The sequence below is a fragment of the Dioscorea cayenensis genome, chromosome 15 (genome assembly GCF_009730915.1).
Source record: "Dioscorea cayenensis subsp. rotundata cultivar TDr96_F1 chromosome 15, TDr96_F1_v2_PseudoChromosome.rev07_lg8_w22 25.fasta, whole genome shotgun sequence".
In the NCBI taxonomy this organism is placed as follows: Eukaryota; Viridiplantae; Streptophyta; class Magnoliopsida; order Dioscoreales; family Dioscoreaceae; genus Dioscorea; species Dioscorea cayenensis.
This window is the reverse complement of record NC_052485.1, coordinates 22,724,847-22,795,386: the sequence shown is the minus strand read 5'-3', so window position 1 is coordinate 22,795,386 and position 70,540 is coordinate 22,724,847. Positions and strand designations below refer to the sequence as shown.

Here is a 70,540-nt window from a genome sequence, read left to right as displayed (position 1 = left end):
AAATCATTCTTACCACTAGTTTCAGCTTGTATCAATCCCTTCACTAATTCAATCCAGCTTCCAATCAAAGATTTAGGAACTGAAATATTACATCACCGGAAGAGCAAAATCAGGAACTATTCATCCAAACATGAACAGAGAAAAAAACATCATCAAAAAACACTCCAACCAACAAGTACCTCCATAAAATGCAGAAGAAAAAAAACTAGATTCTCATCCCCTCCACCCAATTCTCATCACAAACACTACCAAATCATCAGAAAATCAAACAAAAAGACAGGAAAAAATTAAAATTCCATCAATTAAACCAGTAAAGAAAGGAAAATCAAAAGCTCCAAATCTAAGAAAACTCACAGCGTCCAAGCTCCCAGCAATGGAGATCCGAATCGATGATGCAACTTGAGCTGAGCTTGAGCTTGGGGTTTCAAGCTATCCGCCGAGAAATGGGAATCGAGCTTCTCCGGTTTCGAGGGTTTCACCGGCGAGAAAGAGATCGAAACCAGTGGGCATGCGAGGTGTTCAACATACGAAGAAGAAGAGAAGAAGAAGGCACGACCCCGAAGCGGATTCGGATCTCTATCTTAGGATCCGAACTTCACAGCACCGTTGGATTCCAGACGCTTGATCTTGGCCGTTGATCGCTCAGTAACGGATAAAGTAACGGCGTTATTGTGATCATTGCACTGGCTTAACGGAGCTTTGTCGGCCGCCTTGTCCACAAAATTTGTTTTTTAATTAAAAAAATATATTAAATATAATATAATATATATATATAAGATTTTTAATTAAAAAATATTAATTAGAATAAATATTCAATCCTAACTGGCTATAGAATTAGAGAAAAAAAAAATTAAAATTAAATTTTTTTTTTTTTATAAACTTATGTTGTGTGTGAAGGTATGAAGGTAAGAGTTACATTTGAATTATAATGACAATTGTGATTAATAAAAAATATTTTTTGAATATAAATAAACGGTTCAATATAAATCTATATATAAAAAAAATTAGACATTAAATATCAAAAAAATCTATTTATGTTTTTGACTTCTTTCGAAAGGACCCTCAACAGATCAGACATTTTCTTATATAATTATGAAAAAAAATTTATAATCTAAATATTTATATTTTTTACATATTTTAAAAACATTTAAAAAATAAAACCAAAATACCAAAAAAAAAAGAATTTATAGTAATTCTTTTTTTCTAATTAAAAATATAAATATGAAGAAAAATTTTCTCCTTCATTATAAATATATATGTATATGATAAAATGTGAATAAATCATATCATAGACATAATTATATATAAAATTAATCTCTCAATAAATTCTATTCTCGTAAAGTTTTACGAAAATTAAAATTTAAATTCATCTCATTGGCAGAGCATGAACATTCTGCAAAAGAGACGTTATACTAATAAATAAGTTCATTGATTATAAACATTTTTTTTCTTGTAAATATAAACTTTAAAAAAGAAACACAGGCAACACGGACGTTAGCAAAAATAAGTCAAAGAGAAAGAGAGAGAGAGAGGAATGACAAAAGGACAAGCAAAAGTGGAAGAAATCCTAAAAACAAATCTATCCATCAAGTCTGAGTCCCATGTTTCACAATGTATGTGAAGCAGTGAGAGAGAATGAAACATAGAAAGAATGGAATATTTATTACACAGGACCAACACTGTCCCTTTCTCTTTTGGAATGTTATGTGGGTCAGACATTTAAATTTCATGATAAATAATAATAAAAATAAACAAATCAAAGACAAGTTTAATAGTAGTAGATATGGAAAGAGAAAAAAGAAACAGAAAGGAACATGACTAAAGAGTGTTGTCATTGATTCAAAGAAGCAAAAGGTTCCGGAGAAGTGGGAATGAATTGAATAATGATTCAATAGTACTTGGTTGAAGTGGAACATCATTCATTAAGGATATACTTGGCTTTTATCAAGTGGTTACTTTGAGTATAGGGATGTTTGGTTTGGCTTTGGTTTTTACTTGTTACTTTTGGAGGACTGATGTGATTGTGATTGTTTAATAGTTTGTTATTTTTTTTTTTTTGTCTTATCTTGAGACTTTAAATCAATGAAAATAAAAACAAAAGTTTATGTAATGGTTACTTCATTTTGGAAAGGTTCTTTTCTTTTAATGGTGTTAAATAGATGTAAATTAGATGATGAATTATTCTTTGTGATGTTTAAATAACTGTTTTATTGTGCTTTTTTTATATTATTTGATGAATTTAATTTGATTGGGTGCCAAATAAGATGAATTTAGAGGAATTACTTGCTAATCATCATTTCATTTCCAAATGATGTATGTAGGAATGTATTCAATTGTATATAGCTTTTATTTTATTTTGGTGTTTGACAAGGGTAATTCCTTCTTTTTTTTTCAAGGTTATATATATGTGTGTATTAAAATATGAAAAGTACAATTATGAAACACTTTTTATTTTTTGTAGTTTGACTAAGTCATAACTAAAGTATTTTTTATTTAAATCAAAACTTAGGTATATACTCAAAAGACCTAACTTGATGAGGAGAAATTTATTAAACAGAAATAATAATTCTAGGGAATGTTATAAATAATGAGTTTAATTGGAATTTTAAATTAAGATGATCACATATATATAACCGGCGGCAAGTAAATACATGATTATTTTTATGAATAGTAAATGATACATTCCAATTTTTAATATGAAAAGATATTTTTTATATATAAAAATAAAAGATAACACCATTATATATATATATATATATGTATATATATGTGTGTGTATGTAATTAGAATAGGCACAAATAACCTCAAAGGCCATGTAAATTGAGGTTACAAATGCTTGTTAAGCTTGTTTCACACGTGTATGTTCCTGTCTACTTTTAAACTGAAGGCACTTGTCGCCTTATAAAAAAAAATTGAATAAAGACATTGGAGAAAACCTGGGAAGGAGGATGAAATACCTACATACATAACTTCTATAAATGAAAAACACAAAATTATCCTTTATATATGGTGTTTATGGTAATATTATTTTTAACTATTCTATTCTTTTACAATCTTCTTAAATAAATTTTGGTTTTTTTATAATTTCTGTAATATTAAAAAATATTTTTTATTTTATTTTATTTGCATTTAATGAATGAATGTTTAATAATTTAAAAAAATATGCATAATAAAATAATTTTTTTTTATGTTTTAAGCTTATTAATCAGAAAAGTTATTGTGTATTTATTGAACATATTTCAATTTTTAAAATTTTTTGAAATTTCTTTGTGTTTTTTTTTTATAGTTTCTGCAATTTAAAAGATTTTCTATTTTATTTGCATTGAGTGAATGAATTTTTTTATTTTCATCATTTAAAAAATAAATAGTCGAATATTTATATATATGTGGCCAAAAGTAATTTCTCCATTTTCCATTCATCAATAAGAAATGATACATTCACATTTTTAGTTTGAAAAAATAATTTTAAACATAAAAGAAGATATCAATATTAATTCAAAGAAGTTTTAGAAAAACAATAAACTCTTGAGGTGCTTGTTGACTCTTTTCTTAAAGAAGAGAGAGGACCCCTTTTTTTCATTTTCTTAAATAATTGTGACATTGGAGAAAACCATGGAGGATTAAATACTTATAAGTTTTATGATTATTTATTTTTAATATAATTTGAGTTTCAATGGAATATTTATTAAACAAGACCACCTTTATATTATGGATTGTTTTGACAAACAAAATCAAGATTAATATTAATAGATATGGAAGAGCAAAAGAAAGAGAAAGGAACATAACATAAAAGTGCTGTCATTGAATAAAAAAAAAAAGAAAACAAAAGCTTCCTAACAATGGGAATGAATTGAATAATGATGCGGTAGTACTTGGCTAAAGTGGAACATGATCCATTAAGGATATACATGGCTTTCTTCAAGTGGTTCCTTTACTATGGGGATGCTTGACTTTGGTTGTTATATGTTACTTTTGGAGAATTGATCTGATTGTTGATTGTGATTGTTTAATTTTCTTGATACTAAAAACTAATGACAAAGCAGAAATATATACATGGTTGATCATTTTGAGAAGGTGTTTTTTTAAAAAAAAAAAATTTTAAATGACGTTAAATATTTTTTTAAAAAAAATAAAATGGACAAATCATTTTAAGGATGTGCACAAATAAAGAATTAATATCTCAATTTATCTGTGCCTATACCTTGCGTGAGCTTAGGCTTGAATCTGATCTCTCGCCAAAAACACAAACACATTATATAAGGGATCCGATGCTAATGGAATAAGAGATTGTTGGCATGATGTTAAATATTTAAGAAGGAAATAGAATCAATAGTTGATGTATTGAGTATTTGAAAAAAAAAACATGCATGATGTAAGTTAGATGATGAATAATTTTTTAATTTGTGAGGTTTGAATAACTCTTATATTGTGTTAATTTTTATATTATTTTGATGAACTTGATTGGACTTAGAATTAAAAGGAGATGAATTTAGAAAATTCTTTGCTAGCATTCACATGGTTTTCTCATGGTTTGCTCATCTTTTTTGTTTCCAAGTGATGCATGTCTGTATGTATAATGTATGTAGGAAATGTTACAAATGTTGAGGTTTATTTGGAGTTTTAAAATGAGATGATTATATATGTAAAGGGTAGCAAGTAATTTAGCTATTTTCTAGGGGTTGGCAGATAAATACATGATTGTTTTCATGAATAACAAATGATACATTCATACTTTTAATTTGAAAGATTTTTTTCTATAAATAAAATTAAACCCACTAGTTCATAAAAATTTTAAAAATAATCAACTCTGGCAATTGATTATTTACCACTTTATCAAATATATATATATATATATATATTGAGGGATTGTTGTTTACCAAGTAGAATTGAGATACTAGGGGAAACCATGGAGGATGCTGTACTTAAACAAGTTTCAAAGGTGAAATAACTTGGTTTTATATTTTTTTATATATATATATTTTAATGAATTTAACTATTATATATATATATATATGATATTTTAATTTTGATACTATTTTTGAACTGTCATTTTCCCTTGCAACCTTCTTTATAAAAAGAATGTTGTAATATATTTTTTTTATAATTTTTCAATTTTCAAAATTTCCTGAAATTTCTTTTGTAATTAAAATTTCTTGGACACTTTTTATAATTTTTTCAATTATTTTTTTTTATTTTATTTACAATAAGTAAACAATTTTTATTTTACTATCATAATAAGAAAATTTGTTTGGCATGTCATTTTTTTTTTAATTTCATGTCGCGTCATAATGCAATTTCTTTATTTAGAAGGTATTATATATATTGATTTTTAATAATAATTTATTTATTTATTTATTTATTTTTTTTTTGTAACTTTTCTATTCTTTCACATCTAAATTTTGCAAGACCAGATTAAAAAGACTTATGCTCAAAACTAAAATTTGTAAATCTAATATCACATTCAATTACAAGCATCGCTATTGAAGAGGCTTTCCATCTAAATTGAAATTTGGTGAGATAAAGATTGAAATCAATGTGACTTTGAGCATGTTCATCAAATATAGAGAAGGCAGAAAGATGGAAGAGAACTAGATGATAACGATTGGGGTCTTCTCCTCCGGCTTTGAAGCTCTTTAGATTTCAATGTCTTCTTTATGCTTATTAAGTTCATCTTTTTTATATAAAAAATGGAAGAACAACTAGCAGCTTACAAATTATCTTTGCAATAATCTATACAACAACAATTTTTTTCTATAATGTCTCAACTCCAAGGCTCTGTTCCAGGAATGAATATCAATCAAGTTCATGGATTTAATTTGAATTTTGGTTACCCATGATATGCTAATAGTGCACCAACTCAAGCAATACATACATAATATATCCTCTGCTAGTAGCTATAAACCTGAGGTATTCTTTTATAATAATTATCATTTTAGTTGATGTTATTATGTTGGAATATAGTTTATAGTATCATTTTATTTTAACAAATTTTATTATTATATTATTATTTTAACAAATTTTATTATTATATTAAGTAATATAAATTGCATATATCGTACAAGTTTCTTGTTATTATTTTTACTATTTAATTTTTTATAATTACAGGGACAATGATGTTGTACTTAAATTAGTTTCATCCCAAAACATTGAAGATGACTTGTTTTGTATTAACTTCTAAATTGTTTTGTATTAAATAGTTTTCTCCTTCAATTTTTATGTTATTGAATATTTTTATCAATTTTAATGTGATGCTATTGGCTCTAAATGTTTATTACATTTTTAGGTTGATGCTTGATAAGGTTATAATTTTGTTGAATTGGATTATTTGTAAAATGGTATAGGATTATAAAACCACTACAATGGATTTTATTAACTGTTGCAGTAAATATTCTAAACCGTTGCAATAGATTCGATGAAACTGCTACAATAGATATTACAAAATCACTGCAATAGATATTACAAAAACCGCTACAAATAGACAGTTATACAGTATTTCGTCTTTTCTATGATTAAAAACTAAAGTAGGAAGATAATTGTTCTATAAATTGCTTATCCATCCTTATATCCTTCACTTTATATATATATATTTGTGTTTCTCATAATTTTTTTTTTAAAAAAATGATTGTCAAAAAGATATATATATATATATATATATATATATATATATATATATATATATATATATATATATATCAGTTGCAATAGCTTAACAATTGATTTATCATGTGATTTTTTTATATATTTTTCTCATAACTCAAATATAAAAAAAAAATAAATACAAATAAGACATTAAGAAAGGGGTAAGAAGAGAGAGGGACAACAAAAGACAAGCAAAAGAAAAAACAGAATCTTATAAACAAATCTATCCATCAAGTCTTTGACCCTTGTTTCATTATGTGATGCAGTGAGGGCATGAAGCATAAAATATTTATTACACAAGACCAACACTGTCCCTTTTTCTTTTGGAATGTTCTTTGGGTCACACAGACAAGAGCACAGATAGTGATAGCAATAAACAATTGAAAGAGAACCAAGAATTAAGAAAAGGTTCCAGAGATGTTGGAATTGAATTGAATTGAATTGAAAGAGAACGATGATGACATGATAGTACTTGGTTGGAATGTTACAACAAAGAAGGATATACTTGTCTTTTTGCATTTGTTTTTTAACTTTCTTTTGAGTGTGGGGATTGTTAACTTCTTCTTGTTTTTTACTTTGAACTTTTAATAGTCGTTTTGGTCAAGACTAAATAAACGACAAAACCAAAGTATGCATATTGTACCTAAGATATATATATATATATATATATATATTTTGGGAAGGTCCTTTTTTTTTAATGGTGTTAAGTTCTTTAAAGGAAATAGAATCAATGGACAATAAGTAATTAAAAGGATCCAATGATGTAAATTAGGCAATAAATAATTGTTTGTGGTGTATGAATAACTATTTTTTGTATGTTATTTTTTTTATATTATTTTGATGAACTTCATTTGATTTGAAGGAGTTAAAAGATGTATGCCAGTGGTTTGTTAAGTCATTTTGTTTGTTTCCAAATGATGTATGCCTGTATGTTCTCTTTATATGTTAATTTATAAATGGTGCTTTTTTGTGGTGGCATTTGTGTGATTCCAAGCATTATTATAGGAGCATATATGTGAGTATAAAAAACAAAATTAAAGTATTACTATAAACCAATCTAATTTTGCAGTTTGTTTGAGTAACAAGTGAAATATTTTTATTTAGATAAAAATTTGGAGTAGTTTAATATAATTGGTCTAACTTGATGGGGGAGATATTAATAGGCAAAGCAATAGTAATATTTTTTTTTTAAGAATATCAAATTATTATGGTAGGAAATGTTTGCAAATATTAAGGTTTATTTGGAGTTATAAAATAAGACGATAATATCATTTATATGTAAGAGGCGGATAGCAAGTCCACTGTTTTCCAAGGTTGGCAAAGTAAAAAAACATGATAATTTTCATACATGACAAATGATGGATTCACATCTTTATTATGAAGGAAATTCTTCATAATATAGAAGGTTTTTAAAATTTTTTTTTTTAAAAAAAAGGAACAACAAGAATGGCTGAAAGAAATCTTGAAAAGTGAAAAAATTCATCAAAGAGTTATATATATATATATATAATTAGAATTGTAGGAACTTTGGGCTAGCCCAATAGTAACTATCCATGGTTGTAAATTAGAGGTCTCGAGTTCGAACCTCTCAGTTTACAATTCATATTTATCAAGAGGCCATTCAAGCCACCGTAACTGGTGTGCACCTTCGTACCCATCGCTTGTCGACTTTATCAAATAATAATAATAATAATTAGAATTGTGACATTGGTGGAAACCTTAAAGGATGCAATACTTAAAAACTAAAATGTTTTTTATATGAGGAGTCTTCTTTGAGTATTTTATTGATTTGGAGATTTCTCATGTTCCATCTCATATGTAATCCATCTTTCCACAATCAAGGCCAGTAGGGGCCGAAGCCTCCCTTGCCAGTGATATTACCTTTCAAGCGGGTTTTCTTATTTTTAAATTAAAGTAAAATAAAATGTTTGAACGCAAATTTCCTTGTTTTCTCATTTCAATTTTTATTTTTAAAAATTACTAGAATATCAAGATTTTAATAAAAATTTATAAAAAATTTAGTAATTAAAAAAATTTAAATTGATCAGGCTTAACAAATATATTGTAATATATATATATATATGCATGTTATAATGCACCATATATGTTAAGGTGAAGGAACAAATTATGATTTTTTATAAATAATAGTTTAGTTGTCTATAGTGAGAGAGATCGATTTTACCACATTTTAAAAAAATATAAACTTGTGAGATATAGTTACTTATTAGTTGAATTGTTGAAAATCGAGATGTAGTTACTATCTTTGTTTTGGCGGTCTATTTGTTATTATCTTATATATATATATATATATATATATATATATATATATATATATGATTTCTTAACAATAAAGTTTCATAATTATTATTAATAGTAATTTTTCAAATTCAAATAAGGTAATATATATATTACTCATTAAAAAAAAAATCTCATTATCTTATCCATAGTACGTCCTTCTCTCAAATTTAAGAAAAAAAAAATCTTCCAAGACTTAGACATGTTCCAAGATATAGAAAATGCAAGAAAGATTTCCCATGATATATAATAGATGAATCAACTATAGAGGTACATATTTTAATATAAAAAAGGTAATTTTTTAAATATATATATTTGCCAAATATATGTATAGTCAAATATATTGTTGGCATGAGTAATTATGGAAAGGTTTTATTTTTGAATATAAATTAAGTTGAGCTTCAATTAACGAATCAAATCTATTCATGTAAATAATTTAAAAACTTATAATATATATATATATTTTAAAAAGCCATTTTTGGAAGGTCTTTATTTTTTTAATATCGTTAAATACTTTAAAGGAAATAGAATCAATGGTTGATTACTTGATTTATTAAGTTATTAAAAGAATGCAATGTTGTAAGTTAGACAGTAAACAATCCTTTATGATGCTTACGTAGCCTTTTCTCCTTCTTCTTTTTTTTTTTAATTATTAGTGTGCTAGTGTTATTTTGATTAACTTCATTTGATTTGAAGGAGTTACAAAAGATGAGGTTGGGGTTCCAAACTAGCCTTCACATGGTTTGTTAATCATCTTGTTTCCAATTGATTTTATATGAATTTTTTATTTTTGGTGCTTGTTTAATTTGTAATGTTATATGTAATTCCAAATTTCCAACTAATTTTATTGGGGTAAATAAGTGCATTGAAAATAAAATCAAAATATAACTATGAAACAATCTAGTTTTATGATTTGATTAAGTGATAATTAGAATATTTTTTATTTATATAAAAATTTTGGTCATTTTTAAATTATACGTCAAATGATCTAACTTGAAAGAGAGTTGTTCATCCTCAAGTTAGATTTTTTAAAGACATATAATAACATCAAGTGGGAGACTCTCTTTCAAATTTGCTGGTGGTGGCCTCTGGTAGTTCGAGAGTACTAGTGAATGAGATCTCAAACTTGTAGATTCTCAACCGCTATTAATATGTAAAATAATAGCAATGGTATTATTTTTTAAAATAATAAATTATTATGATTAGAAACTTTTGGAAATATTAGTGTTTATTTAGAGTTCTATATAACAAGTGTTAAGTAATTTTAATATTTTTAAGGGTTAGCAATGTAAAAGACTTCATCATTTTCATGCATTACAAATGATCTATTCATATTGTTTTTGTTTGAAGAAAATTCTTTTTAATATAAAGAACAACACCATTGGTTCAAAAATATCTTGAAAAATGAACTTTTTAAAGAAAAAAGAGACTTTTTCTCTTTTAATAATTATAATTGAGACATTGGGGGAAACCTTAGATAGTGATTTTCACTTTGAATATAAATTCAAGTCTCATTGATTTATTGAATCTAATTTATCAGTATATAAGGTAGAAAAAATTAATCAGAGGAAAAATTGTTATGCTTGATATCATACTGTTGAAGAGGTAGGCTCCAAGAATTCTCTCCATATTTAAAAGGTATTTTTTTATATTTGAAATAAAATTCAATTTCACCTCATTAAGAAAAAAAAAATTTCTTTAACACCAAAGATAACAATCATAATAGTATAAAATTTATAAACAAAATTTAAAAATTTTGGAAAATGAAAATTAAAAAAGAAATTTACAACACTTTTCTGATTAATAAAATTTCATTAATGAGTTGAGTACAAAAAATAAAAAATAAAAAAATTCATTCAAGTTAGGAATTTTTTTTAATTATAAAAATAAAAAATATCACTCATTTAATACAAATAAAATAAATTTTTTTCTTTTGAGTGCAGAAATAATAAAAGAAATAAAACTTAATAGAAATAGTCTTGAGATGGAAAGGTTTGACATGGATGGGTCAATGAGTATTGGTTGAACAAGTACTTCTGAACAATGATATTATCCCAATCAATGGAGTTATACCTCTAAATAAGTTGAGCAAAATCAATATGAATTTATTTACAGATGTCTTACAATCTAACATTCTTGAACAAAAGACTGATTAATAAATTTGAGTTATGTAATGAAAAATTTTACTTTATTTTTTTAAAATAATTTTATTAAAAAAAATTTCCACTATACCTCAAAGTGATGTTTATCCCTCCTACATGTTTATTATTTTGTTTATATGTTTAATATATTGATTCATTATGTTTATTATTCATTTTTTATCTAAAACAGTTAATTTTCAACATTTGTATTTAATATTGACATTTGCCAAATGGATTGTTGGAGTGAGAAAATTTCATATCTTCACAAGTTCATTGTAATGTTTTTTTAAAGGAATGTACACATTTGTACCTTAAAGATATATATAACTAAATATAGCTTTATGCTTTATTTAAAAAAAAAAAATCATTACTTGAATGAGACTAAATAAGAAGAAAAATTCTTATATATTATCTTATAAAACAAAGATTCGTTAAACTTAACTTTGGCATAGAAATTAAATGCACACGCCCAACAGATTGCAACATTCCAATCAGCAGGAGATAAAATTAACTTAACAATCACAACCGCAGATGTTCATTAACAAGAGCAAAAATAAAAGGGGGTACAAAAAAGTGAAAAGGAGGACAGAAATACTAATTTGTGATAATGAAAACAGTATCCATTCTCATGAATTACAATGGTGCCACCATCATTTCTGTCATAAACAAGTTTAAACAAAATCAATACTAAAATAAACATGAACATAAACATACTACCAAAAAATAAATAATAATAATAATAATAATAATAATAATAATAATAATAATAAAACACCAAGAGAATTAGAAAATCCAATACCTCAGGTTCAGCAGCAGCTTTGTTTTCTTCACCCTTGAACCCATCCTCACCTTTTAAACATGTTAATATATTGTCAATTACTTGAACAAATCATCAATATGAACCACAAAATGGGACTAGCTATAATTCTAGCTTTCCATTTCTGTCACTCAATGTTACATGGAAAACAAAATGCTATAGTAAGAAGAATGTTGTGAGCAATAATAATATTCACTGAAATGATTGTTTGATTTGTTCATAGAATTAGCATCTTGTTAGTCTTGGTATCTATAACCAAATTTTAGAAGTTTGTTTTGAGTTGTTTTGCATTTAACATGATACTGGCAAACAATCTGCATTCAAAACCAAACTGTTTGCAAGTACATTACCTCCTTCCTCAGGCAAATCAGACGTCCAAAGGGTGAGGTTGTCCCTCAGCAACTGCATTATCAAAGTGCTATCCTTGTATGATTCCTCACTCAGGGTGTCAAGTTCAGCAATTGCCTCATCAAAGGCTTGTTTTGCAAGATGGCATGCCCTGTATATTCATCAAGCAATTATTGTGTTAGAAATCTGATATACAAATAGGCTAACATTCAACAAAAGCACTTATAAATGTAAAAGATACCTTTCAGGGGAATTCATGATCTCATAGTAGAACACTGAGAAATTGAGAGCAAGGCCAAGGCGAATTGGATGTGTAGATGGCAAATCACTGTTTGCTGTATTAGAAGCAGCCTGCACCAAAGGACCTCAGAGATTAAACAGAAATCAACAATATATATATATATACACAATAACCTGTATTTATAGACATGCCTGGTAAGCCTTCAATGATTGATCAGCAGCTTCTTTCCTTTCTTGTTCAGACTTGAATTCTGCAAGATAACGGTAATAATCACCTTTCCTGCATTCCAGTCAAACCAAGAATTCAGTTTCAGTTACTTGCCAGAATTTGACAGGCAATTAACTAGGAAGAATAATTAATTAAATAATGAACCTGGTGCAATAACAAAACAAGTTTTATCTCACGAGCTATCTAAAAAATGACAACAAACCAAAACAAAACTTCAAAGTAGAAGGCAATAGATTCTCATTCAAACTGCCTCATCTTGTTCATAGAAATAGAGTAAAATGGCTTACATCTTGTAATAGAAGACACTAGATTCTGGAGAGCTCGACGATGGAATCAGGTGCTCATCAATGATGGTTAGAATATCATTGCAGATTTTAGTGAGTTCTTCCTCTACCTTCTGGCAATAACCTTTAATTAACTTAACATTATGTTCATTCCCTTTTGATTCTTCTTTCTGCTCAATAGATGACATAATGCGCCATGATGCGCGACGAGCTCCAATCACATTTTTATAGCCCACTGAGAGGAGGTTCCTCTCCTCAACAGTTAGTTCTGCATCAAGCTTAGCAACTTTCTTCATACTTTCAACCATTTCTGCGCAGTTAGTAACATCCTCAATAAGTTAATCTAAGCAAAGCCACATCTTTGCAATTTAAAACAGATAACAACAAACATTCGATCATATGACAAGAGTTATAAACAATTCAGTGCTGTGCTAAAACAGGATCCACATTTGATGCAAGATATATATTACATGTGAAAAAGGAAATTATGATATCATATCATTGCAAACAGCAATGATAGAATAATTCCATATTGAGCAACCAAATCAGACCACAAGAAACTTACTTTAATAATCATCATACAAATCAGACTAGGCCACAACCACAAATCAAGAAATTATACTCAACAAATTTATACAAATTCAAAATATCACAATGGTAACAAGAATCTTAAAGATCATGGACTGTGCAAGCACTCAATAATCAGCCAGATGCCATGAAAGGCCCAGCAATACATCACATACTCAAAAAAGGGGGAAAACTATACCCAATCAGAGAAAAATCAATCAAGCAATTCCCAGAATGAGATTAATCCCATAGACAATGGTTAAATTGAGCAAAAAGTCACTCATATGAGATCAAAACAAGAGCTAAAACCAACACAAACTAAACCTAATCTAAGAAGCAATAAACAATGCAAGCATTTTGCAAGCTATCACTTCTAACAAAATCCCAAAAACCGCATTACATTCCAAAACAAAACAATGAAAAACCAAGCAATCTAAGAAGGATCCATCAATCAAAAACAAAAAGGGATCGAATTGAAGCACCACATCACAAAATCAAGAAAAAAAAAATCAGAAAAAAAAAACAAATGAAGTCAAAGGATCGAATGGAATGCAGACCATCATAGCGCTCGGCCTGCTCGGCGAGCTTGGCCATGTAGACATGGGCCTCCCTCTCCTTCTCGGTCGCCATTGGAGATCGAAATTGAAACCCTAGCGGGAGTTTTGGGGGAGAAAAATGAGAAGATATAAATGAGAAAAGGATCCGCAAAGGAAGGCGAGAACTGGAGCATAAATAGACGAACGCTTCGCTGGGACAACGACTTCGATCTGGCCGTCCATTCCACGAATACCACGACCGAGATGATCCAACAAGCAATCCTGACCGTCCCTTGTGATCTCTTCCGCTGACCGTGAGTTTCTCTGCTTTGAGATTCGGTTTCCTCAAACTTACATACTGTTCATATTGATATAAAATATTATACTTATTAGTTACATTTTCATAACATATAATATATTAAGAGAAATGGTAATTTATAATTTAATCACGTCACTAGATTACTGTTCTCTAGGGACGTTTATATATAATATTGTACACTTTTTTTTTTTACTGTAGAACACATTTTGTTACTATTTATAATGATCATAACCATCGGATTATCATCGAACGGCTATTGTAGATGTTCGTAGATTTCAAATCTAGGAATGTCCCAAAATTACTGGTCCTCATATATTAATATTAGAGGCCGCGTCATCTATAAACGTCTATAAACATTCGTGTACAACTTTGAAATCTTGTGATTATGCATAGTGCTCAACGTAGTGGAGTCAACAGTTCATGATTTATAACAACAACTCAAGAGTGACCGAACTACCCTTTTTTTTTTTATACAAATACATGTTTTTGGTACAATTTATATTACTGTTTGTACACCAATTTATGTCTATATCTTTTTATCTCTTATTTTTTTCCCCAGTTGATGAATTCCCTTAATGTTTTTATTAATAGTATAATTAACTAACACATATTAATATAACCTAATAATATAAACTTTGGGTTATGATACCTATTAATATAACGAATTACTTTTAATATATTATGATTAATATAATAGTATTATATATTTGGTTAATGATTAATATAATATATGTTATATAAACTAACTATCAAAATGTATAGGTATGGTTTCTTTTTTCTTATAATTTCCCATCACTGGTATTTCAGAATTTTGTCATTACATATAATCAATTGAACAAATGTATTGTATGCAAACACTATTAAATATTTGAATAATCAAGAGTTCTATGCATCAAAATTTCATGTGAATGTGTTTATCTATGTTGAAAAAAAAAAAAAGCTTAATTAATTAATTAATTAATTATAATTTTATAGTATTCATGTACTTTCTATGTATGGAATGGACCAATATTTATTTTAAATTGTTTTTAATTATTAAGATAACCAAATACAAATACAGACGTATGAAACAGAATATTACACAATTCTCTAACATTCTAAACAATGAAGATTATCACCTTATTAAAAATAAAAATAATTAATTATACAAATGTAATTAAATTTCTTCTTCTCTCCCACAGCATCAATTCAATATGTAAAGGTCTATTCATAACAGTGATAACACCAAGTAAAAAATTCTTAAAATTAAATGGAATTTTATTAAATGTTCTTATAAATTTGAATTTTTAAAAAAAAAAAAACAGAAACATGGATAAAATCACTTAAAAAATCAACATAAAAATAAAATATTTCATCGTATTTCTTGAACAACAATAAGGAGCGAAGCTCTTTTGAATTGACTATCAAAATAATTAATTATACAAATAAAATTTTCTTCTTCTCTCCCACAGCTAGAATCAATCTAGTGATCTATTTAAAACACCTTGTAAAAAATTTTAAAATTAATAAGAAATTTGGAAAAAGAAATTATAAATCTTCTTGTAAGTTTGAATTTTAAAAAAAAAATGGAAACATATTATAAAAATACTTAGAAAAAGCAACATAAAAATGAAATATTTCATTGAACTTCTAGAACAAGAAGAAGGAACAAAACTCTTACTAATCAACTAATCAACAACCTAGATCATGTCAAAGCATTGTAGGATGAGCTAGTATTGATTAACATGTCTCAAAACTCAACAAACAAGACAATGAATACACTCCACACTTGGAATGAAAGCCGGCCATCTTACCCTATAAACAAACACAACTCAAAAGAATCTCATTTCCATAACTACAAGTATATATCCCCCTTAGAACCAAAAACAACCTCAACTCAATTCATTGGTCAATTGATTCTATGTACATGATAATCTTGTCCAAGAAACAACCCAACATAAACAAGAAAATGTTAATTGCTTAAGGTATCTAAGTCTCTCTATATATATCTATATGTATGTACATGTTATGCATGATAATATTATTACATTCATTAAGTAGTAATTAATATTAATAATATTAGCAATGTCTTCTCCTCATGTAATTCTTCTCCCATACCCTGCTCAAGGTCATGTTATCCCATTCCTTGAGCTTGCATACTGCTTGGCAGACTCCGGCTTCAAAGTCACCTTCGTCAACACCGAGCACATCCACGGCCGTGTGACGGAGGCGATAGCCGCGGTTGAGCATGACACCGGCATAATTAACTTGGTTTCGATCCCTGATGGTTTAGAATCAATCGAAGAACGTAGTGATCTTGTCAAGCTCAGTGTTCGATTATCCGAGGTTGTTCCAAGAAGTTTGGAAGAACTGATAGATAAAGTTAACAAATCAGGTGATGGTAGTAAAATTACAAGCTTGATTGCTGATGAAAATTTGTCATGGATAATGCCCGTAGCGAAGACGATGGGCCTCCACGCCGTCGCATTTTGGCCGGCGGCAGCTGCTTCTCTTTCACTCTTGCTTTCAACTTCTAAATTGGCTGAAGATGGAGTTATTGATGGCAAAACTGGTGATATATCCTATATATAGATTTATTTTTAATTTGATTTTACTAATTAATTATATTAGTTAATGTATATTTCGGTCTAGAACAAATGCTTCTTATTTTATACATATAATATGCATGCAGAGATTGAGTGATCATTAATTTACTAGGTCATGTATCTTAGGGTTTAGAAGATGTGGCTGAATTCATATATTATAGTTGCATGGATATATATATATATATATATATATATATATGTATACCATGTATGCATGCATGGATAGAGCTAGCTCATGGTACGCATAACATGCAGCATATATTCATATTCTACTAGTTCATGCATATTAGGGTTTAGACCAAATGCACGCATGTACATTAATAGAGGTTTTCTTAATCACAGACAGGTTTTTTTTGTAAATCACTGTAAAATTATTTTTTAATGTTATGTTTCACAAATTATATATATATATATATATATATTTATATATATATATTACTGCAGGGTTAGCAAAGATTGAAGAGAAGGTGCAATTAAGTCCAGGGATGCCATCAATCCTGCCAAGAGAGTTTGCATGGAATGGATTGTTCTGTGATTTGAAGTCACAGGAAGCAATCTTCAACAAAATAATGGACATAAACAAAGGTCTAGATTTTGCAGACATGCTCATCTGCAATTCTTTCCATGAAATAGAAGCACCAACCTTCAAATTCATGCCCAAAGTACTTCCCATAGGGCCATTGCTCTCCGGCCGAAGAACCGGAAAGGCGGTCGGCAACTTTTGGCCGGAGGATTCATCTTGCATATCTTGGCTGGACAAACAAAACCTAAGCTCAACCATTTATGTCGCCTTCGGGAGCTTTACCGTCTTCGATGAACTACAATTCAAAGAGCTCGCTCTCGGGCTCGAACTCACCGGCCGGCCATTCTTATGGGTTGTGAGGCCAGACTTAACAGACCAAACATGCAATGCATATCCAGAAGGGTTTAGGGAGAGAATAAGAAGTAGAGGGTTGATTGTAGGGTGGTCTCCACAGCAAAGAGTGTTAGCACATCCTTCAATTGCATGCTTTGTGTCACACTGTGGATGGAACTCAACAATGGAAGGTGTTACAAATGGAGTGCCATTTTTATGTTGGCCTTACTTCACTGATCAGTTCATGAACAAGACTTACATTTGTGATGTTTGGAAGAATGGATTGGAAGTGAGTTATGGGGAGGATAGAGTTGTGAGTAGAGAGGAGATTTGTGGAAAGATTGAGAAGCTTTTGGGTGATGAGAAGATTAAGACTAAGGCATTGGCTTTGAAGGATTTGGCATTTAAGTCTATTAGTCATGGAGGGTCTTCTTTCAAGAACTTCAATTCATTGATTGAGACCATCAAACAGTGAAAGAGATCACTCACTGGATACTAAGTTATTATGTGATTTGTGTGGCTTGAACTTATGATTTATTTCTACTTTGTTTTGTTAATTCCCAATAATTCCAAAGTAACTATGAATGCATCTCTTTTATTGTATTTTTTTCAATTTATAATTTTCGTCTTTTTTATTTTTGAAATTGTCACTATTTATATAATTTTAAGAACTTGAGAAGGACTCCTTAAAAAAAAAAACAATTTCTTTTAAAAAAATTTTAACCAAATAAATAAGTTTCTCCTCCAAATTTAATTTAATAATAATAATAAATCATAGATAGTAAAAATTTAATTATTAATCAATATATTATCGAAACAATACATATAGAAACGCCTAAATTTTTATGGAAGTAGCAAGGACAATTGAAAGAAATTCCATGTATGACAAAATCACTAAAAGAAAGAAATAAATTCCTTCTCATACATGGCAATCAAATCCATTAATACATGCATATATACAAATACAGCTCACTCAATTAATCACTATTTAATTACGATTAATTACTATTAGTTTTTACCAATTACGACCAATTCATAGCAATCAATTTATTGCCTATAAATACCAAACCCCAAAAACAACAAAACTTCACACACACATAACAATCTTAAGATAAAGAAAATGGAGAGATTTCAATCAGCCATTTCTTTGGTTTATCTTGTAGCCATTGTTACCACTTTCTTTGAAGCATCATTAATGGTGGAAGCTCAAGGTGAATGGTCAGAAGCTCATGCAACTGGTTACAGTGATGATGCTGGCACTGGGACTGGTATATATATCTTCTAATTTTTCTTCTTTTCTTTTTATATATTCTCATACACTTTCATTTCATATTATTTTAGTTGTGTTTATAAGTTTATAAACACTATTGTTTTTTGTAATTATCTTGTTTCTTTCATGTATTTAATATATACCAAGAGGATTGCTTTCTATTTGACATTTTTATTTTTTATTAAACGTGAATTATATCTATTAAAGAAACTATTACGATTATAATTATATTTAATATTATTATTAATATAAACAAACACCATTAACGTAAATATATGTATATGGGTTAATTATAAGGCACATACATAAATACATACACACACATATACAAATATATACACACACATATATATACCCACATGTGCATATATATATATATATATATATATATATATATATATATATATATATATATATATATATATAAAGATGTGTCTATTTATTTACGTTAATATATGTATTATACATGTATAACACCCATACATGCATATACATATATACATACAAACACATACAAAAACAAATATATATATATATATATATATATATATATAAACACTTGTTATTAATGCCTTCTCCATCATATTCCATCTCTCTCTGAGTCCCTCTAGAAGGATGAAACTAATATACATATATAATTATATATGACTTCATCTAAAACCAATTAAGAGTGTTAATTAGCATTCAAAATAAACCTCACGCATGCATGCATGCATGAATATTGTGTGCAGGGGGAGCTTGTGGATATGACGATGTATTCAAGCATGGGTATGGGCTAACAACCGCAGCATTAAGCACAGCTCTCTTTAACAACGGCTACAGTTGTGGTTCATGCTTCCAACTCCGCTGCTTCAACGACCCTCAATGGTGCAGTACCAAAACCATCACCGTCACTGCCACCAACTTCTGCCCACCTTCATCTGATCCCAATGCCAAGGATGGCTGGTGCAATCCACCTCTCAAACACTTTGATCTTTCTCTTCCCATGTTTCGATCATTGGTTAATAATATAGCTGCAGGAATAATACCGGTGCAGTATAAGAGAGTGCCATGCAGTAGACAAGGTGGTATTAAGTTTGAAATTAATGGGAATGATAATTTTCTTCTTGTTCTTGTTTATAATGTTGGAGGAGTTGGAGATTTGAAGGCGGTGTCGGTAAAGGGATCGAAAAGTGGGTGGACAACAATGGGGAAGAACTGGGGAGCTAATTGGAGTGCAAATGCTAATTTAAGAGGACAGAGCTTGTCTTTCTCGGTGACTACTAGTGATGGAAAGACTGTGTTGTCTCAGGATGTGGCTCCTCAGAATTGGGAGTTTGGCATGAGTTATGAAGGAAAACAGATCACATGATTTGATCATTCTGTTGTTTTGTTGTTTGGTGGTTTTCATGTTAACTAAGTATTAGTGTATGGATAAGAAGATATTGATCCATGCCTTGAGGAAATTTAGTTTGGTTTTGAGTTATTTCATGAATAATATATTAACAAGGCTGTTTTAATTTCAAATTATTTAGCCATATTATTTTAATATTGTCATTTGGAGATGCCTAATTGAATTATATATTGAGTTATATAATAAATACGGCAAAGTTTATATTTCTCTTATTGTTATGATCCGACTAAAATAAATTTTTAAATTAGTTAGAATACATATTTAGCCCCTATAATTTAGTTAATCTGACTTTTGATCCCTCTAATATGATTTGTAGATTCCTTATTTTAATATTTGAAAAATATAAATCCACAAATTATATTAGAAAAAGGGACTTATATATTTTTTTTAAGTAGTAAAATAAAGGGACTTTTTAAAGATAAATTATATTAGAGGGACCAAAAGGGCAGACTGACTATATTAAAGGGACTAAATAGGGTATTCTTGCTTTAATATATGTTTATTATGTAATATTATATGAAAATTTATTCAATTAATAAAAATATTTTTAAATTATTTTATGTCCAATAAAAGAAAAATATACATAAATAAAAAGGATCAATAATGCTATTGATCAATGCTTTAATTGTATTTATATGAAATATTTATTGATAGAGGGATTAATATACAAAATTTTATATTGTGGTTTTCACATATAAATATTTTAAAATTTTTAGGTTAAATTGTAATTTGTTAATACTTTTTATTATTACAACTAATTTGTTAAAGATGTGGATATCCAAACTGTTCCAATACTCCGTACAATGGACTAACTTCCAATGATATAAGATTTAGAAACTTCTTTTTTTAACAAAAAAAAAATATTGCTATCTAAAAACAGTTACATGAAAACCCTCAATGATATTCACATGAAGAAGCATCACCTCTTCAAAGTCAAGAGCATCACTGGTTTAAGCATGTTAGGATTTTGCACTTGTGAATTCTTTGTGAGGTAATTTTCGTCTATCATATATCTTTATTTATGTAATTAATTCATTCTCAACAATTGATTATGTATTTATTAAATATCAATTAAAAGTTATTTAATTAGATTAAAAAAATTGTAACAATATAGTGTCTATTGGGATTACCTTGTTTGAATTTACTATGTTGTTTCTTGGGTGGTTTTTTCTCCATCAAATCTTTTTAGGTACTAATGTGACTATACATAAACCTTGTATTACACTTATGTAATCTTGTTTATGATAAATTATTTTGTTCCCATCTTCCTAAAATGTATATATACCATATTGAAAATTAAATGTAACTTTAAACAAATTATTCCCTTAGCTTTTGAAATGGCCAAGCCCTTTAATTTTATACACATAAGTTGAAAAAGAAAGCAGAAGGCAATAATACAATTTCAAAACAAGCCATGATTTATAGATAAAATTGAGAATGGAGACAATTATAGAGCATCTCTCATAAATGGCAAGTCATAAACATTTCCATTAATTCAGGTTTCCTCAATTAAATGCATGCTAATTAATCTGCATTTAATTACTGTATATATTGCTATTAAATTACTTCTAATTGTTCTATACATTAATTACAATTTATATTCAGAGTTCAATTGTTTATGCCTAAAAATAAGATTTCTATGTGTTGAATGACAAAGTGATCATTTTATGAAAAAGAAAGAGCGAGATCCAATGGCCAAAACTTTGGGTTTTTTCATGGCTTTGATTGCAATGGCATCAATGGCAGTAGGAAGGGACAGTACTGGTTGGGAGAATGCCTTTGCTACTTTCTATGGTGATATCAGTGGAGGAGAAACCATGGGTAAGTCTATATATATATATATATATATAATTGAGGATATAGTTTTCGAATTTATTAATTTGGACATATTGATGTTGCACTTGGTAGCAATATATATATATATATATAAGTTATTCTTTTCTTTTTGCTGATGTTATAAGCAAAAAATCACAGCTTGGTGATGTGCTTGGATTAAGAGAAGAATTATCAATGGAATTCCTTTCATGATTTGCAAAATTATGTATATATGTATGTATTAGATTTATAATTAATACTATAAAAAGAAGAATTGGATATATGGAAGGGAATGAAATCAAATTAAGATGATTATAATTAATAATATCACTTTCCTCTAATTTTTTTGTACTAAAAATGTTTTTACCTTATTTTATAGGATTTTAGACTAGTATTTTATATTAGATTGTAACTCTAATCTTATTTTACAACAAATAAATCTCAATCAATTCTAAGTTTTGCTGTCTTTAGGGTTTATACATAATCACATGCATGGTTGCATATATATATATATATATATACCTTTGCATGAACTCATCACGTATAACCATGCATGCACGTACCAATTATAATGTTACAGAAGGAGCATGTGGATATGGAGATCTATTCAAACAAGGATATGGTCTAGACACTGCAGCATTAAGCACTACATTATTCAACAATGGTCACACGTGCGGCGCATGCTATGAACTCAAATGCACAAACAATCCAGAGTGGTGCATCAATGGAAAAACCACAACCATAACAGCCACCAACTTCTGCCCACCAAACTGGTCCAAACCAAGTGACATGGGAGGCTGGTGCAACCCTCCAAGAAAACACTTTGACATGGCCATGGCTGCATTTTTAAAGATTGTAAAAGGTACCAAAGTTGGGATTGTTCCAGTGCAGTATAGGAGAGTGAAGTGTGTGAAAAAGGGAGGGATTAAGTTTGAGATTAAGGGTAACCCTTATTGGAATCTTGTTTTGGTATATAATGTTGGTGGTGTTGGGGATGTGAAGGGTGTTTGGGTGAAGAAGATGGGGGATGTTAAGAGTGGGTGGATTCAGATGACTAGGAACTGGGGACAGAATTGGGAAACTGGTGAGGGGTTGAGAAGATGGAGATTGTCTTTTAGGGTTACTGTTAGTGATGGTAGGACTCTTAATGCTTTGGGTGTTGTTCCTGCTAATTGGAACTTTGGTCAGAGTTTTGAGAGCAAAGTTCAGTTCTAATAAGGGCCTTTTTTTTTTTCTTCTTCTTTGTTTTTATGGGATTAATGGAATTAATAAAATTATATGTTTTTTTATGTTTGAGTATAGTTTCTCTTCTTTTTTTTTGTGAATAAAGTGAATAAATCACCAATTTATTAAAAAAGAAGAGAACAGAGGAGTACAACAAAAAATGCCGCGAACAAGAAAATGTTAAAAGTAAATAACATACTGAAATCCTCACCAGAGATGATGAAAACAGTGAGCAAAAGCAAGACAGGAAGAAAGAGACACATGCCTACCCAGCTACAAAGATAAAAGGACTACTCTATCACTTTTTTTATAATTTCTTTGAGATCAGTGAAATGATCATAACATCAAAGGTTTGTTTTTCATTTTGTATAAATTGCTACTCTATCCCCTTCCTTCTCAATATGGAAGTGCACTGGGAAAAAAAAAATTACCAAAATCACTTTGTTTTCAAAAATACTCCATAAAATTTATATAATTTTACTTTATTGGTCATCTCTGTAACAAGCTGTACTTATATAAATTATTTATACAACAAATCTTCACATTAATGCAAGTTGTGTTTATCTGTAAGGAGTAGGACTCATGAGCAACTCCTGAGAGTCTTATATATATGAGTGATTCCTCATTTTTAGTAAGATGCATTCATTCTTCTCTCTTTATTTATTTATTTATTTTCTATTAATTCTTTCAAAGTATTGACTTGTTGCTCATCTTGTTATTAAAATGAATTCTAGCAAAGATTTTTGTGAGAAAAAATGGCAACACAAGTGTCAAGCCATGCTCAGAATTTCTTTAAAAGAATGGAGTCTAAAAAACAAAGTAAAAAACCAAGTATTAATGATATCATGACTAGTCCCAATACTTCATCTCTAATTAGTGGACATTTCAAAAGCAATCATGAACTTCTAACTCATCATAATAATCTCATGGCTTCTACCTTTTGTTATAAAGTTATTCCTATAAGAAATGTCAATCACCAAAACAACAAAATCTGAAAATACTGTGAATGTCCCAATTAATAGGTACTCAGATGACAACACAGCACTCTTACCAGTCTATTGTGCAAAAAAACCTTCATTGTTTGAACAATAAATGGAATTCTTAAGGACCTGGATGATGATATGACCTTAGTTTAGTACCTGGATAATGGCATGGTTAAGTACAATTATTCATGTCTTCACAACTGACATCTTATAATATAACTTTGTTGAATTTATAACTATAGAATTCATTAGCAAAGACAATACTAAATATGATGAATTTTAGGGAAGAAAGACTTGCTCAATGATATTATATTTCGCAACTTAAAGTAATATGCAAGCTTTCTTTTAAGGTTATCAGAGCAAGCAGTCAGCAACCTGGAAGATTCAAATATTCAGGCAAGCTAGCTGACTAAGATCTGGAGCAACTCTGGTTATATTACTTCAACTTCATAACATTGAAAATTTGGACTTAAAACATAATAGGCAACATATTTTGTCTTTTCTAGTGTTGAGAAATCAACTTGATTTGACACCTTATTATGTTTTATGCAGGAGCAAATGTAAAAGCTGAAGGCTGAAATCCAAAAAATAAAAAAGGCTACAAATCCTCTGAATTGACTTCAAGATCATCAAATGGCATTGAGATGTCTTGGGTAACTTTGCAAATTCAGTTGTGCAGATTTGCTCTCTACTTCAAATGAATCATGAACTTGATGTTCTAAAATGGAAGTAAAAATTTTGAGATTTGGAGTAAAGCTATGATATAGATTTTGTTTGATTGTTATGATCTCTTGGAAAATCTGCTTTTGGCCAATGCTCTCTATAACTGAAGGCTAAACATATATATATATATATATATATGGATTTATATTCTCAACTCCATCTTTGGCTGCTTTAAATTACTGTTGTCAGATTATATTACACAGTTTACTGTCTGACTAATGATGCTTACTGGTTCTTCAACTCCCATTTGTAACAGGAAAGATGTGATAAAAGGATCCTATCATTGGTATCAGAGATGGCCAGTTCTTCTTCAGCAAGAGATCCAAATGTTCCACTCTTCGATGGTGAGAACTACAACCTCTGGAGCTTGATGATGAAGACCATGTTCCGGTCTAAAGATCTATGGAACCTAGTTGAAAAGGGGTTCAGTGAGGAAGGAGATGGGAATAGAATTAATGAAAGCATGAAGAAGGATGCAAAAGCTCTCTTCCTCATTCAACAAGCACTTGATAAAAGGATCCTTATCAGGATCACTGAGGCCAAAACGGCAAAGGATGCTTGGGAGATCATCAAAAAGGAGTTTCAAGGAAATACTGAGAATCTCACAGTGCAACTACACTCACTCCAAAGAGAATTCGATGCTTTGAAGATGAAGAATGGAGAGAAAGTCCAAGACTACATCAGTAGAGTCCTTGATGTAGTATATAAAATTCGAATGATGGGTGAGACACTCCCACAAAAGGCAGTGGTAAGCAAAATTGTGAGAAGCCTTACTCCAAGGTTCTCACAGGTGGTGCATTCAATTATTGAAGCCAAAAACCTGAGTACGTTGAGCCTTGATGATCTCAGTGGATCATTGAGAAACCATGAGTCCATACTTGATATTTCAAGTGAACCAGATGAAGAAAAAGCTATGCATGCCAAAAGCTCTCATTATGGAGATCATGGCAACAGAGGAAGAGGACGCGGCCGGGGTTACTTCCGAGGAAGAGCAAGAGGACGGGGAAGAAATATAACCGGAGGACGCTCAACTACAGAAGCTGGGAGTACAAGTAACAATGCAAGACAATACAAAGGAGTTCAATGCTTCATTTGCAAGAAATTTGGGCATGTAAAGGCTCAATGTTGGTATAGAAACAAGGAGGTTAATGTTACGAGAAGAATGCAAGGATAAAAGATGAAGAAGGAGTTGTGTTCATGGCGGTGAGATGATGATCTCGTGAATGAAGATGGTGGAACGTGGCTCATTGATAGCGGATGTTCTAACCATATGACAGGTGAAAAAATCCTTGTTTCAATCTCTTGAATTCACTGAAAACAAAACTATAAGGCTTGGAGATGGGAAAGCTCTTCAGGTTGAAGGAATTGGGTCTATTCCTTTGGGTACAAACTCGAGCAAGCGGATCACTCTTACAAAGGTCCAGTTAGTGCCAAACTTAACACACAACTTGTTAAGTGTGGGACAACTATTGGACTCTGGATATGATGTAAACTTTTCAAAAGGGTTATGCTCCATCAGTGAAACAAAATCAAAGAATGTTGTGGCTCAGGTTTGCATGACAAAACACAGGTTATTTCCTCTTGGTGCTAAAGATGTAAATTATGCCTATACTGACACAAGAAGAAGACTCAAATCTCCGGCATAAGAGATACGGTCATGTGAACTCAAATACACTCGAAGCATCTATATGAGAAGAAGATTGTACGTGGGCTATCTCCCATCTCTATTATTGATCCATGTGAAGCTTGCTCACTCGGGAAAACAAACCGAGAAAAAGAATTCTGAAAAGGTTTGGCCACTCGTGCAAAAGTTCCATTAGAAGCGGGTCCATGGTGATCTTGTAGGGACCAATGAAGACCCCAACCATTGGAGGTAACCTCTATTTTATGCTCTTAACTGACGACTATTCCAGGTATTGCTGGCCATATTTTCTGAAATTAAAATCAGAAGCACTCTATCACTTCAAAACATTCAAATCTCTTGTTGAGAAGCAGCACTCCTTGCCAGTGAAAGCATTTCGGACTGATAGGGGAGGAGAGTTTATGTCTTTGGAATTCAAGGAATTCTGTAATCTCAATGGCATTCTCCATCAACTCACCGCTCCGAGATCGCCCCAGCAAAACGGCGTTGCGGAGAGAAAAAATCGGACTGTCACCGAGATGGCACGTACTATGCTGCAGGAGGCCGGATTGCCACCGGAGTTCTGGGGAGAAGCAGTGGCGACTGCTGTCTTCATCTCAAATAGATCGTTGACTCGGGCACTTGAGAGTCAAACTCCATTTGAAGCTTTGACTGGGTCACAACCCAGAGTGAATTTTTTTAGAGTCTTCGGTTGCATGGCTCATCGCCTCGTTGACTCACAGCAACGATCCAAGTTTGACGCCAAGTCATCACCTTGCGTTCTGATTGGATACTGCGAGGGTTCGATGGCCTATCGGGTGTTTGATCCGGATTCAAAGCGCGTCCACATCAGCAGGAATCTACGCTTTTTCGAAAATAAACGCTGGGATTGGGCCAGCTCAGCAACCTCAGTTTGTGCGCCACCTGCTGACAAGGATGAAGAGAATATAATTGTATCTCAACCGTTAGAAGCCTCTGATCAACGGTCTGAGATTCATCCTCTTCCAAACAGTTCATCTCCAGGAAACTCAACGAACACCACCAGCAACGGCCGAGCTCCGGCGAGGTACAGAAATCTCACAGAAATTTACTCTTCATGCTCTTTTGCTCTAACAGCTGCAGACCCATCAACTTACGATGAAGCAAAAGCAAATCCTGAGTGGATTGCTGCTATGAATGAGGAGATTGAAGCTATCCTTAAAAACCAAACATGGGAGTTAATTACTCTACCTGAAGGGAAGAAGGCGATCGGTTTAAAATGGGTGTTCAAATCTAAATTCAAACCAGATGGAACACTGTTAAAGAAGAAAGCAAGAGTTGTGGCAAAGGGCTATGCACAACGGGAGGGTGAAGACTTTGATGAAATCTTCTCTCCGGTAGCTCGAATGGAAACCATTCGTCTTTTCATGGCACTAGGAATACAAAGAAGATGGAGATTGTATCAACTCGACGTCAAGACTGCATTTCTAAACGGAGAATTAAAGGAAGAGGTGTATGTTCATCAACCTGATGGTTTTATCATCTCAAGAGAAGAAGACAAGGTGTGTAAGCTTCGAAAGGCTTTATATGGACTTCGCCAAGCTCCGAGAGCTTGGTATAGTCGTATTGATTCTCAGTTTACTCAGATGGGATTTGTTCGAAGCCTAAATGAACCAACAGTGTACAAGAAGCAACAAGAAACTGATATTTTGGTGCTATGTTTATACGTTGATGATATTGTTTATATGGGGTCATCTGAGAGGATGTTAAAGGATTTCAAAGAGGAGATGATGAGTATCTTTGAAATGACTGATCTTGGTCAATTGAAGTACATTCTCGGGCTAGAGGTGATTCAGCTTCAAGACTCTCTATTTGTGTCTCAGCATAAGTATGCAGTGGATCTATTAATCAAATCAGGAATGATGAATTGCAAACCAGTGGCCTCTCCACTAAATTCAAATGAGCATTTGCACTCACAAGATAATTCTGGGAGTGTTTGTCCTACTAAGTATAGAACATTGTTGGTAGACTTCTGTACTTAACTCACACTCGCCCAGACCTAATGTTTGCAGTGTCTGTTGTGTCTCGCTTCATGAATTCTCCATCTACACATCACTTTGGAGCCCTGAAAAGGATACTGAGGTATGTATGTGGAACACTAAATCTTGGTTTACTTTATACAGTAAGTGAGGATTTCAGCCTGGTCGGACACTCAGACAGCGACTGGGGGAATTCTCTAGATGATAGAAGAAGTACAACAGGATGGTGTTTTAGTCTTGGTTCTGCTGTCATTGCTTGGAGTTCAAAGAAACAAGCCATTGCAGCCCTCTCCAGCACCGAAGCAGAATACATTGCTCTCACTGCTGCGGCTTGTGAAGCAGTTTGGCTGCGCAGGTTGTTGGAGGATCTATCTGAGAAGCAATCAGGATCATCAGTGATATATTGTGACAACATCTCTGCTATTTCTATAGCGAAAAATCCAATCCATCATGGTCGAACGAAGCACATAGATACACGTTATCATTTCATAAGAGATTTGGTTAAAGAAGAACAAATTTGTGTGCTCCATTGTGGTACAAATGATCAACTTGCGGATGTGTTCACCAAAGCATTAAGCTATCAGAAATTTGATCTTTTTCGGTGCCAACTTGGTCTAAGAACTCTTCCTGATCAAGGGGAGGAAATGATAGGATCCTTTTAATGATATATTGTTCTTCAAGCTCTCAGCAAGACACACACTATCTCACACTACACTGAACTGAAGAGAAACCAATTCAATATGATGATTCAGAAATTGATGCACTTCATTGATTCACAAACACTGAAAAATATAGAGTTACTGATAGTGAATGCCAGTCAAGCATTTCACATAATACATGCTAATACAAACAAAGGAATACAGTAAAGATTCAAAGTAAAGCTAATCCAAACAACATGCAGACAATAACCAAACTAAGTGCATCACACTATTATTCAGTCTTCTAAACAGCACCACACACATCAATTTGTCTCCAATTTCCTAATCAGTTTTCCAACAAGATGAACCACTTTTGAGGCTTGAGGTAGGTCCATTTCTCTTAACAAGAATAATTCTTTATGCTTCTTTGCAATACAATTATTAATGGCCATCATATTGTGCAGTTTTGCTTGCTGGTTTAAGCTTAATGTGGGCTGTTTGACTGTCTAAAAACTGTCTCAATGCTAAGGCAGCAACTTGATGCCAACGAACTTTGGGTCTATTGGTACACAGATCGCCGATAGAGCTCTCACCGAGTGGTGAGAGTTCGATTCTCGGCTGAGGGCACATTTCTGGGAGTTGTGAATAGTGGTTGTCTACGTAGGAATGTGGGTGGGGCGGGGAATCCCCGTTCCCCGCGGGGCCCCGCCCCGACGGGACGGGGATTCCCCGAAACATCCCCCGCGGGGCGGGAAGCGGGGAAAAATTCCTCCCCGCCTAGCGGGGCGGGAAGCGGGGGCGGGGAATGGTCTCCCCGCCCCACGGGGATTCCCCAAAAGAATATATTATATATTTTTAATATATTTATTAAAGATTATTTCAACATTAACATAATATTATATATATAATCAATAAATATTTATTTGTTAATATTTTTAGTTATTATTATGGAACTCACAATTATTTCATACAACTTATTAATTATTTAAATTTATATATTTCATTAAAAACATATTTATTTAATAAAAATCTTAAATTATTTTTAATAAAATTATTATATAATATATCTACAAAAATTAAAAATTCAAACTTCTAATTTTTCAAATTTCTAATATTCATAAAAAAACTAATTATTTATTTTTATTTAAATGAATTGGATAATTAGGTAATTGTAATTTGTCTAGATTTTTTTTTATTCAAATATCCATGTGTTGCTACATATAAGCATTATATTTTTTTTATTCAAATATCCATTTGTCTAGATTTTTTCATCATACATTATATTTTTTTATTTTCAATAGTATATAACATCTTTTAGACGTAGTAATATAAATCGCATTGAAATATTATAATTATTTATTGAAAAATTTTTATATTAATGTTTTGGGCGAGCGGAGATTCCCCGTGGTGGGATCCCCACGGGGAGTGAGCGGGGAGGATTTTTTTCCCCATGGGAATTTTAACCGGGGAATCCCCGCCCCGTGGAGAGCGGGGATGGGGACGGGGATCCCATTCCCCGCCCCACCCCCATTCCTATGTCTACGGATGGTTCTAGCGCCATGTGAGCGCGGTCCCATCCCCATTTGTTCCACTCAAAAGCTCATGCGACGCCTGCCCGGCCTCAGTGGGTTCGCCCTGCTTTCTCTTCCCAAAAAGCAGCAACTGGATGCTTTGTTAGACAAAGAAAGCAGAAGAGAGATTAACATTTCAAGGAATGCTAATTCTGAATTTTTTATAAGAAATGTTGATGGTAATGGCTCATCAGGGGAAGTAATTTTTGATGAACGGTTGATTTTCACTGTATCAACTGAAAATCCTGAGCAATGCACAAGTAACTTGTCATTAAAGGCCCAGGTTCTTATGATGGTATGTTTGTCATAAGCATTTCCTTTTGGGGATATAAACCACAATTTTATTTGAGGCAAGAAGTACTCTTTTCAATAGAAACTTTAAATTAGTCAAACTTAATTATATTCACCAAAGTTTTGTCTTCTTTTAGCAAGCTTTTCATTATGTTAATAATATTGAAGTAAGTTATTTTGTAAAGTTTTTCCATTTCCTTTTTGTTTGAGAGGTATACATGATTTAGGTGAATATATATATAAGTTTTTAGACCGGATGAGTATAATTATTTAGTTGTTCTTGGCATGCTAGCGAAAATGGCCTTAATATATATATCTAGATATATATATATAGAAGGAGATTATTTTCAGTAATATTCATATTTAGTTAAATGCTATATTTAGTAAATTTAATGTTACTTGGTATTATGTTAACAAAAAAAACTTATGTGTAATACTTTTGACACATAAAAAAAAATTTCTTGTCATTTCTCATTCCTCAGTTATAATCATATATGTAATATTTTTAGCATAAATCAAAAGTTAGAATTTATCTGGTTAATTTCCGCTTTAATTTTTCCTATTAAATGCTAAATTAATAGTTTAATAAGTATTAATTAAAATAAAAGTGCCAGCTTGAACTTAGTTAAAATAAAAATCATTAAACTATGTAAAACAGTTGGTTATACAAATATACACATAAATAATAATAATAATAATAATAATAATAATAATAATAATAATTATTGCCATGTTTAAAAATAAATTTTACTATCTAAATGACATCACATCAATGTCAAATTGGGTGCTGATTGGACTACTGACTGAATATTTTTGACTAGTTATTAACTAGACTGTTGAAGGAGTATTTTATAAGCAAAATCACTGTCTTTTTTACATTTTAACCTCTCGTTTATTTTATAATTATTTAAATTGTTTATTTGTGTTTTTTTCAACCTAATTTTTTTTAAAAAAAAATATTATTAAAATAGAAAACATTATTTAAAATTATAATTATTATTATTGAGAATTATTTCAAATTATTTTATTAATATTTTGATATTTATTAGAGTGAAAATTATTTAAGTAGGAATTATAAATGAAAGGACGGACTTTTAAAATACTTAGTCAGTAGTCCAGTCAGTAGTCCAGTCAGCAGTCCAGTCAGTAGTCCAGTCAGTCCAGAGCTTTTCAATTATAAATTAACATAGACGACCTTCTTTTTCTTAGGGTATTGATGCCCCTGATCACCGGCGTATGGAAGAGCAGCAGGCCACCAACATCTCATGCAGAGCAAGCACACTTAACTGAAGTTGAAGACACTGCTTATCCTATAGAGAATGTTACAATTGGAGTGGTGATATTGGTTGCATGCTTTATCGGTTTTGTGGAAATTACAGAAGAGAAGAGGCATACGATGAATACACAGATATCGATTCTGAAATTTTGTAGTTGAGAGGATAATTTTGTGGTTGAGAGGATATGGATTACGGTAGGCCTCCTAGCAGCTCAATAGTATTTTGGATGGCTTTGAAGAATAATTTGGATAGCTTGAAGAATGATGAAAAGAGCAACCGAGATTCATGTTTCACCTTGTTTTTTTTTTCATTTGATTGTACATTGGTTATAGAATTACTAGCATGGTGTGGCACATATTACTGGCGATCTTGCATTCTGGAATTACTCGCATGGTGCATATATTTTAAGTGCATTCTGGAATTACTCGCATGGTGCATATATTTTAAGTGCAACCTTTGATAATTGATTCTGGAATGATAATTGATTCTGGAACTTCTCGTATGGTGGCAAATTGATTCTGGAATTACCCGTGGCAAATAATTTAAGTGCAATATTATATCAATTTACAGGTATAATACAGCAATTTTGGAGCCTTCTGACTAAGTTTAAGTTCAAATTTTGATAAATGGAGAGAGTTCCAGAAGAGAAGCTGAAGATGATTGAAAAGAATAAAACTTCACACTTGATTCATAGACCAGAACCAAATGTAAACTAGTTATATAACCTGGCAACTGACTTCCCAGTTTATTATTTGCAAATATTAATAATAATAATACTTATAAAAAATAAAAATAAAAAGAAGAATGAATTTCATTGATTTGAAGAAGCAAAATCCGAATATAAAAGCTGCTGCAGCCCCTGACTATGTTGAGAGCAAAAGCTACAAAAACACTAAGAGCACTACCCTTTCTTAAGAGTACAAACTACAATGAGAGACATCTAAAACAGGTGAAGAAATGATTTTGAATTACCTCCCTATTCTCTCAAATTGGCCTAAAGGAAATCTTTCATAATGTACAGTTAGTAATGCTATTGGTCATACTTACAACCGTTGCCGGGTTACCCTCTTTTGACCGCTGAAGCTGAGCCTGCGAGCCCCGCCAGTCCAGTCTTCATCGTCCTCATCATCATCACCATCGTCAAACCTTTCTTGGGTACCCCTCCCACCTCGTGAGCTTCTTGGGGTCGGGCGCTTCCTCTTGATGTTTGCCGAGTAGGTAGTATAGTCCATAGTGTCCTCCCTCAGCGCTGTCTTGAATTCCTGCATAATTTTAGATGGACATTTTTTATTACCAAAGCAGAATGAGGAATGGGCTTCTGGGAGTGTTCAAAGAAGGATAATCAGAACATTGGCATCAATTTAAGTTTATTACCTGATATTTCTGAACCATCTCTTGGTAAGAGGTCGGCAAAGTAATTGAAATGTCACTCATGTTAAAGGGAATGTTTTGCCTGGAGATTGTCTCGCCAACCTTCGGATGTTCCTTTAAAGAGAAGGCCTAATTCACAAAATCAAACAAAAATCTTATTCATTAGTTATAAGCTCATGCTGTGAAGTTTGTGTATATATCACCAAAACCTTTCCCACAAAAAACACACCTGACATCGAGCATCGTTCAGACTGTAAACAATCTTCAAATGTCTTTTCAGCTTTAGTAGGAGTTGCAAAGCAATTGCATCATGAAAATCAGCCTAAAGAATCAAGAAGAGTTCAAAACAGCAGTGACAGTTACTAGCAATAGGAAGAAAACCATGACAGATTATATCATACAAAATGGTAAAATAAATTCCTCATAGTCAGTTTGACAAAAAGAACAAACAAGCTCTGCTTCATTTCGTTTTTTTTTTTTAAATCACTTGAAAGGGACAGCTGTATAGAAAGCCAAAATATTGGGAAATGAGGAAAGCTTTGTTTATAGATTTTCAATTTCTGCGTAATTTCAAGCCCATAAAGATGCAACAAAATGAACATGTGTGGTCTGAGGCTATTTATTTCAAAGAAACAACCTACCTGAGACTTCTGCAGATCTTCCTTAGAAATACCACAAGAATTATCTGATGTCGTCATTGTAGAATCAGATAGGGTCTGATCAGACACTTGATGAACTGAAAAGACATTGCCCATATGATTCTCATCCCAGGCCTTCAATGAATCCTGCTGCTGGGAGGAGCTGCTCCACATTTTTATACTGGACTCAATCGCCCCAGCTCTAAGTTGTACCACTCGATTTATGTCATAAATTAAGTAAAGGGGTTCATCGGGGCATGAAAATGGGAGGGAGGCCAGAATTTCTGTGCAGTATCTACAAAAAGAATGAGTGGTGTCAAACATAACTAAACATGGAAAATCAAAGGGTACAGACTTCAAAAGAATAATCATCACTTACACAAGAAAGGGAAGTGATGAATAAATCCAACTGGCAGATTCAAATTTCCGCACTATCGAGTGCATGAATTTGTTCCTTGAAACACGATTGGCTCGAATAAGCCTGTATATTCGAGATATGCCATGCCTGACAAAAGCTAGCCTGCTGCTATCAGATTTTCCTTTCACTTGTCCTGAGAAAACATTATGATCGCCTGCCATTGATTGAATAAATTTAAAAGACATCTGGAGACCATCTCCTAGACGGCTTTCAAAAAAAGCAGGATATCTACAAAAAAAAATTCCATTAGTTGACATTCATGCCCTAATTTCTAAACACAAGCTTTACCAAATCAGAGGTAGTTTGTATTCACCATACTTTTCATTCATGTTTATGAGCAGATGATGAGCCAACTTTGAGTTGCTCTCCAAGGGATCAGTTTCAAGTGCAACAAGGCATGGAACACATGTAATAGGATGGACCAGGCCTTGCCGCAAAACAATTTCAACAATCTGCAGTAGACAACCAAGAATTAAAGCATGATCAGATGATTAAAGCATAAACCCAAATTATTCGTTTTGCACCTTAAGAGCAAACTGTCGAACTTGATCGTTCACATCCAAGCATCGTTCCAATATGTTATTCCAATACAGCTGAATGATACCCCCACAGATATTAGTGTCTCCGGCACCTGCAGCCACAGGCACTTTATTGCTAATGTCTTCAGGATATTCAGTTGCAGCCTTGCTCACACCATCTTTACTGAGTTGGCTTTCCGCATCAACGAGGTATTCATACAGATTTTGCAGCGCTTGCATCTGCCAAGTAGGAAAAGTCAAGTGGCCGTGAAAATATTGGTAAAGAAATAAATTAAAATAATACCTTCACTCGAGTATCAGCCTCAGCAGACAGTGAAGCCTCTAATATTTTCCCAATATCTTTTTCCAACATGCACTCAGGCCTAGCAATCAAGATATGTCCTAATGCCTGCAGAAACAGAGATTAACTCGAGAATATGTAATCTTAAGAACAAGGAAACAAATTTTAAATAGAAAATATAAGAATCACCTGCAAAGCTCGAACTTTCAAGCCAAAATCCTCCATGAGTAGGTATCCTTTAAGCAAGGAGAGACTCTTCACTACATGAAGAGGTTCACGAATCCTTGCTAAAATTAGTTCATTACCATACCTAATGAGCAAGCCAAGGCAGAAAAGAGAACGCCCCAACAGCTGAAATTTGCATAAATCACACTACATGAGAAGGGTGATTTATATATAGCACTGCATACTTAGCAATATAATAAGCATCAAGAGTTTTCAAGAGCTTATAGCAGCACCTGTTGCACAATATATTATGTGCTACTATGCTGATGAAGAAGCATCGCAAACATAAGCATGATCTAAAATCAGAAAGAAAAAATTGTCTACATCCGAAAAAAGGTTATACCTGTCGATTATCTGAACTAGGTCCATGCAAATGTTTGAAAAATATCTGAATCAGGTAATCAATTAAGCTTGCACCTTTCCCAGCAATTTTACTAAGTGAACAAAGACACCTGGAAGAAAAAGAAATAGTTCTGATTGAATATAAAATTTATCTAGAAAAGCAGATAACATCATATAAACAAGTTAAAATGAACAATTCAAAATGTGTAGAGAACAATGAAGACAAGAATTCAACGAAGATCACCCAGACTCCCCAAAAATGTTTTTTTTAAGAGATGAAAAAAGGATGAAGGGTGAAGGTTGAGCTGATTCTGATAACTGAGAAATAAGAAAAATGAATCAACATTAACTATCAAATAACCATCCCAACTACATAAATGTGGAAATTATTTCACCATGAAAACTGCATTGCAGAGTTCTTGCTTCTTGGCATTTGTCTAATAAGGCAGATGAACACAGATTGCAAAATTAAAAATACCCATTAATCACAAGTACTTGCAACGGATAATTATAGGATTGACCAATCACCAGTTGTTAATACCTTAATAAAACTTGAATACATGAGCTCCAGCTAACAGCATATTTTGTTCACAAAATATTAAAGGGCATTCTAACAATAATTTTTTTTCAGAGGGCCAGCATAATTAAAAAGAAATGGCAATAATTCAAACAAAGACAATTTGAATGAAACACCATAGTGATTAGTGATGGAAATAGCTCATCAAAACAGGAGTATTAACTGGAAATTATAATAGTGGTGCTAATTATATAGCAATTTGAACTACAGTTTATTTTAGAACTTACTTGATACAGGAATGGACAACGGTCAGAAAAGAATGTCGTACAATCATGTGCTTTAGGTCTTGCTCGAGTTCCTCAATAACATTCTGAGGTGGTTTCCGGAGCAATGGAAGGACAGAATCAATTACAAAGATTATACTTTCAAGCAATTGAGCAATTGCTTTATTGTCAACCTACATAAGGAAGAAGGATCAACAATGTGATGATCACAGAGAAATCACTAAAACACAGCAAACAATCTATTTTAACAATTAGAACTGAATTATTTAGGCCAACATAAAATCATAATGGCATGATTTATGTAGCATCCATTAGATCACTAATGAATGCAAACAAAAGCATCTTAGAAGTAGTCGTGCATATATACATATCTCAGCACTAGTGTCTCGAGAACCTCTAATGTAAAATTACATGTCACTAAGAAGTCTTTTCTCCATTTTCTTCTCCACCAATGCCACTAGTCTTCAAGGCGGCCAAGGTAGAAAGAATACCTTAGCCTTTTACAACTTTGGAAGTTGAATATTGTCCTTGGTTGTCTAGCCATGTTCATACATAGGGAAATCTTCAATACATGCCATAAAGACTTTTGGAGGCGATTCCAGGGAAGAAATCAAACCAAGGCTAACAAAAATAATAATAAAACTAATAAAATGATAAAAAGGATCACAGGTATCTCACAGCTTTCCACAATTCGAAGGAGGTATAAATGCCTGGAAGGCGCCCATAAAATATGCCAAAATGAGATGACAAAAGCTATCTAGTGCAGAAATCCATAGCTTACTACCGTTTTCCAGATCTTATTTTTGAATGAGATGAAGCCAGATAACAATTCCTATTGTCCATAATTCCATCATCTTTAGCTTCAGTTTTCAATAGTTGGGAGGGTCCAGACTAAAATCTTTATAGACTGTCTCGTGGGCCACCAGTGTTTTGATGATCTAAAACCACAAATAGGCACACAGTCAAGAAACTCAAATCAGGGACTATAACTGTGAGGACTTTTGGCAGCCTAAGATGAAGGAAAATGTAGCCAGGCACCACCCTATTACAGCACTGTAAGCGGCTTCACACTAATCTATGTACATATACACACATATTTGATTATTGAATACATATACATATTTATTTCTATCAAATATCAAAATTGAAAATAATAATGAATTTAAATATGTATAGGAGTTGCCATATGTCCTGTAGATATATGAAGAACATTATAAAGAACATCAAGCTGATTACTTATAATTCAGGAACAACATAAGAAGTTTATATATGGAGTAAGCATCAAGAACCTGATTCTTAAGGTAAGGCTGCAATGTGACAACAAATTGGGATGGATCGGTTGCAGGGGCACACAGCATTGGATCCACAACACAGAAAGCATGCAAAGCTAGTACATAAGGGAGCGCACGGACCTCATCATCCTCATCACTTCCCTCCTCTACCTAATTTTTTACAAGATAATGGAAATCAGTACACCTGAAACATAATCGAACAAGAAAATAACAGAGTTGACTTTAAAATCTCAACCTGAAGAATTCTTTCTAATAGCCGTTTGCATATCAGCTCACAGCGCTTTCGGACAGTTGCCAGTGATACTGCATTGATCCCAGTAGCTTTGGCAGATTGTGGAAGAAAATCAAGCGCTAAGTTTCGCTTTATAATGGTAACAAGAAGGTGATGATTGGGCATCTTTCTCAACATATCTACAATCTGCTCAGTTTTCTTGGCGACTTCCATAGGGATACAGCTACCATCAGCAACAAACTGGGTCTGATTTCCAGAAGGTTCTTCAAACCAGAACTCATAAAATGTTTTGCAAACCAGGTCCTGCCACAATTTGTTCAAACATACCACAACAGTGAAATGAACAAATTTCAATTAATAGCTCTAATTGAATTCAATTGCTAATAACTAAAAAGATTTCTTGCATAAGAACTGGTTTCTTAACAAGCAAATTCACCTGTATGCTAGATTCTTCATCACTAACACGAGAAATGATCTCGATAAAAGCATTTGATGCTTCGGGAAAGGCAGGATTAGAAATACATAGGTCTCTAATAATTTTAATGGCACGCTTTCGGACACTGACGCCAGTATCTTTTATCCGTTCAGCAACCTTTTCAAAGTACTGCAAAAAAAGAATCACCACAATCTTGGTAAGACAACTAAGTCCAAAGAAGTCCATAAATTGCAAGAACATAACTCACTTTCAAACCAACATCTGGATGAGAGGCAATATGCCTGCCAACAAGTTCCAGAGCAGCTTCACGGACAGAGATAGCAGAGTCACAAAATCTTCCTTCAACAGCACATTGAACACGTTTATCACACAAAACCTCTGGATCAGCTTCAACTATAGAACTTACCTAATTTCAAAACAGATGTGACAAAAATTAGAAACATCAAGAATCTGACAAAATGGAATTGCTTGCAATATTAACAATCAAAAGTCCAACAAGATTCTCACTGCGCGTAGGGCTTTGGCCCGTAGTATAGGAGAGTTTTCCCTCAAACTTGCCTGGGAGAAGACATTTTAACTAACATCAGACACACTTCTCATATAAATGCATATAAGATAATGGATCAAAGATACTTACCAGGAGAAGAGAAAGGATCTTATCGAACCCTCTTGAGAAGGAATTGTTTTGCCCCAAAGCTAAACATATTTTTTTCGCCCAATCCCTTGACAATAACAAATCAGCCCCAGAATCCCGCAAGATAGCTTTGGATTTCAGTTTAGCAAGATAATAAATAATCCTTTCTTGCGATGGAGGCCCATCCTTGTACCACAAACAAAGATAGAACCTATACATGATACATGGTTAATGAGTTTATACATTTTCAACTAATAGAAACTAGATGTCAATTGCAATGAAATCAACAAACCAGCGAGTGAATAAATTTGCATCGTCTTGTGTAGTAGTTTCCTGTAAGTAGTTCAAAAGAATTTGTTGAATGACTTCTAAATGGGTAATGGAATCTGAAGCCCCTGAAGCTTTGCTAGCAATGACCCTTTTGTCAGAATCTTTGCTCTGTGATTTGCAATATGATTGTAGAACAAGAAGCTGCTTTTCACAAAGACAAATATGACAAGACCAATCACGAAGCAAAATTTCCTGCCCAGCAACTCCCATACAATCTGCATGGAAACATTTCTGGCAACTCTGGCAAGCAAGATTTGCACCTCTTCCACTCAGGCAAACAGAACACACATCTTTCATGTCACTAGGAACTTCACCATACTCATCATTTAGTTCTCGTAAAACCCAAAGTTTGTCCCTCTTGCAAGTGACCGCATCAATCTTGAGCCTTGCTGCAATTGTTCCCAAAAGGTCAATAGCTATTGTCCGAGCAGAGACGTCCTTTGACTTCAACCCAGCATTCTGAAGTAGCAAGACACAAAGAACCTGCACAAATCACACTATTAAAAAAAGGTAATAAGCGCATAATTTTCAGTTGTTATCAGATTACCTCAAGAATAGACGCAGATGCAGGATACTCAGGTAAGTTCAATGTTGTTAGTAGGTCCATCACAAGATTTTCCAAAATCACTTTTGCCTCAGATATATCTTGCGCTTTGGCATGGGTAAATCGCTGAAGTACACTCGTCCAGAAAAGGCAACACGCTTCAGTTGCACCTTCATGGCATTTAGTTGGGTAGCTTGCCTCAACTGAGCCATCTAAAATAGTATTCCAACTTGGCGTTGACTTCAGTGTTTCAGGAAAGTTTGCACTAGACTGAACCAGCTGGATCAATAAGGCAGTGACCATCTGGATTTGCTTTTGTTCCTCATCAGGAAGATGATAAGATCTGAGAGCACGCTTTGAAACTTGCAACTTCCATAGAAGCTGAAGTGTTTCATCAATCAAGAAGTTTCTGTGTTGTGTGTATGACGCAAATACCTGGATACAAATGCTGCATTCTTAAACACAACATATATAGATAAATAAATACATAAACATACACATGCGTATATTGAAACTAATGTATGGCCAGAACATAGATCAAAAAAGAATATTACCCCACATATCAAATTAATAGACTTCAACTGCAACAACTGTACATTATCTACCAAAAAGGTTGAAAAACTTGTTTTAACTAACTGCAAGATGCAACTATCTGTTAGCCGCTCCACTGACAGGAGATCCTTGAGAAACCCAAGAATTGAACATAGTTTCTGAATCACAGAAGAAACAGTCGCCGAAACCCTGGGATACATTAGAAACGATACAAGTTAAAGAGATCTGATGATAGCAAAGCAGAATTAAATCACTGAAAAGCCAATCATACAAAGTCATAAACAATCAAGTAATAGTGATATGCACACTTGTTCCCTGTGGACTTCCGAATATTAGCAGTCCTTGTATTCCTCCTTTTCTTCGTCACTGATCCATTATCAAGATCATCATCTTCATCCTCATCGCCTACAGAAATAGAAAAAGACAATCAATAATGACACAGAAGCTGGCTGGACGTTCTTTCTTCTAAAGTTTCCTAAAATGAGTGTTGTCTATGTTCATAAGTGGAAATCATGTTATCTGCATGAAATCATACAGTTGCTAATGAGCTTTCAGCATAGCATCAATCAAGGTCCTTAAAATTTCTGTCCTTAAAATTTCTCTAGTAGCTCATTTAGTTCACTACAAGGCCACACATGTTACAGAAAACAAATTAATTAGCAACTTGTTGACACTGAAGAATCATGACCTGTTCCTAGACATCTAGCAAAAAGTTCATTCTTCTAAAAACTAAAGGATACAAACCAGTTTAAAGTCGGTGCAAAAATGAAATGAGCCAAAACATTATCAGGTAAAATAACTCTTCAAAGTGATGCTCTTACCATCAACCAAACCATTTTCACATGGTTTGTGAAGGGCTCGAAATGCTGGATTACACGCAGCCATGCTTTCCATAATCTGATTCCTTGTAAGATCTAGTATACGTTCAATCACCTAATAGGTAGACAAGGAGAAAAAACAGCAATCTTAGCCTTAAATCTATTATATTATTTGACAAGACAGTTGGAAAACTATGAACATTAGGATGCTAAGAAGAATATATTGTTAACCCATACTTCTTCTTTATAAAGCTGCTTTGGCATATCTTGATGCGCCATAATAGCTAGAGCAGCATGAGTAGACTCCAATGCACAGAAAACCGCATCTGGATCAGGCTGGGAGACCGAGCATTCATCAGACAAAGGAAGCATTTCTGTTAAAGAATGTTGAACAAAGCATACATACATAAATTTTCAGCTATTGACATTTCACCCTAAATAAAAGAACATGAGAACACATAAAAATGAAGCCGCTGACCTTTTTTCTCGCAAAAAGTTACACACATTCTAAGCAGCATACAAAACTAGATTTGACAAGAACCCACAAACAGAAGGCAGGAACTAATGGTTTCCATTTTTGGCAAAAAAGAAATAAGTCAGAGAAAGCTGACAAAGTCCTGTCATGCCTGGTGTTAACAGTAATTTCCTCCATATGGAACACAAACACATGCTGACCTAAGCATAATATATTGATGCAAAGGCACACATTCCCCTTAAAAGAATTTTTTTAAAGATACTTTAATGCTCCAATAGCCACCTCCATTCCTAGGAATTCAATCATCACATGAAAACCTCCAAAATTAATTTATTAAATCCACATCATAATAGTTTTCAAGGACAACAAAAAGAGTCGAGATTCAAAACCCTAAGCATAAAATGATTTCAAAGAGCATGAAAATAATGCAATTACTCCATATTCAGAAAACCATATTATAAATATACAAAATCCTAACAAATGAAACAAAATTCAAACAAAAATGTAAGTGGCAATGAGCAAGAATTTGGAGCCCTTGACAAAAAAGGATTGCATTAGATATGTCAAACAGTGAACAAGAAATAACCAATTAAAGACATAAGGACTGCAAAAGATCAACAATTAGAATAAATAACACAGAAAATGAGTAGTGGTAGAAGAAGCAGGCAATAATAACACTACTTTTCCTATATTTTTCTAATAAACAAAGCTAGCTAGTAGCTAGTAGCTAGTATATATAGGTTTCCCTTCATCACTGAAGATTAATACAAACCAAAGAAAGAATCACTTATCAGCATAAAAGAATGCAACACTCCAAAAACAAATCCAGCTGATTTATAGTGAGTATTGAAACTTACATATTCATTTCCATCAAAGGACCAACCTTGGCAGTGTCGAATTTGATGATCCAGAACATTTATGAGTCTTACTAAGGTATCAAGAGGAATGAGCTGCAAAACCTTCTTTGCACGAATCGACGTTAGTTCATTCACAAGTCGCTTCACATCAGCCAAAGAAAGCACTGACACCTCTGCTCCATTTACATCATCAGTGACTTCTGCGCTCCCACAGAAATCCTCAACCATCTCACAAAAGCTAGAAATGCGCCCTACCAATACAGAAATGCAAATTTACTTTTAACAAAAATAAATAGCAAAATACACGCAACAGAGACCACAGAGGAATATACTCTTACCTTGATGATCAGAGAGATCATATCCTGCTGACTGAAGTGTAGAATCGACATCTTTCTTCTTAAGTTTTGGTTTTCTTGCAGCAGAACTAGTTGGGTCCTGCAAAACCAATAACACAAGGCTTAGAAGAAAATCCAACTGAATAGCAGGTGTAACAAAAGTAGACTTACATGAACAACATTCTTCTCAAGATGCTCAGAGAGCAAGCTTTTATGTTGTCTTTGTGGTTGACCAATAATGGGGGCATTTTGCTCAAAGAACTTTATTTCATCCGTTGGATCATGAAATCTATCCTCACGAACAAAACCTGAGACACTTGGAGAACACAATAGTACATTAGTTGTTAGGTAAAACTTGGATGCTATTGGAGACCAAAAGAAACAGCATATAAAAAATAAGAATAAGATGAAGAGATACAGCAGTCACATGCAATTCAACTATTCAAGCCAGGAATATTAATAAGACATTGTTCTTACTGAAGTAAAAAAAGTGAAGTTTCAAAACCACCAAGACATATAACATCGAATAGCTCATCGATAGGAAATTAGAGTAATAGATATACCATCATCCACCTAACAGTTGATTACACTAAGATGGAGGAAACATAAATACAGAATGAACAAATCACTAGATTGACGGATTTTAAGTTGTATATGATTGAAAATGCTATTTCACCAAGCCTCTCTTCAAGATAGTGCAATTGCATAAGGCCGGCAGTAGCAACGAAACTGGGAAAGATCAACTTTCAGAAACAAGCTGCAATAAGTCATGGTCCCTACCCATACAAGAGATTTTGACCAACTTCAACGATATTTCTGCTATCTTATGATCAATAATTAGTGTTCATCTAAGTCCAAGCATCCAATTCTAGAATAGGAAGCCTTTGTTCATATTAAGACTCAAACACCAAGCAACCACTCAAAATCCTCACAAGACAGCCAGCCATTTATGGATCTTATTTCTCTGTGGCAGAAATAAATCTAGGTTGTTCTACCATAAAAATTTGGTCAGTCTTAATATGTGCAACTCTTCGAGAATGCTTGGTTCCCCAAAAACAATTACAACAATTCTCATTCCAAGTTTTTGTACGACCAAATTGTAAATAAGGTTCACCTCATCTCAACCTATGATAATCGCTCCAATGTTATGCAATAAAAGATATAAAACATCATGAACATCCAGTTGCATACAACGCAAAGCCATCAACTTTTAGAAGTTGAAGCTACTAACTCATGGAAACAAATTTCAAATACATGTTTCTAGAAAGACAATCTTTAGAATAGGTGCTGTTATCAAAAGTCATGCACGTATGTATATCACAAGGCTTCATTGACAAGGAAACTTATATTCCAGAATTATTACTTAGAGGAGATTCAATATTCAGTTCTAGCTTTTCAATGGCCATCAACAAAACTAAAAGTAATACAAAGTGATCAAGAATTTCCAACAAATTTTATCACTGAGCATAAATTCTTCCTGTAAGAGCATATATGAAAATGGAAACAAAAAGGGTTAGGATGCTTTAGACTTATACTAGTTTGAATACAGGCTCCATTCCACACACAAATTCAACGATGAATCAGTCAATTTGAAAATACATATGACTAAAATGTAATATTTCTTTCGTAAAGTAGTTAACCACTTCCAGAATAATGTCAAGTCAACTTGCAGAAGCGATCAAATAGTTATACTCCTTTAGCCTACTATAGCCCACCAGGATACTAAAACAAGCTCAAAGTTGATGTACGACAAAATAATCCAGGTGTAAGGAGCAGCGAAATCAAAAGTTTACATTCTAATACATAAATAAAAGTGATGCAATTATTGTAAAGCGACAAAAAGATACGGTCTACCTTAGTGTATAACTCTTCACTTCACATTCTAACATCATGATTAAGAACACTAGCGACACGATAAACTAACGACAAAATATATTCGCTTAGCTTGATGTATAACTTTAATTCACATTTAAACTAAGAAAACAAAAAGCTACTAAAGTTACAGTAAGACGACAACAAAATTAAGGCCTCAACTTTGCTGATAACTCTGATTCACATTCTAAACTGGGAAAATAAAAACTACTAAAGTTGGCGGGAGGCAACAAGAAATCTTTTACCTGGACCTTGACACTGAAAAGCATCAGGGTTGTACTTGAGAACTTCATAATACAACCTGGAATAGTTCCCCGAGCTCTCAAGAACACCTCTTGCATCTTCTTTCAGATTTCTACACCAAAAAAACAATAGCATTGCACCACTAGAACCATAATTAAACCCTAACCTCAAAAGCAAAACATAGCAGATAACTCACAGATAAGATACATCACAGCCCCTGAGAAGCCCCTCAATCACGCTTGCATGATCAAGGACATCAGGGCGATCAACAACCGGATGTCCATGGCGAGCAGGCTCATCAGAAAGCTGGAGCACGCGATCTTCATCCCCACAGCAAACAGGAAGAGACGGAAGAGGCAGCGAGGGCAAGATCTCGGAGTCACTGGCGTTGGTGATCCGGCAGTGCTTCTCGTACCCGAGTCCCTGTCGGAATTCCATCGGATCACGAGATCATCTCCGGCGAATCCGAGCTTCAAATCGATAAACCAACTAGGGTTTGGGGCAGCGCCGAAACCCTAAAATTTGGAGAAGATACAGCAAGAGAGTGATGCAATCAAGGCATAGATTAGGGATTTCGTCCGCACGGCGAGGGAGAGACGGCGAGAGGCGGAGAAGGAGGAGGAGGAGAAGGCGGAGGAGGAGCTGCGCTGGTTCTCGATTCGAAGGGGAAATTCGAAAACCCGATGTCTTCTCAAGCTACCGTTTTATTCGATTGGGAAGGTCTAGTGATTTTACTTTTATGCCCTTATACAGTATAGTATACCGTATGTGCTCTTGTATGTATTTTCGTATGATGTATATATTGTTGTATGTATTTCCATGGTGAATCTGAACCGTTGATTTATTATTACAATGTTAAATCTTGCTTATCCGACCGATAACTGTTCTTTGGAATGTATACAATGTTTTTTTTTAGTATATTTTTATAATATTCTTATTTATATACATATTTTTGTTAGTAAAATTTTAAACTAAATTTTTATGAAAATACATATTTAACTTTGGCTGTCTTTGTTATGTTGTTTTATACAAGCAATTTTACTTTTTTGCCCTCCGATAATGTATATACTGTTGTATGTTTTTATGTTGTGAAATGATGTATTGTATGCATCCCTTGCTAAATTTCAACTTTTGATTTAATCTCAGTACCTAGGTTTGTCAATTTACTACGAACCTAACAGGAAGCTAATTCTTCACCTTGATTAAGGTCAGGATCGAGGATAAATTTAGTAGTATAGGACGGGGGGTGAGCAAGGATATGATTCCTTGTTGAGACGGGAGCTGGAGAATACTCTTGTTGTCTCGTTTTTCTACTCAAAGTACAGCTCGCATATGAAAGAAGGGCTGGTGAATGAAGGACAACGTGTATGATGAGATGGAGGAGTTTGTTACATATTCAACAATTATTAGACAGGGAAAAGGAATAAAAGGAAAAGAAAGAGAATCCTCAATGATAAGAATATGATATGACAAAATGGAGAAAAGCATAAAAAAAAAAAAGACATGAAGAAAAAGGGGTATCAAAGAAGAAGAAGAAGAAAAAAAGGCCTACTTGAGAAAGAGGGTACTATGAATCTATGATAGTCTTGAGTTGCTTCCTATCAATATTGAATATGATAATATTGAATACGATGATATATGACCAGGCTAGGAAGCTCTCTCAATTTTCATATCTATCCATTGAATTAAGTGTTCTTAAAAAAAAAATTACAAAAAGTCGTTATGTTTATTTAATTATCAAAATAAAAATGATTAAATAAATGTTATTAAATAAAAAAACTTAAATTTGTATTGTCGATATTTTATTTTGAACTTGTTTAAATGATTTATTTTAAATTATTGCTATATAGGGAGTGGGATGAGAAATGGGATTAGAGCGTGAATCCATAGATTAAAAAAAAAATATCCGTCTATTTTTCAAATGTTAGAAACTCATTCATAGGGAATAAAAATATATTATTAAAAAATTAAATGAGAATAGATCTTTCAATCATAATTCTATTATATTAATTAATTATGAAATTTCAAGTGTTTTAATTTTTTTTAAAAAAAATTACGAAATAAGTCGGGAGATGGAGGATTCTGGAACTTAGCCAATCCGAACTCAAACCAATAATGTTTACTTTGACAATGTATAATAAATTTTAAAATTTTTTATAAAAAATCCTTACATGTTTTTATAATTAAAAAAATTTAAAATAAAATTTTATGAAAATACATAAAAAGTGATCTTACTTTTATGCCCTCATATAGTATCATACTCCTCTTAGTCCTCTATGTTTGTATGCTGTATAGTGATGTGTGCCCCCCTTCACCTATCCAACCAATTATTTTATTTTATTTTAATATTGTATATAATATTTTTTAAATATTTTTATATAAAATATTCTCATTAACTTACATATTTTTATAATTACAAAATAAATTATATTTAATGAAAATACATATTTATCTTTTGCAATGTCTTTATTATCTTATAAAAAAATCATATAGTGAAATTAATCTCAATATATAAAAAAATGCATAAACACATGAAAAAGGGCTACATTGAAGTAAATTTTCTATAATCTTTGATATTGCACTCTATTATCTAAATAATTATGTTTAAAATAAATAAATAAATTTGTGGGTTTTTAAAATAAATAATTATTATCTAAATAATTATATATTTTTCCTTTTTAACTATATAAAGAAAAGGTATATAGACAATCCTTATAAAGAAAAGGTATATAGACAATATTAGTAGGTTTTTATTTTTATATTTTATTTTTTTTATAAAGAATATTTGTGTTTTCTAAGCGAATGTACTAAAAATAAAATTTTTATGGGGTATATACTAGTTACCCACTTTTTTGTGGTGCATTTTTTAATTTTTAATTTTTTTAAAATTAAATTAAATATTTGTCATACTTGACACATTTATAAGATAAATAATGACAGATAAAATAGCAAACAAAAGTTGGACCAACCAAACAACCTTTATTATTCAAATTAAGTGAAAAGACATTTTAAGAAAAATTTTGATAGCCGTTAAAGTGGGTGATGATGGCTTGTATGTATGGCTATATAAATAAATTAGCTGTTTAGTCTTACAAAACAATTTTTTTAGTATATTTTTTTAACTAAAATCAAGTTGATTATTTTTAAAAATGCATTTTTTTTTTCATTATATTTTATCTTGGTTGGAGCCAAATATTGTATTAGTTTGTTGATATACAATGAAATGCATTTAGTACTAATTTTTTGTTTAATATTTTTGACATGTGACAAAATCACTATAATGTGGATTCAAATTTTTATTTACACTTACTTGCTCGAAAGATCTAGTGTAAATAGATTGTATATATATAACTAAGGCATAGCTAGAAAATATTTTGAGAGGGATCTAATAAAAAAAAAGTATTATTTAGTTTTTACACAAACTAATTTAATTAATTGAAGTTGCATTTTACTCTCTCATAATATTGAAATCATTTAAAATTAAATCAAAATTAAATTACATAATGAGATTTGAAGTTTAGAGAAAGGAGTTTAAAATTTAGAGATGAATGATGATTAGCCTTCAATATATATATATATATATATATATTGGTGAAGTATGCATCAATATTTGATCTGTTAGACCTATTAATAATTTATTTTTAATATTGCATATAAAAAAATCACATGCTTTCAATTAGAAATATAAATTAAAGAATTAATATAAAATGATAAATATTTTTTTGTATTTGAACAAATAAAAAAAATTAATGGCAAGCAAAAGGTTGGAGATATCCGGATGATTCAATGGCCATTAAATTTGAGTTAATTTTTATAGTAAAAATCAGCTATTAGAATGATATCCGGATAATCAATAGCTATTTTATTTTAAATTATTAAATTATTTTAATTAAATTCTTATTACGAATAATTAAGTTTTTTAATTATTATCCTTACCATTTAAGAATTTTATTGGAGATAACATTAGATTTTAGTTAAATTTTATAATAAAAATCAACCATTCGAATGATATCTGGATAATTAATAGCTAATTTATTTTAATTTATTAAATTATTTTATTTAAATACTTATTATGAATAACTAAATTTTTTTTAACTATTATCCTTATCATTTAAGAATTTTGGTACGATATTGTTATCTTTTATTTATAATATACATTATTTAATAAAAACAAAAATTGCATATATTTAATAGGTTTTTTGTTAATTTATATATATAACTCTTGAAAATTTTGCTTCTTACCTTTAATATGTAAATAATTCCGAAAAATATATTATTCTTTAAATATATTATGTAATTTTTTACATTTTTTTATATTCAGAGTAAAGTAAAATTATATTTGAAAGATACTTTTGTCTATATGATCATTAAAATCATACATCACCAAACAAATATTTGAGGAAAATAAAATTCAATGACCAAAAGGGTTTCTTTCTTTCTTTCATAGGTGTATATATATATCAGAAATTTTTTTCTTACTAAAATTTTTATTATTTGCAAAGTTATTTTTCATTTTTATTTTTATTTTTATTTTTTAATAAAAAACCCTTTTTTATTAGGATTTTATAAACCACTAAGATTTTAATAGCAATAAGATTGATATGGTTGGTATTTATAGTTTTTCTTATTCAATTAGAAATTTATATTAATGGAATCATTAAAATATTGATGCTTTCAACATTATAATTTTATAATTATATATCACATATAGCTACTCTCTTTTAATAGTAATAATAATAATTTTGTTATTATCATAAATATTATCTTTAACACCATATCAAAATTCTCTCATGAATATGTTTATTTAAAATTTTATAACAAAACATACATTATATTATATAATAAAGTTAGGTTCACATTGTCCATTTTGAACTATATATCTTGGTAAATATTCTTTGAAATTTTGGGTGCAATATTATGTCCTCCCAACTCCATTATTGACTACAAAATTAGTACCAAAATTAGATACTCACCAACAAAACTCAACAACCATTGAAATATTTATGTATTATTCAAAGGACTTAATTTAGTTTATATTAAAAAAATTAAAATAATTTAATTGTTTTACTTTTATATATTTTTCAAGTTATCATCAGACGAATATTCCAAGAATATATTTTTTTTATTAAGTTATAATTTTTTTTATTATAATTGATTTAGTAGTGACCTTAAAATTTAAATAAAAAATTAATTATAAGGTAATTATATGTTATTAATTATAATTATTATTATTTAAAACAAGTAATTATTAATTAAGCACTAAATTTCTAATGGATTTGGTTTCTAGAAAAACTCAAAAATTCAAATTTATTTTATCTAAAAAAATCAATTATTGTTTTTTTTAAATCTTTTGGCATTTTCTTATTGAAATTTAGAGCGCGGAGAAAGATTGAAAACAAAACCCTAGGAAGAAGAGAAAGGTATTAGAATCCCTCTTGTCTCCCAAATTCATTGGTGTTTGATTTGCTTTTTCAGTGTTTTTCACGTTTCCAACAAACTCATCATTCAGTTTTGCATGATTTTCGTGGCATTTACCCACCCAATCTCTCACGCTGTTTGTGTCTTCGCATCCCTGGTTTGTTTCGTTTTGTTTGCGAATTTTGGGTTTTTAATACTTCTCTTTTCTTGTAAAACACTCAAAGTTTTCTCTTTTAAAGATCTCTCGTTGGTTTCTTTACTGGAATTTGAAGTTTTCTTTTGGTTTTTTTTTTTTGTTTTTGTGAATTATATTGAGTGAAGAATCTAAGAATACGTTTAAAATCCCAATTCACATGTAAAATGCATCTTGTGTTTTCAGATCTTTCACTTTACTCACATAAAAATTGGATTTTGATGTGAAGTCCTGTGTAAAGTTAGGATCTTTGGATTGTGATAGTTTGTTCTTTTTGATTATTGTTTGCTTTTCATGGTTGAAAGTTCATGCTTTTATTGCTATTTGATACCTTTTACTTCTTGTTAATTATTCTAGAGAAGAAAAACTGACATCTTTGACATCATCTTTGTATTATATTAGCTTTCTTTGGGGCTACTGTACATACAGTTTGGTTTGTCTCTTGTTTTTAAATAATCTTGTGTTTGAGCTTTGTTTAATACTCATGGTCAGTTTCGGTTGGGTAGCAACATGGCTTCTTCTTAATTGCCTTTAACTGCAATTTGATTCTAATTGTTTATTTAATGTAATTGCTAGAAAATCTTATTGTTTGGAAGCATGTGAAGTTTATAACGCCATCTGTATGTTGTGGGAAAACTTAATTGATAGAATGTGGAATGAGAGTATATTGTCAGGCTGCAGTGTTGCAGTTACTTATTCTATGAGTTTATAAACTTGTTGTTTATTTACAATCAGACTTTTTTTTATGTTTGTGAAGAATCTAGTATATAAAGGTACTATGTAAAACTGGGTTTGGTGGCCCGTGATGTTCTTGATAGTAGAATGCTTGTTGAATAGGACGTCTCAGTTATTGATTGACTTTTTTTCATTGTTAGTTTGCGAGAAGGTGGAGGGTTAGATCTCAGTTGTTTGGGATATATAAGGAGTTGCAACTCTCCCCTTCTTTGCAGAACAAGCTTCCTGCTTCTCTCTTCCTTTTTCTTGTCAGTCTACTGTATCTTAGGAGGTAATTTACTTGTTTCATTTTAATTCTGAATGTCTGCCTTTGTTACCCTATCTTTTGCTGTTGTTTATATGGTGTTAATTCAGTTGTTCAGAAATCTGAATGTTTTCATTTTAAATCTTTCTTAAGGCATATCTAGAGTCATGTTCCATGTATTGTCAATGAATTTTATATTGAATGGTGAAGTTTTGAAGATGCTGCTCAAACTTGATTAAGTTTGATCTATGCATTCTGATGTTTGTGCTCTCTCTGTATCTATTGGTACTAATTCATTTCAGATCTGCAGGTTTGCTATCAACCTCATCTTTATCAGAAATATATTGTCCTAATCGATCATCTTTTTTGGTCATTAGTTTCTTTGAATTTAGTGAATATGTTAAATTTCTGTTCTTTTCTTATGCATTCATCTGAGAATGTTATGTGAAATTCAGTGGATACATCTTATTGCTGCATTGCAGATTGATATTATAAACTTTTCGGTTACTAACATATTGCAGATTAAAGTACAAACATGGTGAAGATCTGCTGCATTGGAGCTGGATATGTTGGGGGCCCAACTATGGCCGTTATTGCTCTGAAATGCCCTTCAATAGAAGTGGTTGTCGTTGACATTTCGGTTAACCGCATCAACTCATGGAATAGCGACCAACTTCCCATTTATGAACCAGGCCTTGATGATGTAGTCAAAGAATGTCGCGGAAGAAACCTCTTCTTCAGCACTGATGTAGAGAAGCATGTTTATGAGGCTGATATCATTTTTGTCTCCGTGAATACACCAACCAAAACCCGTGGGCTCGGAGCTGGCAAAGCTGCTGATCTTACTTACTGGGAGAGTGCTGCTTGGATGATAGCTGATGTCTCCAAGTCTGACAAGATTGTGGTTGAGAAATCCACTGTTCCTGTCAAGACTGCAGAGGCCATTGAAAAGATCCTAAATCACAATAGCAAAGGAATTCACTTCTCAATTCTCTCGAACCCGGAATTTCTCGCTGAGGGTACGGCAATTCAGGACTTGCTAAAGCCTGATAGAGTGCTTATTGGTGGACGGGAGACTCCAGAGGGCCAGAAGGCTGTTCAGGCACTAAAAGAAGTATATGCTCACTGGGTGCCTGAGGATCGGATTATCATTTCAAATTTATGGTCAGCGGAGCTTGCCAAGCTCGTCGCTAATGCCTTCTTGGCCCAGAGAATCTCATCAGTGAACGCCGTTTCTGCTCTTTGTGAGGCCACCGGAGCTGATGTTACCGAGGTAGCATACTCTGTCGGAAAGGATTCTAGAATTGGGCCAAAATTTTTGAATGCCAGTGTTGGGTTTGGGGGGTCCTGTTTCCAAAAGGACATTTTGAATCTGGTGTATATCTGTGAGTCCAATGGTCTTGCTGAGGTTGCCAACTACTGGAAGCAAGTTATCAAGATCAATGACTACCAGAAGAATCGGTTTGTGAATCGTGTCGTCTCCTCCATGTTCAACACTGTTTCTGGAAAGAAGATTGCTGTGCTTGGATTCGCTTTCAAGAAGGACACTGGCGACACAAGAGAGACCCCTGCGATCGACGTCTGCAAAGGTCTATTAGGTGACAATGCGACAATCAGTATTTATGATCCTCGAGTTACAGAAGACCAAATTCAGCGAGACCTGGCAATGAACAAGTTCGATTGGGATCACCCGATACATCTGCAATCACTGAGCCCGACATCAGTGAAGAAGGTACGCGTAACATGGGACGCGTACGAGGCTGCAAATGGAGCTCATGGAGTCTGCATTTTGACCGAATGGGATGAGTTCAAGCAACTGGACTATCAGAGGATCTATGACAACATGCAAAAGCCAGCATTTATCTTTGATGGGCGCAACGTAATTGATCCGGAGAAGCTCAGGGAGATTGGCTTCATAGTATACTCCATCGGGAGGCCACTCAATCCCTGGCTTAAGAACTTGTCTGCTGCATCTTAACTTAAAGACTCAACAGTTATACTGCAGTTTCAATGTTTCAGAATTAACTATTCTTTGTTTCCCAGTTTTCGTTATGGTCGAATAATGTGTGAGATGTTCTTGTCTACCTAAGATCGATAGCTTATGAACTTCTTGTTCTTGTTCACAAGAGTTGAGTGTTAAACCTTTGTTTGCTATTAATGGTAAAATATATCCATTTGAATTACTTTATGGTGTCTCTGAAATGCAGAAATCTTTTTGGTTTAATGTTCATTTTAAGAGTTTTTTTACACATCAAAATGTATTCAATTCTTATGGTTTCTCTCTTGAAACTCTCTTGTTGGTTTTCTTGCAGTAAAAGCAAAGCAAAGCTTACACTACTCAGTGTAGGAAAAGACACCACAGTTTTAATTCATGAATTTGGTTGTCTAATTGTGGTTGCAGATGATCTGAAAAGATTTTCTTTAGGATTTACAATTAATTGTCTAATTGTCAGGAGTAATTACTTTCTTTTGAAGCTCGGGCAGGCTTGTGTCTCTAGACGGTAGTCTTTTTTTTTCTTCCTCTGTTTCCGTTCTTATTATTATTATTATTTTTTCTCTTTTTTCGGGTTTTGTAAACCTCACCCATGATGAGGTTTTTAGTCGGTCATTATTTTGTTCTGTTAGTTTTTTTTTTTTCACTGTTTGTGTTATTTTTTTTCTCATTTTTTTTAATAAAATTGTGATTTATTCACTTTTATTAAAAAAAATACAATTAATTCGCATACACATTTAAATCTTTTGAATAAAAAAAAAATTGAATTTCAAGAGATGATTTTTTTTTTTTCTCTTCAGATAAAACTTGCCTGTTCAAACCAATGACTTGGATTTCAAACTTCAAAGAACATTAAGATTGATAAAATTAGTTAGATATCTTTTCATTCTCTATGCATTTAAAGCAGAAACAGAAAAAAAAGGAAACAATTTGTTTCTTATTTTTTTACAAATAACAAAGCTTTTATTTTGAATAAATATGAGTTGATTGGTTCCTCAAGAAACATAAATCTCCTTAAAATCAATTTTTTTTTTTATAAAAATAGATAAACCACCGAATTTATTAAGAACAATCAAATTTTTTAAAATTGATAACAAAAAATCATGAAAAGATCCCTTCAATTAATGTGACATTAATAAAAAAAATAGTTACCAAAATTTCAAAAAAAAAACCCAAAAAAATTGAAAGAAGGAAGGAAGATTGAGGATCAGTACGATCCAAACAATTGAATAACGGTGAGTGATTCTTTCCGTGTTTCAACGGGTGGGGCCCACTCGAGCTAAACTAAAACATGCCACGTGTCCATCAGTTTTGCCTGTTTGCTGTTCGGCACCGCGCAGCGAATCAAGGTACAGGCTAAGCACGAGAGACAAAAGAAGGAAGTTAGGGGCAGTTAGTTTCATGGCGGGGCTCCACATTGCATCGTGATTAACAACAATTACACGTGGATAAATCATAGACGTTCGATCAGCTGGCGTAGGATTCTCAAAAGGGCACACGTGCTGCTGATCTTTGCTTGCTGGTGTTCTTGCTCATCTTTAGAGAGAGAAAGAGAGGGTTAGAGAGAGAAAGAGAGGGTTTCAATCTCATTCTCTTTCTCTTCTTTGCTTTGCTTTGCTTTCCATGCATGGAATTCTCATTCCAAACTAGAAACAGAGAGAGATATAGAGCAAAACAAGCACTAATCTCTCTTTTTCACTGTGAAAGTTGCAATCTTTGCTTCTCTAAAGGCTTGTGGTGTTGCCTCCCAAGTCTCCAAACCCAAAAAGGAGCCATCTTTGAAGCAAGAATCTGAAGGTGAATGCATGGAAAGCAAAGATCTGATTGGATTTGAGCATATATTGTGAGGTTTTTCAAGTTTGAGTTCCTTTTTTTTAGGTTTTCTTGTTTCCTTGTTTTTCTGATCTGAGAGTGGGTGTGTGCTTGCTTTGGTTTGCTCTGTTCTTGGTCTAATGGAGGGAGATGGGGAGAGGGGTCATAGATGTAAGGTTTGTAGGAAGAGTTTCTCTACTGGGAGATCTCTTGGAGGGCATATGAGGTCTCATGTTGTGATGAATTCAATGGTGGTTGCTGTTGAGAAGGAAGAGGAGAAGAAGATTAGAAACTCTGTTGGGTTTGTTAATGGCTATGGATTAAGAGAGAATCCCAGAAAGACTAAGAGATTCACTATCTCTTTGAAAAAGAGATTTGAGAAGGAGTGTGGAGAGAGTTTCAAGTCTCTGTCTGGGGATATGAGATATGTAGCTGCTGCTGCTGCTGCTGCTGCTGATGATGATGATGAGGATCATGGACAAGAAGATGAAGAAGAAGATGAACAGGAAGAAGAAGAAGAAGAAGAAGAAGAAGAGGAAGAGGGTTCTTGGAGTGTTTTATCTGATAATGAAGCTACTGGATTGGTAGTTCCTGCAAAGAAGAAGAGATCAAGAAGGATGTCAATGGCAATGGAAGCACAAGCTTCTTCATCTTCAGCATTGGAGCAAGAAGAGCAGGAGGATGTAGCTGTGGCATTGATGATGCTTTCTAGAGACACTGGACATTGGAATGTTTCTGAGTCTTCTGATAAGAATTCAGTTGTTGAAGAAGAACAACAACAGTTGCTGGTTTCTGATAATAATTTTCGATTCAAGAAGCAAAAGATGATTGTTTCTGATGATAATGACAGTTCTGAGCAATGTGATTCAAGGAAGAGAAGCAAGTATGAGTGTTCTACTTGTAAGAAGAGTTTTCAGTCTTATCAAGCTCTCGGAGGTCACAGGGCGGCGCATAAACGATATCCCAGAGGTTGTCTTGGATTGAGGATTGATGAGAATGGGATTGAGAACAACATAAACAGTGATGCTTCTATGGATGTTTTGGATACTAAGAAGGGTAAGAGCCATGAATGCTTGATTTGTGGTAAGTGTTTTTCTTCAGGGCAGGCTTTGGGAGGCCATAAGAGGTCTCATTTGGCTTTGAGCAACATCGATGCCGGCAGCAGTGATCAGAATGCTGTGATTCCTGACTTGATTGCGAGCAGCATCGATAGCCGAGGTGATCAAAATGCTGTGATTCCTGACTTGATTGATCTGAATCTTCCAGCTCCTGTTGATGATGAATCAAAGTTCAAGAATTGGTGGAACTGTGGCACTGCAGTTGGCATGATCTCTAATTGATTGATCTTTTGAAGTTCATGAGTAGAATTCTCAAAACTCTAGGTTCTTAGTTTTGTCTTTCTTTCTTTCTTCATTGGAATAAGTTCTATGAGGAGAATTCAGTATGTTTGAACTGATTCTGTTCTAGTTTTTTACTTGAGTTGAATTCTCTGATTAGTTTTCAGTAATTCTGCAGTATGAGTAGAAACAGTGTCTGTAATTTGAGCTGATTGAAGTCTCAAAAAGATGCAAGCTCATACTGATTTTGTTCCTGTTTTTGTTGTTCCTTTTTTAGTTCACTGATTAACTCCCTGCATTTCTGCAGTTAAATTCTGCAGACTATCTTCATTTGTGCTGATTGAAGTATGATTTTTTTTTTTTCATGTTTAATGTTTTAAATATCACTGTATCATACTAATAATTCTTAAATTTATGACCATTGAAACACTAAATCTTGGCTTTGATTATTTCCAAAGAAAGAGAAAGAGCATCCATGAAACCACAAATGGAAAACATTGAAAAAAGAGAAATTACTGCAGATATGATTTGATTTCTCCCTTGGCAAATTATGCCTTTCCTTTTTTACTAATTTTTCCCCAATTCAATCTTGATTTCTTATGATCAAACATTTACAAACAAATTCAGAGATTACAAATAATAAAACTCAATGTTTTGATATGCATAATAGTATGGTGTAGGTGAACAAGAGCAAAACAAAAAGCATGCCAACTAACAATCTTTTGCCAACAAACACTGAGAAAGTTTTGGTTGAAATGATTGGGCTGTGAATCCACTACAAGGCATGGCTAATATTTATATATAAGCATAAAAAAATATATATAAATATATTGAAGCATTGTGGTCTCAGATTGGTTGTTCACTTGTCCACCAAAACATATGACAACCCATCTCCCTTATCTATGCTTCTGTCTTTTCTCTTCCTCTCCTTCTAAAGCATATTACCTTTAATTTTTATTTAATTAAATGGATAAAAACCAAGATTAAGAATTAATAAAAAAACACTCAGGTCTGTGAATAGTTGTTGAAAGAGAGACAGAGAGAAGGTGGTGGGAAAAGAGGAAGGACAAACATGTGGGTTTTGATTTGAGTATCTGCAACTTCACTCTCTATCATTGCATGAATAATTCTTGTTGGTCAGTGTTGGTACAGAGTACTAGTTCAACAACTTAACTGCCATGTAATTCACCTGCAACTCAAAGTTCATCAACAGCACAACAACAAAAAAAATTCAAAGTTATTTTGTATCATGTATTCATTAATATCTTTGTTTACTTTTCTAGTCTCAAATCGATGCCAACAATGGTTAGGCCTATATGCATCAGATTTCTTGTATAAAATATTCGTGTCTTGCTGAAAAGATGGCTTCAGCAAAACACACATTGGTCATAGAGCTTGCATTCTCGCTCCTCACGTGTGCCTACATATAACATTGGTCATATTTGTCAAAAAAAATATCAAATTAATAATCTCATATATATATATATATATATATACACACACATTGTAGATGAGAAATTGTAACGAAAAATATTAAAAAGTTATAAATAAAAAGTTCTCTTCATTGATCCGCAATTTTTTCAGATGTGGTTCACGTTTGGCAATTATTGCTGTAGAGACACATTTTTCGTGGGGCATGAGGCAATTTGTATTGCATTTATTTTGTTTATTTTTGTAACTCTCGCTGGTTATATATATGTTTTATCGTTTTAATAAATTTAGTTGTTTGTCTTCTATATAAAAAAAAATAAGTGGAAAACTTGTTTGTGATGGATGAGAATGAGAATTATATTTTTAGAAAGAGACCAAATTATAACTATGTAGAGGAAGGCTTTTAAATAATAATAATAATAATAATAATTTTTGTTTTATATAATTTGTAAGCTGGGAGAATTGGATTGACATGAATGTGGTCCTGGACATAATGTGGAGATGGGATGTTGCTTTCAAGATCAACATTGTTCTCATATAATTCATGTCCCAAAATTGAAAAATATATGAAATAATAAATACAATAAAATCAAATTAAAAAAAAAAAAAAATCTAGAGAAACTTAAATATTGATGTTAAATTTGCATATTTTATTTAAAACTAAAATAAAAAAATAATAACAAATGACAACTTAAAATGATCCACTAAGTAAACACCACGTGGCCACAAGATTGCGGCTGATGCTGATCCCGAGGAACAATGATCGGCGGATACACGAGCTACGTATTTATACTACCAGAGAACTTCATCTTCGTCTCCGACTCGACGAAGAGTGAGTCCTTCTCTCTGGTGATGATCGAAGGTGGCGGAGAAGGTGGCGCCGGCGAACCACCCTTCGGCGCCCCTCCGCTTCTCCCACCTGCAACCTAATCCTGAACCTTTCTCCTCAGTCATGGTTGATCCCTATCTGGGAACGTACCTGCAAGGATACACCACGCCGGAAGTGCCTCCAATGGCGTATTATCCACTCGCCGGAGTAGGAGGCGGTCTCAATTTGCAAGCTTTCAGAAGTGTTTGTCTCCTTAATGCTTATTGCTTGTTCCTTGATTTCTGAAAGCCTTTGTCTTTGCGTCCTCTGTGGTTTTAGGTATCTGGATTTCTCTTTTGGATGGTCTGATTTTGTGCAAATAATGTCTGATGTTTCTCTTTTAGTGATGAATTTCAAATACTGGATTTGTTCTTGGTGGGCATTTAGATGATGAAATTGATGGAATGCATCATCAGTATTAGATGAATGTGCATTGTGTTTGTTCTTAGAATGCTGAAATACTAGTATTTAGTTATGAAAAAGGTAAATGCATGTTCTTCCTCTCAATTGTTGTGAATTATACTTATGTTTGAAATTTTCATTTCATGTTCTGTTTCTGAAGACTTTTTCAGCATTACTGCATTGTTGTTCATGTAATCATTGTCTTTTGTGCCTTTATTGGTTGCTCCACAAACTGATGCCTTTCTCTTCTTGTAGCTTGAGAACATTGTTAGGCTATTGCCAGGTTTAGGACCTTAGATGAGTTCCAATATTTAGAAATGCATGAAAGAATATATAGTTAGGGAAACATAACCTAATTGATGGAAGCATAAACTGATCAATTGCATAGCTATAAGAAAAGGTAAATGCATGTCTTCCAACCTACAACTACTAGTTCTCAATTGTTGTGAATTATACTTATGTTTAAAATTTTCATTTTATGTTCTGTTTCTGAAGACTTTTTCAGCATTACTGCATTGTTGTTCATGTAATCATTGTCTTTTGTGCCTTTATTTGTTGCCCCACAAACTGATGGCCTTCTCTTCTTGTAGCTTGAGAACATTGTTAGGCTATTGCCAAGTTTAGGACCTTAGATGAGTTCCAATATCCAGAAATGGATGAAAGAATATATAGTTAGGGAAATATAACCTAATTGATGGAAGCATAAACTGATCAATTGCATAGCTATAGGAATGGAAGCTGATGAGAACTCCTTCATTGCTCTGTCCTTGTCATTTGTGTAAAATCTTTAATCTGATTCATATACACAAGTAAGGTTTTACATCCAATCTCCTTTGGGTATCAATTAACTAGGTTTTTTTTTTTCACACTCATCTCCATGCTTAGCAAATTAATGTGCACAGATTCAATTGCTCTTTTTCCTATGTTTTTTAATCTTAGTCAAGCATTTCAGTACTAGGAATTATTCCATTAGAAGGATAATTTCCATGGCACCAAGTCTTCTTCTAGCTGAGTTGTCACTTGAAAGCTATTTTTGGTGCTTTGCTGCATTATTTACTACAAATTGTGTAGTTTATGATTTTGGAACGAATGAAAATTTTTGTTTACCGGTATTTCTGCTCTACTTTAATAACTATGTAAATTTGAAATGGTGTCAATACTATTAGTTCTACAGAATTTGTGTCTTCAATGTTGCAGCTCCTTTGTTCATTGGTACAAATTTATAAGCAAACAATGTGAAATGAGGTTTTTTATTGCCCACACTATACTACTTTCAATAGCACATGCCTTCATTCTTTGCTTGCACCATTTGAAATACATTTGGGCAAAAGCTCACCTGGTAATTGTTAATCTCATCATCCTATCTATTTTACCAATTTATAGTCTGATATGATGCAACATCTCTTGACAGCAAAATCAGCATTCTACAAATACATTTTGGCAATGTTCTTATTTAATTGCATCACACTATTTTGCGTGTATCCTGGCACGGAATCGAGCTGGAATTGGATTCTAGTAGGAATGAATGACTTTGTAAAGCTACAAACTTCTGTAAATCAATTGTTAGAGATACTAACCTTTTAATCTTTTGCATGCTATACATTGATCTCATGTCTATTAAATATATACACTTTTGATCATTCGCTTATTTAACAATCCTTGCATTTTTTTTCAGATACTTTCTGTTTCCTTTTATAAGATTGATCTCTTCAAATCAATCTTCATTTCAGCTTATCCAATCTTTCTCCTTTTGGTTATAATGTTTTGTAGAAAGATGATTTTCAACTCAGAGATGAAAGACTTTAGTTTGCTCGATGTTGACTCGGATTTATTCATCAGATGGAAATAGTTTACACACTTTGAACATGGTTCATGTGTTTTTGGTCATTCCTATTGATTGATTGATTAAATTGAAAGCTTCATTTGTTGTGTGAAACTCTGAAATGATGGAATGATCAATTCTAATTTGTCACTTAGTTGATTTTTCTAATGCCTTGTTGTACAGAGGAATCTTTTTTTTTTATTTTTTTTTTTGTGGACATAGTTTTCCTGAATAACATGTGTTTATTTGCAGTTTCTTTGAATCAAGGTAATTATAAGTTTTGTCAAATGTGAGTCTTGAATAATTTTTAATAAATATTTTTTTTTTTACATCCTAATTGGTCTGGATTGTTTAAAATTTTATGTCTATTAATATGTATCGACGTAAGATTACAGGCTTTGTAATTAGATAAATAATGATTTCGTCATTAAATAATATTTAATTATATATATACATAGTTATTTATTTTATAATTAATAAAGCCTAATAATCACTTAGGATCAAAATGGGTAATTTCACCGTGGGTGTTTATACACTTAAAATGCTTCCAACTAAACACATGATTTCCAAATCTAAATTTATAAATTTCATCAATTAGAAACAAAATTTAATAATTCAGTATTTCAATTGCATCCAATCAACCATTGGATTTAACTTTCCCATATTTTCAAATATAAGAATTTATAAATATACTGTAGTTAAAAATCTAATTCACACTTTAGTTGTTTGTAACCATTGATTTTGTAATCTACTTCTCTTCCTTGCTCTCTCATGTATTTTAGATCATCATTTGTACCCATACTCATTTCAATTTTTTAAATAAATTCAACATTTATCGATTTTTATATAAAAAAAATCTTTTTATTAATAGATGATACTAAAACAAAATCAATAAATATATCTTACTAAATAAATAGTCAGTATAAATAGATTTTATATTAAAAAAAAAACAAGGCATTTTTCATCTGAAAAATAAAAATTATTTACAAACACTAACTGAAAATCTTAGAAAATTCACAAAATCCATCCAAACTATTGACAATTCTTCACACTAAAACCCAATATTCACCTTCAAGTCTTCACAAAAAAAAAAAAAGAAGGCAAATAAAAGTAGAAAACTCAAACAAAGAATTGGAATCCTTCTCTTCTTCAAGGATTATGCCAAGCGTTCTCTACTTTTTGCTTTTCTTTTGAACAAAGAGCAATTCAAATGGTTTCTTTGCAGAGTCTATAGATTAAGGGTTTGCTTGGATGGAGGTATAAGAAGGTTTCATAAAGTAAAGTAAGGTAATGGAAGGTAAAAGGAAGTTTAAACTTTTCATTGCTTGGGATAAGGTAGGGTAAATGGAGGTTTTGAAATCTTATTGTGTTTGGTTTGAAGGTAATTGGAGGTAAAGTTATATAGTAATATTACTAAATTACCCTTAGGATGAAAGACAAAAAATTGTAACTTTATTTACAATTACATGAAACTTATACATCATTCACTTCATTGTTTATGTAAATCTCACCGTTAATTATTACTATATTAATTATTATATTAATTATGTTAGTTAATATTATTATATTATTTAATTATATTAATTAATATTAAGATTAATTAATATAATTAAATAATATAATAATATAAACTAATATTAACTAATATAATAATTATTATAATTAATATTATTATTAATAATATTAATTGATATAATAATATTAATTAATTAAATCTCACCATTAATTATTACTAAATTAATTAATAATAATATTAATTAATATAATTAAATAATATAATAATAATAACTAATATAATTAATATAATAATAATTATTATTATTATTATATAATAATATTAATAATGATATTAATTAATATAACAATATTAATTTGTATAATTGAATAATATAATAATATTAATTAATAGTATTATATTATTAATTAATCAAATATCTTGTAATTTTTGTAAATGAGTATGGGCATTTTGGTCAATAAAACAATATTGTTACTCAAAACCTCCATAATCCTCCAATTTAGAGGGTTGAGAAATGAGAGAAAAGTGGAGGTTTTGAAACCTCCATTAACCCCTCTCAACCCTCACCTCCCCATAAAACCTCCTACCCAAGCATGAGTTTTTAAAAACCCTTCCCTTAAATTATCCCCAAAAACCTCCAACCAAGCAAACCCTAAGTGAATCTATTCATTTTGAAATCAAGAAACATTTCCAACATTGTGTAGATCATTTAACTGGGTTTGCAATGTATGGGAATATATTCATAAAGTTCCAACAAATGCACTTAACACTTTGTGTATCATCAAACACCCTTTGTGGTGAGCAAAATGAGCTCCACAGGTTAGAATAATGATACTTTATTTATTTATTTAAGATTCTTTAGATTCATAAATAAATCTAAACATAAAACTTTAAAGCAATCACAAATATACAATCTATGCATATTCAGATTACAAGATAAAAAATTAAAAAAAAATTAAATGACAAAAATTATCTGTCTGTTCATTTGTGTAATAAGTTAGAATTCAAAACTGTTTTATTCACTCAAAGTAGTCTACCAAGACTAACCGATGAATATGATCACATGTTTTTCTCAAATGCTAATCTGGTCATTAGGTGAAGATCATCAAATGGTTTTCCAAAGTCTAGAGAAGTTTATGCATCTTGATTGTCAACTAGTCCCTCACATTTTTAAGTTGCACTAGTTTGATTTTCACCATCCAATTTTTCATTCTTAACCAGATTAGGCAGAACAGTCAAATAGCTATGACTAATTTGGAGATGAAGAAATTGAAGCTTTATTCAGGGAACAGATGTACATAACAATGCAATAGTTTGCTTACTGATGCACATTATTACTTATAGTTGATGGACCCAGTTTCCATTAAATCATAGTGAAGTACAGTAATACACATAATATTTGTTCATATAAATTGGTGATATCCTTTTTCTGATAAATGTAGATTTGTTCATATTTTTTCCGGCATTCATGAACAGCAGCAATCTTCATTGTAGAATGAGTGTTTAGATATTACTGATTTACAGTGTGGCCCTTGCTTTGGTTTTTGGTTCTTCTATTGCTAATTGATAGTTTACAATGTGTGTCAGCATATGGATTAATGCTTTTTCAAACCTAAGATTTAACTTGCAGGTTCTTGTAAGATCTTTCAATGCACTGTTTCCAGGTTCCTCAATCACATGAAGCTCACAAACCAGGTGCAGAAAACATCATTGAAAGTTACTCCATCCATATGCTGTGAATTTTGTGACCTTAAATGCAACAGTGTTGATGTTTTCAGTACCCACATGCTGGGAAAAAAACACAACAAAATGTTGCCACAAAACAGAGCTGCAAGTTCTCTAATTGCAACTGTTGAAAAGAAAATGGGTGGTCTGGAAGATCTAGAAACAAAGAAGAGGAAGGTGATGGCTCAAGGAGCAGCAGCTTGCGCTGTCAGAATGCATCCTAGTCTTGTTTGTCAAGCTGCCCAAATGGGTTAAGTGATTGGAAAAGATAACTATGCTGGCAGATTAAGTTCAAACATAGATAATATTCAGCAAAAAAATTTTATTCTATGATCAACAGGTATTAAAGTTGAATATGAGCAATTCCAGTCTATGTATACATTCATCGGAATGGAGAATACCTTTGAGGGTATGCTTGAAATGATCTCATTTTGATCCATTTGAACGTATATTTGTTTTGAAATAGAAAGAACACTTGAGTGCATGTTCATACCATCATTTGTATATATGTATATATATATCTATATATATTTCATTTAGTCTTTGAATTGTAATATGTTATTCTGACCATTAAGTGTCGATAAAGAAATCAGTACAACAAAACAAAGGAAAGGTAACATAATTGCAGTATCGTTGTCCAACAGTTAAATAGCAAGCTAAAACACCATGAAGAAACTTATAATCACCTCCACTGCTTCATTATGAACTATTCTAATCAGACAACACTAATCACATCAACACAAATCATGAGAATTTTCAATTAGCAAAGCTGATGATCACTTCTTCTTTGCAGCATTACCACAAAGATAAAGAAGCTAAACAAAGAGAGTCATGCTATCTTAGTTGAACAATTAAAGGTACAACAATGACTAACAACATTAGTGGAACCAAACCAAGTGACATGCAACTTCTCAAAGGCATTAGCAAGCTACAAACACTAGAAAGAAAATAATACAAAGAGAATCATGCTCTTCTAGTTGAACAACTAAAGGTACAACAATGACTAACATTAGTGGAATCAAACCAAGTGACATGCAACTTCTCAAAGGCATTAGCAAGCTACAAACACTAGAAAGAAACTAATACAACAAGAACACACACAAAGAGAAGTTCAATGCACACCTCTCTCTGCTGCATTTCTAGCTTTCCCTTGGTTCCATGTGCACCGGCATGGGAGCATAGAGACCCAACTTCCTTCCAATTCCAAAGCTTAATCCATTCTCAACTTCCAATTCGGCATCCTCAACATGTTCTTCATCCAACCTTTCCATCTCACCACCCAAATCAATGAGATCTTCTGCAAATGGCGCATATGAATCAAACTCAGAAAAGCTCACTCTTTTCACTGCTTTGGAGTTTTGCCAATGCCGTCTCCGATCAGTGCCGGCACCATCTTCTTTAATCGGATTCAGATTCCCTTTCGGTGAAACCTTATCTATGAACTCTAGAATCCGGGTAAGCTCCCGTGTGATGGACTTCTTCCCCTCCCGAATCATCAGATCAGAGCTCTACAATCAACAAATCTAAGAGATCAGTGATACAATGGAACAACAGAGCAAAAAAGGAGCTAACTTTGAAAGCAAACCTGAATGGAATCCAACTGGAGAAGAAGATCCATGGCTCTCTGTGAGACACGCTCCGAATCAGCAACGCGTACCTTGCCGGAGAGCGAGGACCGAAGAGCAGCAGCATGGGATTTCAGAGCAGCAAGCTGCTTGAGGTGCCGGAGAGTCCGTGATCTCCGCACAAGGAACTCACGGAACCGAGCCTGAATGGTCCTCGCCGCCACATCCCTAAGAGACAGCTTCGGAGCAGCACTGGCTGGAACTACCGGCTGCGGCGGAGGCGGTGGTGGTGGACGAGAGAGATCGGGAAGCTGGGACTCGAGAGCGGAGACACGGCGGAGGAGAGAGAGAAGCAACGACTGAGTCTTGTTGTCAGGATCCTTGTGCTGGCGCTGTGGAGGTTGCGGATAGGGCTTGGGGAGATGGTTTGCAAGGGTTTGGAGAAGATGGTGATCAGATGAGGGAGGATTGGGGATATGGAGTTGGTTTGAAAGGAGGGATTGGAGGAGCACCACCATCTGATCAGGAGGAGGAGGAGAAGGAGGAGGTTGAGAAGAAGGGCAGCATCCACAGCAACAAGAACAGCAAGATGGAGAAGAAGGAGGAGGAGAAGAGAAGGAACAGCAAGGAGAAGGAGAAGGAGGAGAAGAATGGCAATGGGAGTGATGGTGATGTTGAAGATGAGAATGTGGAGGCATTGGATGAATCAAAGATGTGAGCTTTGGGTTGTTGAATGGAAAAAGGAGAGAGCTTGGAAGAGTGTTGTAACAAATTAGGGTTTTTGATTTTATAGGAAGGATTGGATCCAAAAAGGCACCAAAAAAAAGGGAGGCTTTTTTCAGACAAAGATTTGGGGATTTGGAGAAAGTGATTGGTTGGTGAGGGTTTTGGATTTTAGATATATATACACATTAATGATAATAATAATAATAATTATTTTTTTTTAATTTGGATTTAACATGAAAACATCATCACAAAAATTGGAAACTTCCATTTGTTTATTATTGCAAGTGAAAGAACTCATAATTATACATACATACAAAAATTAGGGTTTTGGATATATAGATACACACATTAATGGTAATAGTATTTTTGAGCATGAATGTATCATCAGCAGAACAAAAATTAGGGTTTTATGATCCATGAAATTGGAAACTTTTATTTGCTAAATTGTATGTGAAGAATTCACAAGTATACATACAAACCAGAAAAGGATGAATCATAATCAGTAAAAATGAAGAAGAAGAACACTGAATGAACCAAACTTTTTAACAAAATCTCACACAAGAACAGTTTTGCAAATTGTATAATTATTTTCCGAGCAGACGACGAGTGCGGACATTCGCACCCTTTACTCTTATAGTTAGCTCTTCGACGTCAACGTCAACGCCATCCAGCGCTTTGTTTTGCCTGTAAATTTTTTTTTTTTTGTGAAACAATTAGGATTGGTAAAACTGAAGCTCTGTTCTTTGCAGAAATGAAAAGTTTTCACTGATCAATTGAAAAATTGAATTAAATTTCGTAAGAATTCGAATTGTGAACCTTTCGATCTCGGACCCCATGTCAACAGCCATTTCCTTCAGCTGGCCTAACAAATTGCTAAGATCGGATAGAGAGTCGTCCTGCTTGACCTTTTCAAACTGTTGGAAAACAAAATTAGTCAATATTCAGCTCGGAATATTGATTGGATAAACATTATCAGTGATTGTACCTCGACTTTTTCCAGCATGCTTGCAGACTCCGAGGGAGGTTGCCGAACAGTGGATCTGCCCTTTTGGTTTGTAGTTACTCCTAGTTTCTCTCTTTGTTCTGTGTGACTGGCTTTTCTATGAAAAGAATTATCTGCAAATTTGTCAAGAAAAGTTAAACCAGATGAACATCATCCATATATGTGTAATTCTTTCGATCTTTTACCTGCTATTGAAACAGGGCCCTTGATTGTCCGATTCTTCTTCGGCTTCCAAGTTTTTGAAAAAATTCCACCAAGACTTCCTAAAAGTTTCTCACCCTGCAATTGATATCAATAATCTTGTTATGCGGTCTTCAAACTTTAACAAGTTGCAGAAAATATAAATCCACAAAAGGAAGTAGAAACAACTCCAACTTTTGATTTGGCAGTGCCACTGAAAAAAGTAAGAGATTAAGACTAACTACTAATTTCTACCAATAAACCAGCAGAAACAATGGAAGAATGGACAAACATTGGTTGAGAATTTCGATTTCCAGATATGATACTAGAAAATTTAATATGAAGGTCATACCCTGCTAAGATCATGCTCAATGTTAGCCGCATCTAAATGAGTTCGTGTTATCTGCTCGCCCTGTTGATGCAAGGTGACAAGAGTCCTGGAAGCATCCTCTCTAATTTCTTCGGCAATCTTTAGACAACCATTAACTTTCAGTGTAGTCTCCTCAGCTTTGTACAGAGCATAACTTTCTAATTCTTGCACAGACTGGTTCTCTAAACCGCCCGAGTCGCGAAAATTATTCTTGTATCGGTCCTTTGAAAAAGCAAAATCAGATCTGGAAACTGATTTTCTTTCATCTTCATTGTAATTGTATGGTGAGGTTTTGAAATTGGACTTGCTCATTGTCAATTCCGAGGCCGCACTTGAATGCTTTGCTTTTAAATTAGTTACCGAATCAAAAATAAAATGATTTGGAAACCTTGGAAATCTTGACGAGAAACCTACAAACAGGTATAAGGCCATCAGTGATTAAAGGAAATAAGCACAAAGGACTGATAAATTACAGAAGATATAATGTACAAGATCATCAAATCAAATACCCGATATACATTACTAAAGTGAGACTAAAAAATAGCTTAAACTAAGCTAACAGCATACCAATTCATATACAATAACTGCAAAAACCCAACAAAACATTGAATTAAATGATAAGAACAGTTGCAAAACAAGACAATCAGAGATGCTAACAATGAATTCAAGAGTTTGATAAATGGTTAACCACAATAAGTAAAAGAAACATGACCAATCCAAATCTTAGCATCAAAGGAATTCAAAATCGAGATTTTGAGACCAAATAACCTTAAACTCAATTTTCAAAATCCACAATTACTTAAGGACCAAACAAATAGACAAGCTTGGGAAGATCAAGTCAAACTACCCTAAACTTCAAAAAGAAGCATTTGTGGAACAAGGAAAGGGCAATTGACTTTAAGTTTCCATTAAGAATTGGAAAGTTGCATAGATTAATTAAAAAAACATCCCTGATTCAACAAGAACCCATAAAATTCACAGTCAATCTAAAAAACATCAATCTTTGTCCATAACATACAAGAAGTGCATCTCTAATCATAAAGAAAACTCAATCAAGTGTCTTTCTTGACAAATTATAGCCATCAAACATTGAAACCCCACAAAATCACAACCTGAGAAAAAACAGATAACTCGAACAATCACGAACACTTCACAAATCAACAACAACCTGATCAACATCCATGATTCAACAAGAACCCATAAAGTTCACAGTCAATCTAAAAAGCACCTATCTTTGCCCATAACATACATCTAATCACAAAGAAAACTCAATCAAGAGCTCTTTT

At 32.5% G+C, this 70,540-nt stretch overlaps 10 protein-coding genes across 15 annotated transcripts in view; 5 read left to right on the top strand and 5 right to left on the bottom strand.

The window, feature by feature from the left end:
- Nucleotides 1-516, bottom strand: part of LOC120277289 — a 7,589-nt gene extending 7,073 nt beyond the window's left edge. For both annotated transcript variants that reach the window (XM_039284072.1, XM_039284073.1), the window contains exons 1-3: nt 355-516; nt 180-245; nt 14-79 (exon numbers count right to left, since the gene is read on the bottom strand). The gene's annotated coding sequence lies outside the window, so the exon portion shown is untranslated. The remainder of the gene's footprint in view (nt 1-13; nt 80-179; nt 246-354) is intronic.
- Nucleotides 517-11,550: 11,034 nt separating this feature from the next.
- On the bottom strand, nt 11,551-14,275 carry LOC120278154 (14-3-3-like protein GF14 iota). Its single transcript, XM_039285074.1, has 7 exons — nt 14,118-14,275; nt 12,997-13,303; nt 12,673-12,760; nt 12,482-12,591; nt 12,243-12,391; nt 11,875-11,924; nt 11,551-11,731 (listed from the first exon to the last, which is right to left on the bottom strand). Exons 1-7 carry the CDS (start codon nt 14,188-14,190, stop codon nt 11,726-11,728), a joined length of 783 nt encoding a protein of 260 aa, XP_039141008.1. The 5' UTR covers nt 14,191-14,275; the 3' UTR covers nt 11,551-11,725.
- A 2,192-nt stretch (nt 14,276-16,467) lies between these two features.
- Nucleotides 16,468-18,435, top strand: LOC120278076 (UDP-glycosyltransferase 83A1-like). The gene is made up of 2 exons (XM_039284981.1): nt 16,468-16,966; nt 17,445-18,435. Exons 1-2 carry the CDS (start codon nt 16,480-16,482, stop codon nt 18,329-18,331), a joined length of 1,374 nt encoding a protein of 457 aa, XP_039140915.1. The 5' UTR covers nt 16,468-16,479; the 3' UTR covers nt 18,332-18,435.
- A 615-nt stretch (nt 18,436-19,050) lies between these two features.
- LOC120277834 (expansin-A1-like) lies at nt 19,051-20,477 on the top strand. Its single transcript, XM_039284670.1, has 2 exons — nt 19,051-19,124; nt 19,858-20,477. The coding sequence occupies exons 1-2, from the start codon at nt 19,052-19,054 to the stop codon at nt 20,475-20,477; spliced, it is 693 nt and encodes a 230-aa protein (XP_039140604.1). The 5' UTR covers nt 19,051.
- A 1,733-nt stretch (nt 20,478-22,210) lies between these two features.
- LOC120277833 (expansin-A23-like) lies at nt 22,211-23,549 on the top strand. The gene is made up of 2 exons (XM_039284669.1): nt 22,211-22,340; nt 22,915-23,549. The coding sequence occupies exons 1-2, from the start codon at nt 22,211-22,213 to the stop codon at nt 23,547-23,549; spliced, it is 765 nt and encodes a 254-aa protein (XP_039140603.1).
- Nucleotides 23,550-33,473: 9,924 nt separating this feature from the next.
- Nucleotides 33,474-46,582, bottom strand: LOC120276683 (sister chromatid cohesion protein SCC2). 3 transcript variants are annotated; one of them, XM_039283354.1, is made up of 28 exons: nt 46,111-46,582; nt 45,917-46,026; nt 43,971-44,107; nt 43,803-43,899; nt 43,465-43,715; nt 42,370-42,468; nt 42,136-42,247; nt 41,623-41,719; nt 41,317-41,503; nt 40,766-41,197; nt 40,181-40,701; nt 39,892-40,099; nt 39,762-39,812; nt 39,502-39,660; nt 39,255-39,422; nt 38,822-39,121; nt 38,584-38,736; nt 37,298-37,467; nt 36,495-36,603; nt 36,116-36,277; nt 35,930-36,034; nt 35,632-35,865; nt 35,426-35,559; nt 35,069-35,335; nt 34,693-34,984; nt 34,281-34,373; nt 34,055-34,180; nt 33,474-33,942 (listed from the first exon to the last, which is right to left on the bottom strand). In XM_039283354.1, the coding sequence occupies exons 1-28, from the start codon at nt 46,350-46,352 to the stop codon at nt 33,724-33,726; spliced, it is 5,235 nt and encodes a 1,744-aa protein (XP_039139288.1). In that variant the 5' UTR covers nt 46,353-46,582; the 3' UTR covers nt 33,474-33,723. The 3 variants fall into 3 exon arrangements, with proteins under 3 accessions (XP_039139288.1, XP_039139287.1, XP_039139289.1); XM_039283353.1 differs by having other exon boundaries at nt 42,370-42,506; nt 43,491-43,715; XM_039283355.1 differs by lacking the exons at nt 43,803-43,899; nt 43,971-44,107; nt 45,917-46,026; nt 46,111-46,582 and having other exon boundaries at nt 42,370-42,506; nt 43,465-43,578.
- Nucleotides 46,583-51,290: 4,708 nt separating this feature from the next.
- Nucleotides 51,291-54,687, top strand: LOC120278049 (UDP-glucose 6-dehydrogenase 4-like). Of its 2 annotated transcripts, none has more exons than XM_039284944.1 (3): nt 51,291-51,334; nt 52,401-52,531; nt 53,026-54,687. In XM_039284944.1, exon 3 carries the CDS (start codon nt 53,040-53,042, stop codon nt 54,480-54,482), a length of 1,443 nt encoding a protein of 480 aa, XP_039140878.1. In that variant the 5' UTR covers nt 51,291-51,334; nt 52,401-52,531; nt 53,026-53,039; the 3' UTR covers nt 54,483-54,687. The 2 variants fall into 2 exon arrangements, with proteins under 2 accessions (XP_039140878.1, XP_039140879.1); XM_039284945.1 differs by lacking the exon at nt 51,291-51,334 and adding an exon at nt 51,351-51,489.
- Nucleotides 54,688-56,053: 1,366 nt separating this feature from the next.
- LOC120276932 (zinc finger protein ZAT1-like) lies at nt 56,054-57,944 on the top strand. The gene has a single exon (XM_039283674.1). The coding sequence runs from the start codon at nt 56,450-56,452 to the stop codon at nt 57,647-57,649; it is 1,200 nt and encodes a 399-aa protein (XP_039139608.1). The 5' UTR covers nt 56,054-56,449; the 3' UTR covers nt 57,650-57,944.
- Nucleotides 57,945-66,226: 8,282 nt separating this feature from the next.
- On the bottom strand, nt 66,227-67,837 carry LOC120276815 (BAG family molecular chaperone regulator 8, chloroplastic). The gene is made up of 2 exons (XM_039283530.1): nt 66,996-67,837; nt 66,227-66,918 (listed from the first exon to the last, which is right to left on the bottom strand). The coding sequence occupies exons 1-2, from the start codon at nt 67,671-67,673 to the stop codon at nt 66,550-66,552; spliced, it is 1,047 nt and encodes a 348-aa protein (XP_039139464.1). The 5' UTR covers nt 67,674-67,837; the 3' UTR covers nt 66,227-66,549.
- A 264-nt stretch (nt 67,838-68,101) lies between these two features.
- LOC120276870 (SNAP25 homologous protein SNAP33-like) overlaps nt 68,102-70,540 on the bottom strand; it is a 2,849-nt gene continuing 410 nt past the window's right edge. For both annotated transcript variants that reach the window (XM_039283601.1, XM_039283602.1), the window contains exons 2-6: nt 69,237-69,664; nt 68,890-68,983; nt 68,687-68,817; nt 68,518-68,615; nt 68,102-68,385 (exon numbers count right to left, since the gene is read on the bottom strand). In XM_039283601.1, coding sequence (XP_039139535.1) covers nt 68,286-68,385; nt 68,518-68,615; nt 68,687-68,817; nt 68,890-68,983; nt 69,237-69,566 — 753 coding nt within the window. In that variant the 5' untranslated portion in view covers nt 69,567-69,664 and the 3' untranslated portion in view covers nt 68,102-68,285. The remainder of the gene's footprint in view (nt 68,386-68,517; nt 68,616-68,686; nt 68,818-68,889; nt 68,984-69,236; nt 69,665-70,540) is intronic.

Coding starts and splice junctions, on each gene's coding strand:
- LOC120277834 (XM_039284670.1), top strand. CDS start 19,052: ATGGTGGAAGCTCAAGGTGAATGGTCAGAAGCTCATGCAACTGGTTAC. Junction 19,125..19,857: donor TGATGCTGGCACTGGGACTG/GTATATATATCT, acceptor TATTGTGTGCAG/GGGGAGCTTGTGGATATGAC.
- LOC120276932 (XM_039283674.1), top strand. CDS start 56,450: ATGGAGGGAGATGGGGAGAGGGGTCATAGATGTAAGGTTTGTAGGAAG.
- LOC120278076 (XM_039284981.1), top strand. CDS start 16,480: ATGTCTTCTCCTCATGTAATTCTTCTCCCATACCCTGCTCAAGGTCAT. Junction 16,967..17,444: donor AGTTATTGATGGCAAAACTG/GTGATATATCCT, acceptor ATATTACTGCAG/GGTTAGCAAAGATTGAAGAG.
- LOC120276683 (XM_039283353.1), bottom strand. CDS start 46,352: ATGGAATTCCGACAGGGACTCGGGTACGAGAAGCACTGCCGGATCACC. Junction 39,423..39,501: donor ATCCAGATGTTGGTTTGAAA/GTGAGTTATGTT, acceptor CTTTTTTTGCAG/TACTTTGAAAAGGTTGCTGA. Junction 33,943..34,054: donor AGATGGTTCAGAAATATCAG/GTAATAAACTTA, acceptor AAAATTATGCAG/GAATTCAAGACAGCGCTGAG.
- LOC120278154 (XM_039285074.1), bottom strand. CDS start 14,190: ATGGCGACCGAGAAGGAGAGGGAGGCCCATGTCTACATGGCCAAGCTC. Junction 12,761..12,996: donor AGTGTCTTCTATTACAAGAT/GTAAGCCATTTT, acceptor ACTGGAATGCAG/GAAAGGTGATTATTACCGTT. Junction 12,392..12,481: donor ATCATGAATTCCCCTGAAAG/GTATCTTTTACA, acceptor ATGAATATACAG/GGCATGCCATCTTGCAAAAC.
- LOC120276815 (XM_039283530.1), bottom strand. CDS start 67,673: ATGCCTCCACATTCTCATCTTCAACATCACCATCACTCCCATTGCCAT. Junction 66,919..66,995: donor TCCAGTTGGATTCCATTCAG/GTTTGCTTTCAA, acceptor TGTTGATTGTAG/AGCTCTGATCTGATGATTCG.
- LOC120278049 (XM_039284944.1), top strand. CDS start 53,040: ATGGTGAAGATCTGCTGCATTGGAGCTGGATATGTTGGGGGCCCAACT.
- LOC120277833 (XM_039284669.1), top strand. CDS start 22,211: ATGGCCAAAACTTTGGGTTTTTTCATGGCTTTGATTGCAATGGCATCA. Junction 22,341..22,914: donor CAGTGGAGGAGAAACCATGG/GTAAGTCTATAT, acceptor ATAATGTTACAG/AAGGAGCATGTGGATATGGA.